The following is a 72,089-nucleotide window of genomic DNA, read 5'->3' on the forward strand; positions in this document are numbered from 1 at the left end:
ATCAGGGACAGGCTGATATTCTGCAAAAGGTACAGGGATTGGACTGCTGAGGACTTGGGTAAAGTTATTTTCTCTGATGAATTCCCTTTCAGATTGTTTGGGGCATATGGAAAAACACTTGTCCGGAGAAGGAAAGGTGAGTGCTACCATCAGTTCTTGGTCATGCCAACAGTAAAGCATCCTGAGTCCATTCATGTGTGGGGTTGCTTCTCAGCCAAGGGCATGGGCTCACTCACTCACAGCCATGAATAAAGAATGGTACCAAAACATCCTCCAAGAGCAACTTCTCCCAACCATCCTAGAACAGTTTGGGGCTGAACAATGCCTTTTCCAGCATGATGGAGCACCTTGCCATAAAGCAAAAGTGATAACTAAGTGGCTCGGGGAACAAAACATCAAAATTTTGGGTCCATGGCCAGGAAACTCCCCAGACCTTAATCCCATTGAGAATTTGTGGTTAATCCTCAAGAGGCGGGTGGACAAACAAAAACCCACAAATTCTGACAAACTCCAAGCATTGATTAGGCAAGAATGGGCGGCCAGAAGTTGATTGACAGTATGCCAGGGCGAATTGCAGAGGTCTTGAAAAAGAAGGGTCAGCACTGCAAATATTGGCTCTTTGCATAAACTTAATGTAATTGTCAATAAAAGCCTTTGACACTTATGAAATGCTTGTAATTGTACTTCAGTATACCATAGTAACATCTGACAAAAAGGTCTAAAAACACTGAAGCAGCAAACTTTGTGAAAACCAATACTTGTATCATTCTCAAAACTTTTGGCCACGGCTGTACATAAAACTTGTATAAATTACATTATATACTGTCACTGTCTACACTCCCCAACTTTTTTTAATGGAGTTACTACACCCCCTGAATTATACTGTGCATGATTTGCTGCATAAGTAGATATCTTAATTGCAACATTTCTTGATACAATAGTGTATCTATTATATCACACAACTGGTGACACTGCTACATTGTTTTTTTATTATTTTTCTCTAAATAGTTTTATTCGTGTTGTTCTTTTTACCATGATACATTAATTTGCGGAATTATATATACGTCTTGGTATTAAATGCTTAGTGATTGACATCTGACTCCTGGTATTATTATTGTTTTTACTCCATTTAATAAGAATAACCACAGTTGATATTTGTCTGTGTGATTTTTTATTTGCCGGGATTGTAACTACATCCTATTTATGTAAAGATGCACATTTATAACATTTATAATGCACTGAGAGGCAATACATTTGCAAAATTCTGAATTGTCACAAGGTATGAAGTGTTGCAGCATTTTTATCACTATTTTCCCCCCTAATTGGTCTATTTTGTGGGGAATTGAGTCTGCCTTAAGGCCCCCATACATCATAGATTGATCGCAGCAATCGTGCAATTTGCAATCGATTGTGTATAAAAATCTTTCCCTTTTTCCATTCGATTGTGGCAATTCTGCAATCTGCAATCAATTGAAAAAGGGAAAGATTTTTATACACAATCGATTGCAAATTGCACGATTGCTGCAATCAATCTCTGATGTATGGGGGCCTTGACTCTGCCCAGTAGTGCCAGTCATGTGTTGATGTTTTTTTTGTTTACAAAAGCACCTCTTTATTACTTATCAAGAGCACTAAAGGCTTTGGAACTGCAAACCCTAGGCAAACAAACGCACGTATACATCTTTATATTTACATCGCAATTTAAAGTTCAGCCCCTTTCCAACTTTAAATCTCTGCACTTTCTAAATCTTTCACACCTGTCGTGCAACATGGTCTTGGCAAAGCGCAGAATTGCTCCCTAGAGTGTTTTTCCCAACCCCCATTAGCACTACTGTCTCTCTTTACTACAGGTCAATGAAATCGTGCAATTGTAAGCAATCACTGACACCGGATTATCTCAGTGTATTTTGTTGTACGTACAGTTACTAATCATCCATAACTTTCTAAGCTTGAAACAAAAATATCTACAGTACGTGGCAACATTCCCTGTGGCTTTAATCTAGACATTACTGTACTGTAGCTGAACCCCTGACCATTATTTGTATGAGTATACTGTAGTTGTAGTATATACTGCAGGTTCATGGATAAAACGCCTGGGGAACAGCCAGCTGAGGATGATGAGTCTTTGGATATGAAATAATGTAAAATCACAAGTTAAAACAATTTTCCAGCCTTGGAGCAGGTGGAAGGCAACGCTAGCCCTTGGCCATAAGCTTACATTTTGACACTGTAAACTGATTCTTTCTGCGGCTTTCCTACCCCCCTGTCCTGAGCTTGATCATTTTTCCCCCAAGGCTAGAAGTGCTCTCTGATAGGGAGTTTTCATTCCATTCCATTTTTTGATGATTCGTGGTAAAAGATGAGTTACCCAATGGGGAGCAGAGTTTGTGCGTCCCCCCCCCCGACACCATACAGGAGTATATAGCTGCACAGTGACTCAGGTGGGACTTTGCTCTAAAAGTTTCAGTCTTGGATACATCTCTTACTCAGGATGACGGTGGAGAAGCAAGTGAAAGTCAGCAGCTCAGCTGTGCGTTATGGCGCATCCTATGGAGGGAACAGGCTCTTCTCTGCGGGCAGGAGCAGCTTTAGGGCCGGAGGAGGTGGCTTTGGGGGTGGATTTGGAGGTGGCTTTGGAGGTGGTTTTGGAGGGATTGGCCTCTCTAGAGCTGCTGGGCTAGGAGCCGCAGGTGGAGCAGGGTTTGGATTTAGAGGTGGATTTGGTGGTGGCGGTGGCATGAGAGCTGGATTTGGTGGAGGAGCAGGCTTTGGTGGAGGGGCAGGTTTTGGAGGGGGAGCTGGAGCAGGGTTTGGGTTAGGGGGAGGCATTGGGGGAGCAGGAGGTAGGCTTGGAGGAGGAGCCGCAGGGATCCTGAGGAGCCGTTTAGGAGGTAGAGGTTTCAAAATAGGTAGCTATGGCTTCAGCCCTGCGTTTTTGGTCGGCGGCGGTAAGCCAGGAGGACTTGGGGGGTTTGGGGGACTGGGAGGTGCCCCAGGCGTGTCTGAAATGCCATCCATTGACCCATCCCTGCCCTCTGTGGACACCGTCCAAGTCACCCGCTTGAAGGAGAAGGAGGAATTGCAGGGCCTTAACAACAAGTTCGCCTCATTCATCGACAAGGTACTTCCATGGATGAACTTTACGTGCACCCTATAATGAGGATGTAACCTGGGACTGAAGCCTATTAACCAAGTACAGGTTATACTTGGCCTCCACAGTTTTCTTATCTGAATTGTCCTTATGACTAAATCTGATTTTATTATTAAATGGATAGAGATTGAATACCTAAAGATGGAGACATAACAGTCCACTATTATTATTATTTTATTATAGTACTTGGTAGCATGTTTTATTTAATGGTAGTTTAATGGTATTGACTTTGCTTTCTTTGCATAACACATAAAGCAACAATTAACTAACCTGCATTTTAAACGTAATTATTACAGCTCTTAAATTACAATGGGTTATATGACCCTAAATAAATGTTATTTGTGTATAGATAACCATCAGCACATTGCCTCTTTCTAACTTGTGGTTATTCCACATATAGGACAGCACAAGATTCCCTACACACATGAACTGACATAATGCCAATTAACTAATTAAGGGGGACATAGGTTACAAGTAGATATTACTATTGTTGGGCACATACATCATCAGTACTCTATTTACAGCAAATAATTGAATTGTTAGGGTGGCACAGCAACTGCAAGAAGGAATAAAATCCTTTACAGGTTCTGCTATTTCTGAGTTCGACTAAAAGGCATCATATGAATGGCACAGATCCTACTAAAATGCAAGATATATCATAAAACTTTAAATACACCAAACATTGCTAAACACAATACATCATACATATGCTAAACACAATGCATCATACATATGCTAAACACAATGCATCATACATATGCTAAACACAATGCATCATACATATGCTAAACACAATGCATCTTACATATGCTAAACACAATACATCATACATATGCTTAACAATACATATGCTAAACACAATGCTAAATACCATACATCATACATATACTAAACACAATACATCATACATATGCTAAAAAAAAATACACCATATATATGCTAAAATATTATAAAGCACTTACAGTTTTGCCATCTTACCAAGACAATATTAGGGGTGATGTATCAAACTTTGGTGGGAGATAAGGTGGAGAAGTAAACCAAAGAAACCAATCAGCTTCCAACTGTCATTTCATAAAGTGTGCTAGATAAATGACAGAAACTGATTGGCTGCTCTGGTTAACTTCCCCACAATATCTCTCTCCAAGGTTTGGCACATCTCTGCAATTGACTGCTAGCATAAAATAGATTCAGAGAAAATGACAAAGGTTTTTAAGTTCTTTACTATTTGTTGTTTGTAGTATTCTATCCCAATGGCATCTTACACGTTTTAGTGACTACTTGATATAAAGTACCCCTATGGCATTTGTACGGTTAGAAATCACTGTGTCCGGTTAATATATGATCATGTACTTCGGATATGGATGCAATATAACAATAACTGTTAATTATTCATGAATAAATGACTATATAATACATGGCTATTGCAATTTTCAGGTCCGCAGCCTAGAACAACATAACACCATTCTCAAAGCTCAAATCAACCTGTACAACCGTAGCGATCCAAGCGGACCAGTCAACTCCTCTGTGGTTTCCACCACTGCTGTTGCTGGCTACAAAGCCTACATTGAAACCCTAACGCAAACCAAAGCAGCATACCTGGGTGAAATTGACCACTACAAGCTAGTCATCGAAGAAGTGCAATCCAAGTAAGTTACTTAGAAGGAGCTGTTGCTGTCTGTAAATTCAGTTGCTACTCTATGTTAATGCATCAGCAGATTTCTCCAGTATGGTACAAAAGTTCCTGTTGTCTCCTGGTCATACAGAACTTTATAGATAGAGCGGCTACTGTAAGCTGAATTTCTGTTGCCTGTTGCTGAAATATCTGCAGAAAATGAGAGTATTGCCCAGACAGCAGACTACCATTTCAATCATCATTATTCTCAAACTTGGGGATTAGATTATCTCTATAGTGTAGGTGGTGCAATGATTAGCAAATCTGATGCTATACAAATGGCTGAGGTGCCCACTGAAAGATATATTGTAATAGAAAGCAAAACACTTTCTTAGCTAATAGCCCCCCACTGAATAAAAGGCATGTGGCTAGATTTAAAGATGCCAGTCACACCCTGTCATTACATGTGCCCTGTCGTGACATTGCTTCTCCTCCTGTAGTCACACGACATCTCCATTACAGTAACTGCTCTAGTCATCAGCAACCTCCACCTATTCATTTGTTACATGGTATTAGTATAATACTGTATAAATCTAACGCAACATTGTTGCTCTACTTGTTTGAGGAAAGATGGATGTTAAATATAAAACCTAATAGTCCATAGCCCTTGTTAATCAAGTAATATTTTATGTGTAATAAAAGCATTTTAAAGAATAGATAGACGTGGTGATTGGCAATAAACTCATTTATATTTTTACCTGCAGCGAGGGTAGAGGGATTTGAAAGAGGTCAGTTAATTAATAAATCAATTTATTACTCTTTGTATTTCGGAATCATGGAGCCATCAGTGTCAGGGTGATAACAGTAACTTGACCAATTATTCTTGTCTGCAGATATGATGAAGATAGTGGAAGCACAAAGGCCCTGGAGGCAGAATGGACAACACTTAAAGAGGTCAGAACCGCATGTGTCTCACTGACAACCCAACATAGCTTCCTTTGTAATAAACTATTCCACAGTGATAAACTTTTCATTTCCTGTTTCTTAGTGGTTGTTGCCATATATCTCTTTGTGTACAACACACACACAAACATGGCACTTGCATAGAAGCAACACATTACTAATTTAATGATTGTAAACTGTCTACTGTTGACTGTCTCCTGCCTACACAGCAGAAACCACTAACATACCTTGGGCCTGATTCAGACCCACTCGCGAGCGGCTGTCTGCTCGCAAGTGGGTCGATGTTATGGACTGAGCATGCGCACGACGGAGGGAGCTCCGTTGTGCGCATGCGCCAGACGCGACGAGCGAAGGAAAGTCCTTCGCTCGTTGTGTCCGATCAAAGGGGGCGTGCTGTCAATGTTGATTGACAGCACGCCCCCTTTGGTGGGCGTGCCGGGGGTGTGCCTCCCTGACGGGGGAGTTCCCACGGGAACGCCTCCCGTCAGAAGCCGGCCCACTGACATCACTAGTGAAGTCAGTGGGAGTGATTTTGGCTCTGATAGAGCCAAAATCACTCCGGAGCTTGCGGTTGAAAACCTCAACCGCAGGCTCCGGCTCGCAAATTCGAGGGTCGCGATGGTCTCGACCATCGCGACCATCACAATGCACGCTCATATAGCCTGTGGGTGGTGACCCACAGCTATACGAGCGTCCAGGAGGACGCTCCATGAAAATGGAGGCCGGCCCTCATTCAGAGCGTGCGCTCTGCTCAGAGCGTACGGCTCTGAATGAGGGCCCTTGTCACATCTTCCCAACAATTACTAAGAGTAATTCACCAAAGCCAGCACAAGCTATACACAATATACATATACAGCACAAGCTATACAGCATGTATTACGCATTATGGCCCTCATTCAGAGCCGTACGCTCTGAGCAGAGCGCACGCTCTGAATGAGGGCCGGGCTCCATTTTCATGGAGCGTCCTCCTGGACGCTCGTATAGCTGTGGGTCTCCACCCACAGGCTATACGAGCGTGCATTGTGATGGTCGCGATGGTCGAGACCATCGCGACCATCGAATTTGCGAGCTGGAGCCTGCGGTTGAGGTTTTCAACCGCAAGCTCCGGAGTGATTCTGGCTCTATCAGAGCCAAAATCACTCCCACTGACATCACTAGTGATGTCAGTGGGCCGGCTTCTGACGGGAGGCGTTCCCGTGGGAACACCCCCGTCAGGGAGGCACGCCCCCGGCACGCCCACCAAAGGGGGCGTGCTGTCAATCAACATTGACAGCACGCCCCCTTTGATCGGACACAACGAGCGAAGGACTTTCCTTCGCTCGTCGCGTCTGGCGCATGCGCACGACGGAGCTCCCTCCGTCGTGCGCATGCTCAGTCCATAACATCGACCCACTTGCGAGCGGACAGCCGCTCGCGAGTGGGTCTGAATCAGGCCCTATATTTGTATGTTATTTCCTTTGCACCTATTTTTGCATGACTGTATTGTGTTTAATGTTTTTTTCTGTATGCATGTTTATATAAATAATCTAAGCATAGACTGATGATGAAATACAGTATTCCAGGATTTACAATTATTACATACAGAATATACAATTATTACATAATACACAGGTAATGTTACTATATGTATGAACTCCTAGACATAATTTCGGTTCAAAGATAGTTTTAAAGTCACTGCTTATTATTAGTGAGTTCAGTCATTTCAGCGTCCATTACGACACCTTGCATATAATAACAACTAGTGCGCCCCCTAATGGCAGTTATCATATACTGTGGCAGCCACCTTACATTTCTAAGACCTGTACAAAAACACTTGGCCTAATGCCCCGTGCTCTTATAGCGTTGCAGAACTTTCCTGCGACTTCTAATATCCATACCATTTGCAGTACAGATTGCTTATGTATTATTGTATTATTATCTATGTAAAGAAATTAACTGTTTTCTCTTCATCTTCCAGGACGTCGATCACTTATACCTGACTATCTTTGATTTACAAACTAAACTAACAGGAGTTGAAGACCAAATAACTCTATCCAAACAAGTATATGATGCTGTAAGTAAATACCCCTACACAGTGGGCAACTGTATGTGAGGTATAAAGTAGAATAAGAAATGACAGAAACAGTAAAAATTCTTTAAAGATATTTCTGAGCATATGAGACCACTTTTACATGTGTTACCTAATGAGAACAACTTCATATATTGCAACATTACTCAATATAAATAATGTAATTAACCAGTCTGTAATGCTGGGAAAACAACTGTGCGGACTGAATGAGTGTAATAGAATTGTCGGGTCATGCATCATTTAGAATCCGCCAACAAATTTAGTTTTGATGCAGTGACAAATCCTGTTATAGCCTCTAACTTGTCCGAGGGGTGATCTAGCCATCAGCCAAGTGTCTTTTATAGACAGTGAATGCACAAGTGACATCTATAGCCTATAATAAGGAACAGCATTTAATGAAATATTCACGTGGCTGAATCACAGCAGGGCAAGTTATTGCTTTCAGCGGTTAATAAAATTGTCTGGATTGCTATAAGGCTCCAGTTTTTATTGAAAATGACCTTACAATGATCTGAAATCAGCAACACAGAGCTTCCTCTTACCATAGAAATAATTCTAGTTTGTGGTCCTATATTTTTATTAAGTTTAGTTCCTTCCACCCATTAATAAACTGCTGAGTGGTTTGATCACAATCATTCCCAACTGTTCATGGATGATAATTACAGGTGTCTCCTGATTTTTGCCTGTAGGACAATTCCTAGTTAATAGAGGTTTTAATGTTGCTTCATGTTTGCAAATTGCAGAAAGTCAGAGAAGTACAGACCCTGGTCACCAGTGGCAATAAGGCAGCTGTCTCCATTTCATTCGACAACTACGCTCAAGCCGTGGACCTGACATCAGCTATCTCTGACATGAAAGCACAGTATGAAGTACTGGTGGCTAAGACCAAACAAGAATCCTTTGCAGCAGCCGAGAACAAGGTACGCCATTTGTATTGGTTCATGGCAATGTTGTAACCTCTCATTATTTGTAATAATATATGAAAGCTGTTATTTGAATGTACATGGCTTTAGCATCAAACAGGATTGGGTATTGGAATTAATATTTGCAGTGGTGGCTCCACAGGTGGATCCAAATTTTAAATAGGGGAGCCGCACCAACTGCCCTTACAAAGGCTGCCAAACATCACTGGCAGTGGGTGTGGCTCCCCTATTTGAATTTTGGACTGTGCTGCAGCCACACCTCTGGAGCCACCACTGGTTATTTGGTTTGGGAGCGAGGTTGCCATGGATGACAAAACAACTAGTATTGAAGTTGGTAGTTTAGGAGGTGACCTTTGACTGCCTTAGATTTAAAGGATTCAGGTTTGTACGTTAAGTCGCTCTGCGCATGCCTCAAGGTACATTATCGTATGTACTATTTACTCACAGTGTGATTGACACTCGGGGTCTATGAACTAAGCCTTGGAGAGAGATAAAGTGGACGGAGATAAAATACCAACCAATCAGCTCCTAACTGTCATTTTTCAAACACAGCCTGTAAAGTGACAGTTAGGAGCTGACTGGTTGGTACTTTATCTCCATCCACTTTATCTATCTCTAAGGCTTAGTACATAGACCCCCTTTAGGAAGCATTTGGGGGAGGTAACGGGGAGCGGCGGTAAAGAATGCAGACATGTCACGGTCGTTTCGGGGGCGTGTCACAGATTCTCGCATTCATCAGCAGCTGCCACATTTGCGTATTTTCGCACAGCACCTGCGTACGCAAGTACGGCAGCGGCGACGTCATTATTAGCGTACAACTCTGAATAGGCCCTCGTATAATATTTGATTTTGTAATTGCCTCTAAGTGATTTCCCTCTGTAAATTTTCATAAAGACATTTATATTTGTTGCTGTCACTAGTAGCTCTTTCAGTTACTGTGACAATGTATGTAGGAAATCTACGGTTGCCCCATATACCCACCTTTTCTTGTCTACGAAATTAGGGGATTAATTTACTAAGCTGTGTTAGGAGATAAAGTGTACGGTGATAAGGTACCAGCCAATCAGCTCCTAACTGCCATTTTTCAAACACTGCCTGTGACATTGCAGTTGGGAGCTTATTGGCTGGTACCTTATCAACGTTCACTTTAACTCCTAACACAGCTTAGTAAATAGACCTCTTAGTGTTTCTGGCATGTGTCAGAACTAATTGTGCAAGCTGATCAATCAAGATTTTACTCTATGTCAAGTTATATCTACAACATGTCTGTAAAACATACTGTAGTGGCAGACATTGTCTAGTAAATTGTTTTGTTAGTGATTTCACTGGTTCTTAATACAATGAAGGGCTACATTTCATCATCGTTGGTCCAGCTCTTAAAATGGCGGCCTCCGTTGTGCCAGACAGCAGCAGTTTTCTTATGGCAAAACATTCTCAAGAGTACATCTCACTCCCAGGTGGAACAAACCTGAGTATTGTGGGATGTAGCTCCATCCACAGTTGATAATATAATCTACTGCCTCTAATTCTAATTGCCATTGATATATTTATTAGTCTCTTCAGCTTCTTACCATAGATTTTTCTATCTGAAAGATTTACATGGTAGCAGGCTCTACACAACCATCAGTACATGTGCTGACAGCACACAAGGAAGAATACAGGATGATCAAACTACAAGTTGACTCAGTACAACGCGAGATTGAAAGGGTTAAACATGTGGTAAGTTTATTTAATTTTCTTAACATCAGTAAGAGCTTAATATGAGTATTATATGCTCTTAGGGAACATTTTCTGTGTAGTGTAATAGATACAAATACTAAAATGTTAAGAATATAAAAAAAATTATTATTATTTTTTTATTATTATTATTATTATTATTATTATTATTATTATTATTATTAATATTTTTTAATTATTATTATAATTTTTTTATTATTATTATTATTATTATTATTATTATTATTATTATTGTCATTAATACTTAACTAAAGACAACCAAATCCCACTTTTGGGGTGCAATCACTTTATTTCCTAGCAACACAAATTCCGTTCTTGCAACGGCCTTAATGTAATTATTAACATCTAAATATCTTCCCTGTTCCCTATAGAAGCAGCAAAAGTGTGAGATGCACAATATACATATATGATTGGCTAAATCTTTTGCACCCAGTCCCCTCGCTGACAAGTGAATGCAAAAAAAATTACGTTTTTTGAATCTCAGAATAAAAACGGACACAGTAGTCACCCCAATAAAACGCTAATGAATATATTCCTTTAAGTAGCTAATGCCCGGCAGTGCCGCAGATGACGTGGTCTATTTTCCAAGTCTGTTTTCCTATTTTGCAGAACATTCAGTTGGAATCTCACATATCGGAAGCAGAGAGCAGCACAACCAGTGAAACCGACACATACCAGGAGCAGTCTGCAGCACTGAAATCTCAGTTAGATGACATTAGAAAGGTATAGAAAGACGAGCGTTATGTATTTCAGGCTTTTCTTATAGCAGTGGTTCATTTTTTTGGAATAAACGAGCCACCTAGACCTGCATTACCTGTACAGGCTCACTAGGCAGACGCCTAGGGCTACACTAGATAGCACCGCAGAAATGGCTTAATGTTCATTTTATTCTCTCTTGGGCATCCTATGGAGCAGCATAACCGTGTGGGGTGCACAATTACTAATTTAGGGCAAACTCATTCACAACATCTACTGTGGCATCAGGTCTAATTATGGCTGCAACAATTACCATTAGTGTTCTAACATTTCAGCCGTTGCTGTTTGGGAGCTGCCCTGAGGAGCTCAAAGAATAAAGGCTGCACTGTGCCAATAATAGAAGGTATTTCCATTACATACAGTAGAAATACTGTTCCCCTGTAGGACATTTCTAACTGGAGTAGTAAAGTCAGCGTTAGCATACAGTGAAGCTGCTGGCAGGGCACATATTTCAATCAATCACCTTAAAAGACTATGGGGGCGATTCAATTGTTTTTTTCATGCCCAATCCTGTCTAAAGTGACAGGAGATCGGGTTGCGATATTCAATTGTTTTGGGCGCCCATGCCTCTTTGCGCATGCCGTGCTCAAAAGCACCGGGTTTAGCCGCATAAAGCGGCTAAACCCATCTAAAGTCTTGGATAGGGCGCCCAAACTACTGTCTGGGTGTACAAACTATGGACTTTTCGCACATTTCTGCTCGCCACCTCAGGAGGCTGCGAGCAGAAATGACAGCTCCAGCGGCTCTCGCGCCCGAGTGGAACAACAATTGATTTGCTCTGTCGGGCGCCCATTATAACAGCCACCAGCAAAAACAATTAAATACCCTCCTATGGGGGAGATTTATCAAAGCTTTGAGAGAGATAAAGTAGAGAGAGATAAAGTACCAAACAATCAGCTCCTAACTGTCACTCTACAGGCTGTGTTTGAATATTGACAGTTAGGAGCTGATTGGTTGGTACTTTATTTCTCTCCACTTTATCACTCTCCAAGATTTGATAAATCTCTCCCATATCAGTGATATGGCAGCCTAAGGTGTTTAGGGGCATAAAATGAATAAACAATATCCATAATAAATAAACAGGTTGTTACCCAGTAGCACAGTAATGTAAGTAATACACACACTGCATTCTTCACATCTTAGATTCTCTTTCAATTACAAGTAGCCAGTATGTGAGGCACAGCTGCGAAATGCTCTCTAGCAGGCAAAGCCCACGCACTTGATGGCTGTTGAATAAAAAGGGGATATTTATTATATGGGAAAATATAATTGCATGTGGATGATACTGTGCTACTGTTTTTCTGCTGATGTAGCTATTACGGAACTTTCTGAGGCCAATGACAGCGAAACCACAAGCTGTACGAAGTGCTGAACCCTGGTCGTTTTGATCAGGAAAATACAATTATTCTAATTAAGAAAGAAGTTGCATTGTAAACATATGCCAATGACGGCGCTGCCATCCCCAATAACTTTATATTCCTTTCTTTCCTTTTCCACTAACTAGCAAATTGCTCACTATGGCCAGGAATACCAGGACCTCTTGGCAGTGAAGATGGGATTAGATGTAGAGATCACAGCCTACAAGAAATTGATGGACAGTGAAGAGTTGAGGTAAGAAATTATTACAGAAAAACAGATATGAGACAGACACACAGAAAAATATAGCATCATGCAGTGACAAACTTCATACTATTTTACAGATTAACAATGCAGTTCACCCTCCTTTAGCATTATATATATTTTTCTGGTTTATTCTTCCTTACAGATGTGTGCTCATACACCTATTCTCTTTGGAGGGACATAACTAACTATGGGCGACCTGTGCCACCGCACAAAGGACCTGATACAGAGCCGGACGCTCTGACCAAAGCGCTCGCTCTGAATCAGGGCCCTCCTACTTAAAAATGGAGCGGCCTCCTGGCCGCTTGCATAGCTGTGGGTGACCACCCACAGCTTATGCGAGCGGCCAAAAAGATAGTCGTGATGGTCAATACTATCTCAACCACCGGGCTTGCGACGAGACCCTGCGGTAGGGTCTCGCTGCCGCAAGCCCTGGAGTGCTTTTGGCTCTATCAAAGCCAAAAGCACTCCCACTGACATCACTAGTGATGTCACTGGGGCCGGCCCCAGACGGTAGGCGTTCCCATGGGAACGCCTCCGTCTGGGCAGCAACGCCCCCGGCACGCCCTCCAAAGGGGGCGTGCTGTCACTCACCATCGACAGCACGCCCCCTTTGGTGCGAGACCCATAGCGACAGCTTGCCTGTTGCTATGCGGGCCTCGCGCATGCGCACGACGGAGCTCCCTCCGTCGTGTGCATGCGCATTAGGGCACATCGACCCGCTTGCGAGCACTCAGCGCTCGCGAGCGGGTCTGAATCAGGCCCAGAGCACAGCGCTCTGTGCTCGGCACCACCGACCATCCACGGTCCATGGAACGGCACCCTGCAGCCAGAATTGCAGAAGCAGTGCCGGCTGGAGCTTCATCTGGAGGCTCACAAACGGCAGACTGCAGCTATAACAGCCCCCCGGAGCATCCTGAGGATGCTCCGGGCAGAGCTGTTGTTCCGGTCACTTGTGGCCCCGCCTCCTCTGACATGTAGTCATGATGTCATGCGCTCAGGGGGGCGTGGCCAGCACCGGGTGCAGTAACTCGAAGTTACGGTGCTGCCTATTTGCACCAAATGGCGTGAGACACGTAGTGCAAATGAAATGCTCCATTACAGCTAGCTATTCACAGACTTTCATGCTTATTTCTGAATTCATTGTCTTTTTCATATCATGGCTGCATCCAAAGTCACTTATAGTGTCCTGGGTACTTAGTGATTAGTAATTTTGTCTCAATGGAGTTGGTATAAAGGCACAGATTAAGCACAATGCCGCGTGGCGCAATGAATGGCGCAGCTCACTAGTATCGGTCTCCATTCTTTTGCCTATTTCCCCTGGTTGGCATCTGAGTCACAAACCCCTAACTGCTTGTGTATTGTACTTTTGTCGCATTAGTGATGCAAATTACTTACAAAACAGTATGGCGTGGCGCATGGCGAGGTTTAATCGCAAGTCATTGGCACGCCAAACAGGGCTATTTAGCGGGATTTCAGGTTAGGTGTATGTGGTCACATCTGTATAAAGGAGTCATATTCTCAAACGCTGATGTTTTGAATATAGTATGCAAAAGAAACTCAAATTAAAAGTTGAACTTTGCAATGCATTATATTAGAAAATAAAGCATGAATTCATTATTTGTTTGCTCCGGAAAATTGCTGTCTGTAGAAATACTTTACAAAATGCGATGAAACCGTACACAAATATGCTTAATATAGGTAGTATAAATATAGATTACATCCTAGTAGCAATATGAAAGTTGATGATATATAAACTAAAGTACAGTAGATTTTAACATTTTCCCTGCCACAGAAAGACACAACTGCATAAGCTCGATTTGATGGTGGTAATCTAAATCCCTGCTTTTGCTGTATTGCCGTGGTAGTGGGCAGCTACTTAATGTATTTTATTCAGAGGTGGCTTACGCTAGAAGAACAGAGGCGGTAAATGCTGGTCGGTAGCCCGCAGCATACTCTACTGCATGTTACTGCTTCCAGTGTCTCTTCAGAAAATACTGCCACTCCTGACCTGACCGCCTGTCTTACCCTGAACAGCTGTTTCCATGATCCCAGCTGATTGATAGCCGCTTGTGCAGAGTAATGGAGTGTAGCGGACTGTAAATTAGAGAGCTCTGCTCAACCAGCCCAGAAACATACAGTAAGAACGGGAGGAATTAATCAGACTCTGGACAGGTCAGGCAAAGTGACCATTCTGTAAATTTAGGACACCCGCTATTGGGCTGCAGTAGTTTGAATGAAGCTTTTTATTCTCCTCTGAGTAAACAGCAGCACAATACCTCTCTTGCGTTAAAGAGGTCAGCGTTGTTTAACAGTGTACATTGCTCACTGCGATATGCTACATTTGCAGGTATATTTATATTAGGTGAGTGCCAGAGAGCTGCACAATACACCATACATCTTCCGTGGGTCAGGGAGCGTGCGGCATGCAGTGTCTATACATTGTGAGAGGAATGCAGGACAACTGCTAGAAGAGATATATGTGTCCCGTATGCATTTTATATTACCAGTAATTGCTGTGTTGCAGTAAGTTATAGTGGGCCTAGTTGCTGAGGGGGGAGTTTCTTTTGGGAAAACCAGGTTTGCTGTTGACAGTCTAGAAAGCAGTCCCTATTTATCAGTGCAGGGAGGGTTGTGTACACTGATACCACAGAAATCTCCAGCAAAAGGCTCATTAGCTGCGCAGATCAGTCCTCATTATTATCAATAAAGACCACAGTCTGACCCTTATGTACCAAACTTTGCTTTTCAGAGTTTGGTCTCAGATGGCGCAATCTGCTTTATGCCTGTGGAGGCATATTCGCAGTAGAGGGATGAATCTGACATTGTGGAAATGTGAAAGACTCCTCGCAGGGACAGCGGTTATTGCTACCATAGTCCCTGTGATTTATAGTTAGTACATAGCCAGGGCATTTGTGCAATAAATATAGAAGTCTATCGCAAGACGGACCATTAATAAACATGGCAGTGCCATGATTATTAATACACAGTATAGGGGCAGATGTACTAAGCTCTGGAAAGTGATAAACTGGAGAGTGATAAACTACCAACCAATCAGCTCCTAACTGTCATTTTTCAAACACACACTGTAACATGACAATTAGGAGCTGAGTGGCTGGTAGTTTATCACTTTCCAATGTATAACTTTCCAGAGCTTAGTACATCTTCCCCATAGGCTCCTAAGTCATGTAACGAGATACTATACATTTAAATACTGTACAGGCATAACTACAATAAATGCAAGAGTACAAATGCAGAGTATGTATAACAATGGGCTAGCACAGCATTAAGATTTCTAACTAATACGAAACATAGTTAATATAATATTCCTGTAACATAAAGAGTTAAGACAGTTATATATATTATATACCAATGGAGGAGTCTCACTAAACTGGAAGCTACAGACCCATTATAAGTAGTTTTGGACAGAGCAGATGATCTGAATGTTTTCTACTGAAATCTTAATTTGCTAAAAATAAAAAAAAAATAACAACATAAAACAATGATATATCTGCATACAGTATATCTAGAAAGTTTCTGTATTTGGAGTTCTCCACTAGAACCAGGAAAAGTAATATTGCAAATAGCTTGAACTGAGCATTTATCCAAAATCCTGACAATGTCTTGAAGTTTTCTGGTATAATCCATTTTAAATTATTTAGCAGAGCAATTTAGAGTAGAGAGGGACATGTCATCCAAAAATAAGCAGAGATTAAGAGAATGTGAAAAATATACTGGAGTGAAAAAGCTGGGCAATGAAAACGTGACTGATTACATTAAGGCCTCCGTAGTCTGTCATAGTATGACAGGTATATTGCCCAGGAGGTCAGACAGTACCCTGGGGGACAATGTTTTAAACTGCAGCGACAGGCAGATCTGGCGGTATATCCGTCTTTTTGGCCTCCACAGAATGTTGCTGTGAAGCCAGATCAGAGCACAGTAAATAGATTCTCGCTGAAATGCTGCAATTTATAGGAGGTTCCTTTGTTCAATTAAAGATATGCATCATAATAAGACTGCAAGTGATAAGATAATACGATTGCAAGAGTTTCCTCCCAAAGGGGCCCATTAATCAATAAATACTTGCGGCTTATTCCCCGAAAACACCCGTTCTTGGGGGGGTAACCACAAATATTTAGTATCACCCCATGTATGAATAGGGGGGCCGTAGCAGATATCTGTGTGGGTCTATTTACTAAGCAGTGTTAGGAGACAGATTGAAAAGTGATAAGGTGCCAGCCAATCAGCTCCTAACTGCCATCTTACAGGCTGTGTTTGAAAAATGACAGTTTGGAGCTGATTGGCTGGCACCTTATAGTAAATAGACCCCTGTGGGTCAATGATAGTGGAGGGGGAGAAGTATCCAACTTTCAAGAGAGATAAAGTGGAGCAACCAATCAGCTCCTAGCTATCAGTTATCTAGAACAGTCTAGGAAATTACAGTTAGAAGCTGATTGGTTGCTATGGGCAACCTCTCCATTTTATCTATCTCAAAGGTTTGATACATCTCCCCCTGGGCGGTATACATCAATGCTAAAAATGCGGTCAAACCTCCGAAAATGCCATTTCGGAGATTTGTCCGCAATCACCATGTGCACAACTGTACAAAATTTGCTGATATGTTATTTTACAGTTTTGATGATGGACAACACTTTTTGCTAGAATATTTTTCATGTACTTCTAGTAGGTAAAAAAAGTGACATAAAATAAGGGATGTGTCCTAAATCCACTTGCACTGAGAAGGCTACGTGTAATTTAGAGGTAACAGAGGGTGTCTTCAATTCTACAGATTTCTGTTTTTGTCTTACTGACCACCTAAAAAGAAATATTGTTCAACTAGCTGTCAGTAAAATATCTGATGGTTGGTGCCATGGTGCGGGGCCAGGTAATAGTGTTGGGTATATTGAATGGTTGAAACCATCTTATTAGGGTCTCTGCCCACCAAGCTACTCAGTCCAATCACCAGTTAGCCAGACCTGTCCAATTTGGGAATGGCCAATTTGTAGATGGATCCTGTTGCTCAGCACTCAAGCCAAGTTTTGGAGACCAGTCCGTATCTGACCAACTTCAGTGAGATGCGAATCCTTTCAATGCCAGTTAGGACTTCTGTTATCAGGAATAGCCCATTACTTAGGCATTACCACTAGTAGCAATAAATCAAATTAGCTTAGACATCCTAGACCATATTCCCTCAGCAAATCTTCCCATTATAGACAGTCATAACTAAAGGGTTGTTACATGATAATATTAGTAGCCTACAGTAAATGTGATCAATTACTATAGTGTTTAGCTGTTTTGCTATTCTAATCTAATCCTCTAAACATCAGAGTTCATTCCGCATAAAGCAAGACGCTCGCTGTAATGTGTTTCTCCATTGCGCACTTGTTAATGGGTTGCTAAAAATAGCTGTGCTGTATTCCAGTAAAATATTACTAGTGAAATAGAGCGAAGCGCACAGGAGCCTAATGTATTGTGTCCTGTACAGCTACAGTATGGTTTGCTGAGTTGTATCTTTTGTGGGATTACAGTATTTTCCAGTGCAGGGAAATAAATATGTCTGGTTCCTTGTTACCGAAGGTGAAATAAGATGGAACAGAGATGTAACTTGTGTTGCATAAAGGAGAGATGTGGCAGCCTGGGAAGGATTTATGCAGAATATATAATCTATAGAATACTGGGGCAGCAGATACTTCTATCTGTGCTGCCTCTTGTGTGTGACAATTGTATAGAGCTACACATTGATTGCTGTAATCAATAAATCATTTGCAATATACTACCTGCTGACCTACATAGAGGTTATTTAAGTTGTGTGAGCCACTTGAGTGCATAGAGGCACCTCAGTCATACTCTCATCCACATTTACATCTCTCTAATTAACCCTTCTCCTGTACAAGTCGGCATCCATACAGAATGTTGACATTGTAAAAGGTTCTTGATCCTTCCCGAGCAGAGGAATCTTATCTAAGTTGAATTATAACTTGAACGTGAAAGTAAAATAGCTACAGCGGTTTTAGAGTTCTCAAATGTACAGTAGTAACTGGTAGATAGCGCAGTTCTTGACACCCTGAATTATATGTGCAGTGATTCTTTATTGTGTGGCCTGAAGGGAAATTATATCCCAAAAGGTCAGGGTTCAAGGCTTATGCAATTATAAGGGTTGTCAAACAGCAGAGGTAGGTTTCACTCTGAGTACTGTGTTTAAAACAGTTATACAAATAGGGGGCAATTCAATTCTAATTCTCCGCGATGTGGCTCCGGAAATGGTGGCGAAGGCACGCAAGTGTTTCTTCACTCACTTCTTCTCACACCCCATAGAGGTGCATAGGAAAATGTGCAAAGATTGCTTGCCGTAATAAGCTTTAATATCGCAGCCAAATGTCACAGCATCACACTGCGGAAAATTTAATTGCCCCCTCAGAATGGGACAGAATGGAGTTTGGGGCAATGGGGGTTTATGGCAGAAGCGGTAAAGTGCCTATCAGGGCAATCTTAGATGAAATCTAGGGCTTGGCCAGTTTTTCTGCTGGGTGCCACATGTTTGTGATAACGTAATAATAATAATAATAATATAATGTTGCTATAGAAATTATATCGATTTATAAACTAATAGTCAGTAAAATTAAATCTATCTGCCAACTAAGCGCTGTATTTATATGCTATATTTCTCATCTTCTATCTTGCAGACTCAGCAGCGGAAGTGGCATCACAGTACACGTGTCCAAATCTAGCAGTGGCGGAGGAGGAGGTGGTGGCGGAGGTGGATTTGGTGGCGGCTATGGAGGCGGACTTGGAGGCGGACTTGGTGGCGGATATGGAGGTGGAGCTGGAGGTGGCCTTGGAGGTGGACTTGGTGGCGGCTATGGTCTCGGACTTGGCCTAGGAGGAGGAATCGGTGGTGGCCTAGGGCTTGGCCTTGGTGGTGGTGTTGGCAGTGGATTAAGCCTGGGTGGTGGCGGTGGAAGTTTCGGATATGGAAGTAGCTTCGGAGGAGGATTACAATTTGGAAGCCTGAATTCCAGCTCATGTAAGTTTATTTTACTGGAAATATAACATCGATGCATTAGTATTTTAATGTTGTTGCAACTGTCTATGCAGTAACTTCCAGAACAGTGACCCAAAGACTGTGCCCAGAACAGTGACCCAAAGACTGTGCCCAGAACAGGGACCCAAAGTCTCTATACTGAACAGGGACCCAAAGTCTCTATCTAGAACAGGGACCCATAGTCTTTATCTAGAACAGGGACCCAAAGTCTCTTTCTAGAACAGGGATCCAAAGTATCTATACAGAACAAGGACCCAAAGTCTCTATCTAGAACAGGGACCCAAAGTCTCTATACAGAACAAGGACCCAAAGTCTCTATCTAGAACAGGGACTCAAAGTCTCTATACAGAACAAGGACCCAAAGTCTCTATTTAGAACATGGACCCAAAGACTTTATACAGAAGAGGGACGAAAAGTCTCTATACCAGAGGTTCCCAAACGTAATCCTCAAGGCTCCCCAACAGTTCAGGTTTTAGAGATATCCATGGTTGAGCACAGGTGACTTTATTAGTACCTCAGTCAATCTGATTTAACCACCTGTGTTCAACCATGTATATCTCTATAACCTGAACTGTTGGGGAGCCTTGAGGACCGCGTTTGGGAACCTCTGCTCTATACAGAACAGGGACTCAAAGTTTCTATCAACATTCCTTTAGGTCACTCAATTTTACCTTTATACCTGTCTAGCTCCAAGACTTTTTTTGATATCCTTAATTTGATATAAACATGTAAAATGTGCATGCATTTTGTTTTGAGCAGTAAACTACATTATTATAACATATATCCAGAAGTCTGACAAATGGTGAACATGTAATCGTACCTGTTTAGCTGAAACGGAATCAAATGTGCAAAATGTTTTCCTAACAACATATGTTTATGAATATGCCTCCAGCACAAATACTTGGTTCTAATAGTTTGATAAAGCCAAGATATCATTCTATAATTTTGGGTAACAATATGGCAGACAGGGTCACCGATTTGTTGGAGTCTATGGGTGATGTCTTTAGCTGGCTACACACTTGCGCAATTTCTGTGTGACCACATCATTTTGCAATTGAGGTTCCCACATTCCAATCCAATTATATTAAGAAGTTGAGCAAATAAAAATAGGTAATGCTGGACAGGGTTTTTAGACTTTGCTCTTATACTTACAATGCACATACTGAAATCGGACTTAATCAGAGCCTTTTGGTTGAATATTCTACACCTAATCTCTTCATATCTAGTGCCATGGTCATAAACACACTATTTAAATAAATAATGCGCAGCCAGCATAAGCATGCATCTGTCCAATAAACACAGCAGGGTAATTGTCATTGATGGCTCTAACTTCAATGGTCAATGTATTTTTTTTTTACCATCGGTATAAAACCATTGATGGTTTTGCTATTGGTGGTTTAGTGCTCACATGCTCAGGTCTCAGACATTGGGCCCCTGTTGTTCTTCAACATCATGGTACCACCATCGATGGAAAAAAAACACTTGCCATCGGCCATAGACCCATATCAATACACCAGAAGCTAGTGAACTATTAGTGACGTACAGTAACTGGTCCCTAAAGGACTGATATGCTGTATTCTCATAGTTTCTTCCCCCACAAAAATCCTGTCTCTAGGCTGTGTAGGCGACTAAATGCAAACAAGTAGACAAAAGACACAGATCATCTACATTGCTAGAAGTATAGAATTATAATAAAACACAACAGTTATCAGGAATTGCCATCCGTGTGATAATATAGAAAGTATGATAATATATTTATAAACTCATGGAAATAATATCTGAAATGCTCACCATTTATAACAGGTGAGTATCATTTAATTATGCACATTGGGAAGTGGTATATTATGAATAATGCATTGCTAGTGTGAATGGCTATGAATATGAGAAGCCACCTCGGATTTCCTGACCTTTAATAAAGTAGGCAAGCTACAGAAATGAGCCTTGATATGCACACACAACTCCACGTTGACTCTAACTAGAGATGTGCGCTGACCCCGTATTTTGGTTTTGGATCTGGATTCATCTTCGTGTTTTGATTTTGCGATACCACCCTCAATTATCTAGGTTTAAAAGGAAAAAAATTGATAAAAAGTTTTTAAAAACAGCTAAAATCATGTAATTTTTGCAAATTTAAAAGTATTATTATTACCAGTTATTTATATAGTGCACACATTTTCCGCAGCGCTTTACAGAGAATATTTTACCATTCACATCTGTCCCTGCCCCAGTGGAGCTTACAATCTATATTCCCTACCACATGCTCAAACACATTGTATTGTATTGTATTGTATTGTATTTATTGTTGTCATCAGCAAAACAAGTTTGACAGACGAAATTACATTGCACTTTTTTAAAACAGTGAATAGCAATCCATGGTAAAGGTTATCACAAACAATTTCACAAAAATAATAAAATTAAAATTAACTAAAGAGATACAATCATAGCATTCAGCATGCGCACAGCAGATGGAAGAAAACTAACCCTCAAGCGACTCGTACGTGCCCGAAGTACTCTAAACCGCTTTAAAGATGGGAGCTTATCAAAAAATTCATGAAATGGATGGCTTGGATCCGATATGATACCTTTGGTTCTCTTTAGAACCCTAAGCCCATAAACATCATGAATAGTTGGCAACTGCACGCCAATGATTTTGCTGGCGGTCCTAACAACCCGTTCCAGTGCACTTCTTTCACTCGCTGTGCAGTTGCCATACCAGATAATGATACCAAACGTCAGAATGCTCTCAATTGAGCATCTGTAAAAGTTTAGCATAGTTACTTTGCTAACTCCCGAGGCCCTCAAACGTCTTAGGAAAAACAAACGCTGTTGCGCCTTTTTAATTAGGGACAGTGTATTTAAAGACCATGACATATACACTATGGTAAATTTTGTGGGGAGCCAAATAACCTAGCAGTAAATTTTTGGAGTGTGGGAGGAAACCGGAGTATCCAGAGAAAACCCACGCAAGCACAGGGAGAATATACAAACTCCACACAGTTAGGGCCATAGTGGGAATCGAACCCATGACCTCAGTGCTGCGAGGCAGTAACGCTAACCATTACACCGCCGGTGCTTCCCATATCCAAAATCCAAATTCCGAGCCATGGGAAGAACAGAACTGCAACTCGGATCTGTCCGGATCTCCACAGGAGATCAGAACCACGACTCGAATCTGTCCGGATTTGCGAAATTCTGGTGGATTCGGATTTCGGGAGAATGGAACCGCACATCTCTAATTCCAATTACCCATATCTGACGTTCTGTAAAATAATGGCATCTTTAATTCTTGTAATCCTTTCTTTTCGGAATTATGAGTTGTGCAGGGCCCTGCCTACATTTTATGGTGGTATGTGTGTATGATGGCGTTATCCAATGTAGCCGATTATTGCACAGCACTGTGGAAAATGTTGTCGCTAATTAACTGACTGATGATGGTAATAGTTTGTAGCTAGACATTAGATGATGATGATGATGAAAATATTATGCAGGTAACAATTGTTTCTGGACTTGATAAATTAATTATGTGCATTTTGTCTTCTCTCATTCTAGTATCCACTTCTACTTCTTATTGAAGAACAGGAACCTGCTATTGAAGAACAGCAGCTGTCGTGAATGTCTGAGAAATCCCAATGTACAACCTTGCTGAGATAATATGAACCCAGCCGGATTTTTCTCCATGTAAAATTGTTATATCTGCACTTAATCATCTTCCTCAGAAGACGTCACCGCTTTAAAATAATCTTTTTTTTTTTTCTAACCGTGGGAATTTTTATTTTATTTTAATTTTTATTTTTTTTTGTTGGTAGTGAAAAAAAAAAAAGGTATTTTATTATTCTTTCTGTACAAGCTTGTGGTGATTTAGGACTTTCCTCTTTTATTTTTCATCTAGTTCCTGCCATTTTTCCGTAAAATGATAAATTATACATGTAACCCCCCGCACTTGCCATATCAATCTCTAATTATGCATCTGTAGGCAGTTTAGCCTAATCTGGGATTTCTCTCTGAGCTTTGGACTGCTGAACAGACAAGGACAGATCTCTATACTGTATGCCAGGCTGAAAGTGTGCAATAGTATAAATGCAGTGAGCGCCTCATGGCTGAGGTAGACGCGCTGCCAAGACTTAAATGCGCAACTTCCAGAAATTTGCGCCGTGCATTGTTTTGAATAAAGGAGTGCGTTTCAATCTCCCGCAAAGTCCTTGTATCAAGAGAGTGTTTAGCAGATCCTTAAGGGGTTTATGTTTTCAAGAAAAAAACTGTAAAGAAATCAAAATAAAAAGCATTTGTTAAACATTTACGTGTGTGAGGAGTCAGCCCTGTGTGTGTCTCTTTATTAAAACGAATGAAGACGATTTGACGTGGTCTCGTGACGATTATACAGGGCCAGCGCTGCCCTTTGGCAAACCAAGGAGTTGGTTAATGGCTGTCGCTGAGTGAGTGAAATAATATCACACACCCAGGGCTAAATTTACTAAAGTGAGAGTTTTTAGAAGAGAGTTTTAAAAGTGATGTTGCCCATAGCAACCAATCAGATTCTAGCTATTATCTTCTAGAAGGCATACCTCCCAACTTTTGGAGATGGGAAGGAGGGACAGGGCGCGCGCCGAAGGCGGGGCTTCCGGAAAGGGGCGGAGCCAAATGAAAACGGGGCGGAGTCTTGCGTCTTCCTCCCGTTTTCGTCACTATAGGGGGCGTGCCCAGCACTCTCCGAGATGCTGGGCAGCCCCCCAGGCTCTCCCTACGCTAGTAGGGAGAGCCTGGGGGCCTCTCTGTTCACCTTCTGCTCACCCGCTGCTCTGCTAGGCAGAGCAGCGGGTGTGCTCTCCCCAACTTCCCCCCCACCGCGGGACACTGAGGCCCGCGGGCAGGACAGCGGGACAGTCCCATAAAAACGGGACTGTCCCGCTGGAAGCGGGACAGTTGGGAGGTATGAGAAGGTGCTAGTTAAAAGTTAAGTGGAATCTATGGGCAACATCACTTTTAAAACTCTCTTCTAAAAACTCTCACTTTAGTAAATTTACCCCCCCAGTCTCTCATGCCTCCGCAGTATAATCACATGGAGAACCAATCACTGACTTGCTTAGTGGTTGGCACTCCACACTCCTTACATGTGAAGCTGGGAATATATGTTAGATATACATACATGATCAAACATTTTATCCTTATTAATTTTGCTCTTTTTTTTGTTCTACATATCATAATATTGTTTGTTACTACTGTATACAGGCATTGTAAATAAAGATACACAATTTTGAATTGGGAACTCCACTGTTGCCTTGTTTCAATCTGTACAATACCATAACAATAATAGGTACACACCTCATCTTTTATATATTCTTAAGCTGGGTGCCCACTATACGATATATCGTCCATGACAGATCAGAGTGACCATTGTATAGTGTGTACCCTGGAAACCATCCAATTCATCATCGCATCTTCCCATCAGATGTGCTGCAGATGGGACAATGCAACAGACGATGTTGTATAGTTACATTAGACATGTAATGATATATTGTGCCATCGTACAGCAGGTCGTGCAGTGTGTATGGCGAAATATTGTCAAATCGCATTGCCTGATCATCCAGTTTACATTATACAAGTTAATTGTTTGCTTGTTCAAATAATTTATAAGAGAGTCAAAGTCCTGTAATCTATTACACACTACTTTTCCTTCACTTAATGCATCACCAAACTGAAAGTACACCTGTCATGTAAACACATTGGAGGCAGCCATTTTGTGAGATGGCCTAATCTTCACCAGGTGTAAGCAACTCAGGAGGAACCAATGACTTCAGTTAGTATATTGTATATGCAAAGCAGGTTTACTTGAGACTTGAAGTATAAGGTATGAGCAATAAAATATAAATTGAAATATAATCTCAATAGGAGTAAACCGTACTCTATTAATATAATTATGAACAATCAAAAAATAAAATAAGTGACGACAATAGACAACAATAGGCAATGGGAGCAGGTTCTCCAGATCAAAAACTCCAAAGACCAGTCCAAAAACAATTAGCAGCAGATATGTAACAAATGGCAGCAGGTGTAAACAATGGGAAATCAAGTGTAAATGTGAATGGACAGGTTGCACTCTGGAAGTGTCCTCCTGTGCCTATTGATATGTTGGACAGTGGATACGTTCAGTTTGCACTGTAATACAGTCCGGGTGCTGTTAGCAGTTGAGAAGAGTAGTTTAACATCTAGTTCCAAATAAGTGGTGCGTAGCGGGAAGTGAAACAGTATATAGGCTGCGGCGTCCCGCTAGTGACTGATTACAGTTATATGCAAAAAAGAGGGATTTAAACAAATGCGATCCAAATTAAATGGTGCAGCACTGGAACAGTGGTGACTGTCACAAATCACCCAAACAATAGTAAACAACAAGAAATGTTCCTGTGCGCTCCAAATGGGAGTAACTCTCATAGAATATTAACTATGTCCATGACAATGAAGTCCATAAAGATGAAGCACTCATACTGTCACTGTTTGAAAGATCCACTGATAAATATCCAACTGTAAAATATATGTAGATCCAAAATCCGCAAATATAAGTCACCATAGGTCTGTTACTCCAGTATTTTCCATATATATTCCTTATAGGTGGCTTCTCTTTAACGTGGTTGCATGCAAGATAAAAAAGAGAATTGCCACCATAGCATAAAATCTTTTACATTTTATTGGAATGTATAAAATAGACAAATGGAAGTGTACCTTTTATGACCTTTTGAGAAAGGTACACATTTGACACATATAGGGGTATTAATGTGCTCCCCCTATAGAGCGTTACCTTCCTGGTCAGCGTGCGCTCCCAATATATGTTCACTGATTACAGTTGCCTGAGCTCAGGGTCGGACTGGCCCACAGGGGTACAGGGGAAACCCCCGGTGGGCCCCACTGCCTGAGGGCCCACCCCCTTCTCAAGGGATCAGGTTCCAGACTGTGCACTTGTATCATATTGCACAGGACTTTGGTGTATTTTCTACAATGTATTGCTGTTATTAGTCTAGTACATTATTATGCATTCACTAGCAATATTTACCATATCTATATATTTTAAGGGGCCCAGACCCAATTTGCAGGCTTGTCACACCCCTAAGTATGGGCCCTAATCACTGCATTCCCCTGGTGGGCCCTTCACGCCCCAGTCTGACACTGCCTGGGGTTTGATCTTCCTGGGGTAGGAGTACGGGAGTCCGGAGGATGTGGGGACAGCAAGTCTCCTGGCTACGCTGCCCATGTCCAATCCGTGCGGCGGCACAGGTCCGATTGAACAGGCATGTACCGCCGGTACTGAAGGGGTGGACTGCGTTTGCCTGGGAAGGAGAAGTGACGACAGCGGCTCGTTTGGGAACCAGATGCCGTAACCCTCATCCAAGGTGAGACTTACCTCCTCAGGGCTCAACAGGATGCCGCTCTACCCCTTGCTGGCTGTGGTTGATTGAAGTCCTTTGTTCTTCTGGTAGGCGGCTTCAGGATCACATATACGTCTATGACTAGGTGATGGCTCTGCTGCGGATGCTGGATTGGAGTCTTGGTGTCCTGATGGGTGATACCGCTGGGTGGGTGAAGGTGGAGCAACGCGTTTCGACCCCCTTGGGGTCTTCTTCAAAGCAATGTAGCATAAGGGTTGAACTGTGTCCTGGGGTAGTAAATAGCCGGGCAGATCCCGCCTCTTTCCTGATTGATACATTGGTTGATCAGCGTGATTGGTTGACAGTTGCTGATGCCTTTTGGTGGGATAGGGATCCTGTCAATCATCGGTATATTTGTATTGCTGATTGAGTGCATATAGTTACATTAACAAACTAGCTGTGACTTATAAGTAAGAAGAGAGTTTCTAGCACACTATACGTGTACAACAATGTATAGAACGCTGTGTGAGATTCTAACTAAAGTTGTGTTTGATGATAAGGAGCTGATCTCCTCTTAATATACTATGGGGTGTAGAGTATGTATATGAGTTGTAGAGGTGGGATGTAATTAATGTGGTAAAAACACATGTCTGCCCCTGTGATCTGTGCTGCTGGGTGAGGGGTGTTTAGGTGACTGCTGTGAGGGGTGCTGGTGCTATATGCTGGCTGGGTGAGGGGTGATTGGTGAGGGGTGTTAGGTGTGGCTGTGATCTGTGTTGCTGGGTGAGGGGCGCTGTGCTGGAAGATGGCAGAGGGGTTCTGTATGAGGAGTGCTGGGTGTTGTTGGCTGCCTCTGTGATCTGTGCTGCTGGGTGATGGGTGCTGCGCTGTGAGACAGGGAAAGGGGTGCTGGGTCAGAGTTAGGAACTAGCGGCGGTGTAGCTGGTACATTGCACTGACCTGGACCTGCCGAAATGAAGGGGTCCACAGCAGACAGCGGTATAATGAGTCTGACTGACTCATTTTACTCCGTTCACCTCTGCGCCGTGGGTCCTAACAAAGGAGGTTGCCTGGATAGTTGTATGCTTTGTGTGTTTAGCATGTGTTTCTTTAACAATAAAAAATAAGCCACAAACCAATGTGTTATTTTTGGTGTCCGTGTATAAACACTAAGCTTGGTGGTGGGATTATCTGCTAGGGGGCAACAACCAAAATCTTGCCATGGGCATCAAATTGCTTAGGGCCGGCTCTGTGGCTGGAGGGACACTTTTGAGGCATCTAGTTATGTGAGGAATCCTGTCCGGCCAAAGTGCCATAAAAGGGAGAGACTCACAGAAAAAAAAAAATGAGACTTGAGTACAAGTGCTGCGCTGAAGGGAAATACCTACCTAAAATGTAAAAGTTACTTTGAAAAGCAACATTGTGTGGGGGCATTGTCGGACTGGGGAATGAAGTGCCCATCGGGAAAATGCGGTGGCAGAGCCCCTGCTTGGAGGGTGTAGCCAATCACCAAAGGGGGTGTGGCCAGCCTCTACAGAGGCTTGGCTAACCATTAGAGAGGGCATAGTCTGGGCCCTTTTACTGTATATAGTAATTAGTGATAGTGCATGCGTGATAATGTACCAGACTGATAATAGCAGTGCACTGTAGTACATATACCATAGTCGTGGGAATATAATATAAGGTAATATATGTATAATAATTAAGCACATGATGGTGATTTCTGCCTATATAATTATATACCACATTAATAGAGACCCCCGTACTCTATGGCCAGTGTCTCAAACTCAATGGGGACTGCATTAGATCTAGTAAATGGGAAATAGATGCCATTGTAAAACAAAAATGAAACTTTAAGATCTTACCCATGGGATGACTTAATTTTAGGTTAGTTAATGAATGAGAAGCTACAATACCGTGCTAATCACTGGCAGGAACTGGTTTAATTTTTGTATGTTAAAGCCCAATGGTTCGATCATCGCTAGTTGGGTGTATCGATTACTAATATGTTAAGAAATTGATATTAATGTTATGTGTTTCAAGAAAACTGTTTTTGTTTTGTTTTTTATAAAATTGTGTTGCATAAGTTATAAATAGATGTTATTGACCTAATTCATTCCTAAAAACAAGTGTTTTTTTTTAAATATATTAGCCAGTTAAGTGGTTAAGGTGCATGTACACTTTCACTTAGAATGATAGGTCAGCGATACTAAGTTTCTCTATATTAACGTATGTATATTAATAATATATGTAATTTAAAATTTTATACTAATGACCTTAATACAAGAAAAGAGGAAAGGTTATGTCCTTTAGGTGGCGCACAAAGAGATTACCATGTTATATGTAATAAAAACTTAACATTTATTGGATATACTTTAAAATATCCTTGTATTTAGGACAAGAGCCAGCGAAATAATGGTTTAAAAATTAGAAAGATAGTGATAAGGAATATAATAAAGAATGTGCAATAAAATGAAAAAACCCCACTGTATGTCTGTATTATTGTGAGCTAAATAATATATAGGGGGATATTAGGGTTAGACTCTAGGTTGCGTAGATAATGGAAGGAGTAGTAGTAAGGATATATGTCTTCTCCACTTGTTAAAAATATCGCTATTGAATTTAGCTTTTATTAATACACAGTGGGTTATTTAATCCTACTCCTATAACCATATATTATTAATATATACACTTCTGGTATTTGGACTGTATGCAAGATCACCTATCTTGTCTTTACCTCTGTTAATATATTTGTATATATCTGTTACAATCCAAAATCAGTATTTGATTATTATCCGTATGGTAGTATGCAATATTATTGTATCTCATTACACATGCAATTTCATTACTATTAGCATCTGAATATTCCAGATCAAATACGTGATTGTTATGGTATAAAGATATAAATATGCAGGAGGACTCATTAATATCAAAAGTCCCTCTCAGCAGACTGATGCCTTATTCGATTATAATGTTATCTTTATAGCATCATCTCAGACTGCACGTGCTTGCTGCAATTGTTATTTTTAAATATTTAACAGAGAGACATTGTAGCAATTTGTAACAATATGTCACAATCCCAGTCTGCATACACAGTTGTCTAACTTGTCCTTGTAACTAGGACCATTCCCCTTAGCTCATTAATGGTATCACGATATTTGTTATTACTATAACATATTCAGTTTGTAGACATGCAGCGCGGGCATGTCGACGCGCGTTTCACTGAAAGTGAGCTTTCTCAAGGTGGACAGATGCCAGCCCGAACGAGGTAAGTCAGGGGCGTCTTAGCTGTTAGCCGCGTGGGGGGGAGTGTTAGGTTTATGCAGCATAGTGGGGTTAGCGTTAGGTTTTGGAGGGGTTAGGGTTAGGCACCCCTAGGGGGGAGGGTAAGGGTTAGGCACCACTGGAGGGAGTTATGGTTAGGCACTAAGGGGGGAAAGGTTAGGTTTAGGAATGAAGGGGGGAGACCAAGGGTTTAGGCACTAACGGGGAGGGCTAGGGTGCAGGGTGGGGAGGGTTAGGCTACAAGAAGGGAGGGTTAGGGGGAGAAGGGGAAAGGGTAAGTATACACTTACCCGACTCCTGTCGGCATACCGACCATCGGGATGCTGCTGTCGGTATTTTGACAAGAGGCATCCCGAATGCCGGTATTACATACCCATTCCGTCCCAGCAGTATGGTTAAATCCTTAAAAAAGTGTGATCCGTGGTTATACACATCATGTGGAGTCATGGAACGTGTAAGTATGCATTCCAAAACAAGTTCAATTAAGACTCCATTCACATGTTCAAAATGCTGAAGTGATATAGGGGGCAGTTGAGAATATAACATCTCGAGAACAAAGCTATTGTCCACTCCTCTGATGAAACGGCCCCTATTAGAGGTGGAGAAATGCATCAGGGTTCATAACAGCTGCAAGATCACATTCCTACTTTTGGGACTCCTAAAAAGCATTCTGGAGTAGATGTAGATGTGACACCCATGAAACGGACACCCCTAGGATTGTGAGGGGTTAATACCACTTTGGGCAAGGAAGGAGTTAATACATGTCTCCCCAGCACGTGTGAAGCAAGGGGACAGCTGGTGCTGATTGGATGAGCCTGTCCTGTCTCTCAAGCGGGGGGTGTGGCCAGGTGCCCGCGAAGAAGAGGGTGAAATATAGAGGGCGTGCCAGGAGCTGAGGAGAAGTGTGGTGTGCAGCACGAGGACAGCGGGCAGAGACCGCCAAGCTGCAAAGCTCTAGTGGAGTGTGGAGCAGCCGAGCCGGAAGCGTGGACGCCGGGGACCCGCGGAAGATAGACCGGGTCAGGTGAGCCACAGCAACGAAGAGCAGCACACCATTAAGGCGTCCAGCGCAGCAGCAAGAGCCGCTCGTGGAGGTACACAGCCACAGTGGCAACACGCAGTACAGGGTAATCATCCCCCCTGCCCCATACCACAGCAGCAGCCATCATAGGGTAACTTCAAAGCACCCTCATTTCAGTTATACTACTTATAAGAGAAGTCGCTGTCCTATTGTGATTTATAACTTTTTCTGCCAACCACAAGATGGCCGCAGGCCAACAGCAACAATTGCTTTGAGTTGCCATGCTGCCAACCACAAGATGGCCACCGATTTACTGCAGTATAGACATACAGCTCCAGCAGTGGAAAAGTTACATAGTCTTGCACCAGAGGTAGCTACAGGAGTGGTGAGTGGAAGATTGATTGCACCACAGGCAGAGCTGCACTGACACTCAGTAGTACTGGACTTTCTCATACTTTGTTGCAAATAGCAGAACCTCAGTGTTACTTTCACTTTCAGTATATAGGAGTTATCTGCTTCACTGACCAAGCTCACCAATATTTACCCTGCATGTTTTCCGGATCACACCAAGACTGTCCTTGATACTTGAAAGCTGGAATACACTACTGAAAGGAAATAATATAGCCCTTCAACCTGGGATAGAACTGCGGGACACTTTACAGTAACAGTTGTTTAGGAATATTGAATAACCTGATTGCCTGAGAATTGAATGTGCTTATAGAGAGAAAAGTGGAATTAACATTCAGTGACTGAATTGCTGTACTGTGTACAGGACTTCCATATACACATTGGCGATTCTTCCCTCCCAGATTTAATACTAACAAACGTTACACTAAGTGGGACTAGTACCATGGTCAACTTAAACTGATCTATAAGAGCTCCACCAGCTGCAGCAGCGAAGACGGGTAGGAATACAGTGTTTTGTGTTTAAGGTCATCTGGACATTGAAACTGTTAGTTTAGTACTGACATCATTGCTGAATTGTTTTCTTGTAGTGTGCAACCGTTTGAGATAAGAATGTATGCTCAATACTGAATTCAACTGTGAATAGTAACGTAAAAGTTGCCTTACATTGTATGGTCATACTGCCGAAGTATTATTACACCAATCCGTATGGTGCCGTGCAAATGCCATTGTTTTTATGTGTAATCTCATTATTGATGTTTTTTCCCACTGATGCAATACAAAGGCTGCCTCATTGAGTGAGGTGTGTTATTTATGCAAGTGCCCTGCCGCCTCTCTAATAAACCTGTGTTCACAGAATAAAAACCACAAGCTGCCTCGTCACCCCTTCATGTGCTTCCATTACTCTCACCTCTCCGTAAATCGAGTGAAGATTGAACCACAACACACAAGGTAAACTCTTTACTTACCACGTAAAGTCAAGGTTACCACAACTGGCGTCACGAACAGGATTAACGGAGTCCAAAGTGAGAAGGTTGGAAGTATAGAAGAGCCATGTCGACTGATCCACCAACCCAGGCAGTACCGCCTGCTGGCGCAGGAGCACCGATCAACCCACCTGTGGCACAGATCAATCCTATCACGCTCCCTTATTACTTCGGAGCCCCGTGGCTCCCCACGTATTCTGGTGAGGACCATGGCACAGAAGGAAGCACTCTCACCGAGTTTAAAAGGAAGATGACCTCTATGTTCCGTTTGTACCCGCTAAGTGATCAGCAGCAGGTCGAGATACTCATTGGGCAATTGAAGAATTCGGCACTCAGGGAAGTGACGTCCTGGCCCGCCAGAGAAAAACAGAACGTAGAACAAGTCCTTAAACGACTAGCGACCACTTTTGATGCCCGTACCTTATCCACCTTGAAAATGAGGTTATATGCATGTAAACAAAAACCTGGGGAGAGTCTGCGTGACTACGCCCTCACCCTGCAGGAGGCCTTGAGGGCAATCCAGGCTGTCGATCAGGAAGAAGTCAGGAACCCGGATGAGACCTTGGTCACCCAATTGATAGAGGGAGCTAACAGAGAAGGAACACGAGTTCAACTGCGACTACTGCGACTACAACTTCCGACGCATACTTTCTTAGACTTTAAAGAAGCGGCTATCAAAATGTTGGGCACGGTCGAAGAGCATAATACGGAATTCCCAGAATTACCAAGTCAGTCCTACTCGGCAGAAGCTGGATTACGGAATGCATGTCAGGCACCCAAAGAAACCAACCCCGCCTCCCATGGGCTGCAGCTGCCATCCCCTGACCCAATACAACTGTTGAGGAAACAGATGGAAGAAATTACATTGGGAATGGCAGAGATACGTAGGGAGGTGCATAGCCTAGCTCAATCCCAACCGGCGGATTATGAAGAGCCGCGGTGGCGGCCGAGAAGACAAAGGGCTGATGACTGGTGGGAACCACCACGGGGACAAGGGAGAAGATCAACAGATCGGTTTGATGCTCAAGGCTGTCCCATCTGCAGGCGGTGCCAGAAGGCAGGTCATGTGGAGAGACACTGCAGGCAAGAGGAGACGTTAAACTGCAACACCCCGAGGGTGGGGGTCAAGCCTCGGGGAGAACAGGAAGAGTAGACCCGAATCCTGAAGAGTGGTGGCCCCGGTATGTCGGGACGTGTCCGACAATCCCAATTGTCATAAATGGCGTGGAAGTTTTGGCCATGTTAGACACAGGATCCCAAATCATACAGCTACCTGCTTTTCAACGCTATTGGAAGGAGGGGCAGTTGCTGATGCCACCTCCCTCATGGCTGCAACTAATTGCTAGTAACGGACTGGGGATCTCCTGCGTGGGGTACTGGGAGGCTAATATGCAGATCGGAGAAACCCTCCTTCCACTACAGGGATGTCTGATCACTGAGAGCAGTGAAGCTAAAGTAGCACCGGTGATTCTAGGAATGAACGTCTTACAGCAATGTCCGGAGGAGCTATTGGCCACACTAAGGAGTGAATTGTCTCAGTTGGTCACCGGGGAGCGAAGAATCATACAGAAGACTATCAGGGTGCTTCAAGGTCACCAGAGGTTCGCCCATAATGAGGGAGAGATTGGAAAGGTTAGACTAATGGATAGTACGCCCATCAAATTGCAACCCAATTCAGAGACCATCCTCTGGGGCAAGGCACGATGCGGACCAGCTGGCAGAAGCTATGAGGCCTTAATTGAACCCTGTTTAACATCCGCTCGCCAGGAGGCGGTAGTAGCCAGTACCCTAGTCACTGTGAAGAACGGACGAGTCCCAGTGCGGATCTTAAATCCCCATAATTACGCAATCAAGTTGTATCGACGCCAGCCACTGGCCCGATTATTGTGGACCTCATTTCAAGAGGTCGTATATCCATCCTTACAAGCTAGTGTCAAGTAACCATGGAGAGTAGTACAGCTGACGAGCAGGAAGATGAATGGTGGGCATAGATTCAGGTAGGGGATGGCAGTACACCGAGAGACCATAAGGCCGGAATCCTCCAGGTTGTGAAGAATAATGCTGAGACTTTCAGCCATAGCCCTACAGATCTGGGTATCGTGAAGGAGATACACCATCGTATCCTGACAGGGGATGCCCCACCCATAAAGGAGCGGCATCGCCCATTGGCACCAGCGCTATATCAGCCCGTACAGCAACTGTTGGAGGACATGAAGAGCAATGGCATCATCAGAGAGAGTCACAGCCCATGGGCAGCCCCATTGGTGTTAGTTCGCAAAAAGGATGGCCAGCTAAGATTCTGTGTAGACTACAGGAAGCTGAATGCTATCACACATAAGGATGCCTATCCTCTACCCCGAATTGAGGAGTCTCTGACGGCGCTTAAATCTGCCAAATATTTCTCAACCCTAGATTTGACCAGCGGCTACTGGCAGGTTCAGATGAAGGAAGAGGACAAGGAGAAGACTGCCTTCGTCACACCAATGGGGCTCTATGAATTCAACCGTATGCCATTTGGCTTATGCAATGCTCCTGCCACCTTCCAACGCGTGATGGAGCATTGTCTAGGCCATAGGAATTTCGATGTGGTTCTCCTATATTTGGATGACATTATCATCTTTTCAAAAACCTACTCTGACCATCTGCAACACTTACGGGAGGTTTTCCAACAGCTGACTAGATTCGGTCTGAAGCTGAAGCCATCCAAGTGCCACCTGCTCAAGCCCCGAGTTCAGTACTTAGGTCACATTGTAAGCCCTGAGGGTGTGACCCCGGACCCCAAAAAGGTGAAAGCGGTATTGGAATGGCCCATCCCGCTGACAGTCAAAGATGTCTGACGGTTCCTTGGATTTGTAGGATATTATCGACGGTTTGTGAAGAACTTTGCCAAAGTCGCCGCCCCTCTATTAGAAATTCTACGAGGGATCCCTAAGGATAAGTATAACAAACGAATTCCCATAGAGTGGACGACTGAACGACACACAGCCTTCGACCTGCTGAAGAAAGTCTTGACAGAGGCCCCTGTGCTGGCCTACCCAGATTACAACCACCCGTTCCGGCTGTACACGGATGCCAGCAAGCAAGGGTTGGGAGCTGTACTTGCCCAAGTTCAGGAAAATCAAGAGCGTGTGATCGCTTACGCTAGTCGCAGTCTATGTCCCACCGAACGGAACGACGCCAATTACAGCGCCTACAAACTCGAGTTTCTTGCCTTGGTGTGGGCAGTGACAGAAAAATTCAGAGACTATCTAGCGGCAACACCGTTTGTAGCTTATACGGACTGTAACCCACTGGCTCATCAAGCCACCACCCCTCTAGGAGCTTTGGAACAAAGGTGGTCCTCCAGACTGGCCAACTACCAGTTCAAAGTAGTATACAGAAGTGGGCGAAGTAACGCGAATGCCGATGCACTCTCCCGGCTACAGACGGGCGAAAGTGAATTGGAAGGAATAGACAGGTGGGAGCAGATTGAAACTCCCAACTTCAGTTTGAAAAGAAGAGCACCGGAACAGAATGCTATGGTTCCCATCCCTGCGAGAGTGCAGGAAGTTCAGGGCGTGGAGATGGAAGGAGATTGGACTGTCTGGCAGGACGCAAGCCCAACCTTAAAAAGGGTGAAACAGTTGCTGGCCTCTCGTCAGGGGTTGACCCGAATTCAGAGACAAGCTGCAACCCCGGACCTAATCCAATTGTGGCGGCAAAAGGACCATTTGATGTTGTGAAGAGGCCTATTGCTACGACAGAGCACAGATCCAAAGACACATCTGTTGATTGAGCAGTTGGTGGTGCCCCCTGCGAAAATCGATCTTATCCTATGGGCCTATCATGATCACTCTGGCCATTTCGGCTGTCAAAAGACCGAGACGACCCTACGTCGAAGATTTTACTGGGGGAATATGCGTCAGGATGTGGAAGACTGGTGCAAATCTTGCGACATATGCACAGCACGTAGACCGGCTCCATCAGAAGAGAAAGCACCGCTGCACCCCATTGTTACCCGACAACCACTAGAACTCGTAACTATCGACCATGTGAAGCTAGAACCAAGTAGCAATGGATATCAATATGCTGTAACCATAATTGACCATTACACCAAGTTTGCCGTTGTACTGCCAGTTCGGGATCTCACGGCAAAGACGACAGCAGAAATCGTCTGGCGAGCATTTGTACGGCCCTACGGGTACCCTGCTAGTATTCTGACAGATCAGGGACCTGCGTTTGAAGCCCTACTCTTCCAAGAACTATGCCAGTTGTACGGGTGTGTGAAATTATGCACTACAGCATACCATCCTCAGGGCAACGGGGCCTGCGAAAGGATGAACCAAACTGTGATAAATTTACTCCGAGCTGTACCCCTTCCACAAAGACGTGAGTGGCCCACTCTGCTAGCAGAACTGATCTTTGTCTACAACAACACTGTGCACAGCTCCACAGGATACACGCCATATTATCTGCTTTTTGGACGATCTGGGAAACTACCCGCTGACGTTCACTTAGGCCTGGCTTCGGATGATGCCACAGATTCTTGCTTCCAAGGGGATTGGGTCGTAGAACACCAGCGTAGATTACAGACTGCTCGAGCTCTTGTGGACCAACGTATGGATGCTATCCATGATCGACAAAAGGATTGATACGATGCGACCGCACATGCCAGACCATTAACCGTAGGAGATGTCGTGCTAAGGCGAAATAATCGGCGGCACAGCAAATTGGATTCGCAATGGGAGCCTGATCCATATGTAGTTACCGGCATTCCCAACGCTGAAATAGCCGTGTACCAGATTGATAAGGTAGAAGGTGGTCAACCGAAAGTTGTACATCGGGATCAACTCAAATTGTGCCCTAACCCTCACAGAGCTCCAGAATTACTACCTGATTCTCCACCATCACACCCAGCCTGAGATCAGTTGTTGATGCTAAATGACCCATTGAGTCTTGTCCTGAGTATGTATTGGCCTGTCGTGGCCGGTACCCCGACCCCAGAAATGAGGCAATCGCCTGTGGTTGAGGAAGTCATTGCAGACATCCCTGAAATTGGTGAAGTGAGACGCTCGACCAGGAGCACCCAAGGAATACTGCCCACGCGTTACAGACAATAGAGAGGTCGGTAGAGACACCTTTAGTACTGTTTATATTTTCCTGATTGCACTAATTTGTTTGACATTGATATGTTGTATTTATGTGTACATTTGTGCTAGTGTGATCGTTAATGGTTAGGCGTAGTCAGGATCATGATCTATTCATCCTATGTTCATTGATGCCCAGGATTTGTGACTTACAGATGCCAATACTATTATTTGGGAATTATCCTTTGTTCTGTTTCCCTTTATTATTGGACCAAGCGTGAGGACACGCATCATTTCAGTATGGAGGGATGTGACACCCATGAAACGGACACCCCTAGGACTGTGAGGGGTTAATACCACTTTGGGCAAGGAAGGAGTTAATACATGTCTCCCCAGCACGTGTGAAGCAAGGGGACAGCTGGTGCTGATTGGATGAGCCTGTCCTGTCTCTCAAGCGGGGGGTGTGGTCAGGTGCCCGCGAAGAAGAGGGTGAAATATAGAGGGCGTGCCAGGAGCTGAGGAGAAGTGTGGTGTGCAGCACGAGGACAGCGGGCAGAGACCGCCAAGCTGCAAAGCTCTAGTGGAGTGTGGAGCAGCCGAGCCGGGAGCGTGGACGCCGGGGACCCGCGGAAGATAGACCGGGTCAGGTGAGCCACAGCAACGAAGAGCAGCACACCATTAAGGCGTCCAGCGCAGCAGCAAGAGCCGCTCGTGGAGGTACACAGCCACAGTGGCAACACGCAGTACAGGGTAATCATCCCCCCTGCCCCATACCACAGCAGCAGCCATCATAGGGTAACTTCAAAGCACCCTCATTTCAGTTATACTACTTATAAGAGAAGTCGCTGTCCTATTGTGATTTATAACTTTTTCTGCCAACCACAAGATGGCCGCAGGCCAACAGCAACAATTGCTTTGAGTTGCCATGCTGCCAACCACAAGATGGCCACCGATTTACTGCAGTATAGACATACAGCTCCAGCAGTGGAAAAGTTACATAGCCTTGCACCAGAGGTAGCTACAGGAGTGGTGAGTGGAAGATTGATTGCACCACAGGCAGAGCTGCACTGACACTCAGTAGTACTGGACTTTCTCATACCTTGTTGCAAATAGCAGAACCTCAGTGTTACTTTCACTTTCAGTATATAGGAGTTATCTGCTTCACTGACCAAGCTCACCAATATTTACCCTGCATGTTTTCCGGATCACACCAAGACTGTCCTTGATACTTGAAAGCTGGAATACACTATTGAAAGGAGATAATATAGCCCTTCAACCTGGGATAGAACTGCGGGACACTTTACAGTAACAGTTGTTTAGGAATATTGAATAACCTGATTGCCTGAGAATTGAATGTGCTTATAGAGAGAAAAGTGGAATTAACATTCAGTGACTGAATTGCTGTACTGTGTACAGGACTTCCATATACACATTGGCGATTCTTCCCTCCCAGATTTAATACTAACAAACGTTACACTAAGTGGGACTAGTACCATGGTCAACTTAAACTGATCTATAAGAGCTCCACCAGCTGCAGCAGCGAAGACGGGTAGGAATACAGTGTTTTGTGTTTAAGGTCATCTGGACATTGAAACTGTTAGTTTAGTACTGACATCATTGCTGAATTGTTTTCTTGTAGTGTGCAACCGTTTGAGATAAGAATGTATGCTCAATACTGAATTCAACTGTGAATAGTAACGTAAAAGTTGCCTTACATTGTATGGTCATACTGCCGAAGTATTATTACACCAATCCGTATGGTGCCGTGCAAATGCCATTGTTTTTATGTGTAATCTCATTATTGATGTTTTTTTCCCACTGATGCAATACAAAGGCTGCCTCATTGAGTGAGGTGTGTTATTTATGCAAGTGCCCTGCCGCCTCTCTAATAAACCTGTGTTCACAGAATAAAAACCACAAGCTGCCTCGTCACCCCTTCATGTGCTTCCATTACTCTCACCTCTCCGTAAATCGAGTGAAGATTGAACCACAACACACAAGGTAAACTCTTTACTTACCACGTAAAGTCAAGGTTACCACATATCAAGCAGCAAAAAGAGTGGAGAAGTTGTCCGTAGCAACCAATCTACTTAAAGCAGCATTTCTCAAGAACATAAAATGATAGGTAGAAGTGGATTGGTTACTACAGGCGACATCTCCAGTAGTCCACTTCTCCACTCATTTTACTGCTTGAAAAATCTCCGCAGAGTGGCAATGGTCATTTAGTTTACCAAGACCCCCTATTACGCTGCCCTACAGATGCACTCTGGCAGCAGGAAGAGTCATGTCAGACATACAGTGGAAGGTAACAACAGCACCATCTTCATCTGCTAACAGCATCCTTAATGATTGCATTATATGATTTGTCAAACTGTTTACACAAGAGAATATAAAGATGTGCTTTATATGAGTCTCAGCAGTGATATGTGTCATATTATTATTAACCCACTTACCAGGAACACGTTTATACTAACAAACCAGTTTACATGCACTAATTCAAAGACTGTTTATAGTCTGTTGCCATAGACATTACCTGGGAAGGTTAGTTTTTTTAAAATGTATATATTATACCAACAGTTATTCTGGATTGGACTTGGTATATTTATATTCTTACATTATTGGTAGGTGACCTTTATTGATACAGGGCACCAGTGTGAAATATGTTTTAATAAATTGTGTATGTTTATACTATACAGCATCTCTACGTAGATTTTACATCTACATTTGCAACTAAAGGAGCATAACTGATGGTTGTGGGGTGTTCATACGTTGGCATAATTCAATGTTGGCGTTTCACAGGAAATGCGGGCAATGCAGAGCTGTGTAACTTACCCTGTGTTCAAATGTATCTTTTGCAAGCATAGGCCTTGTGCAAGTACACACTGATAATGATATGGGGCATCAAACTAAAATATGGAGAGGGGCAGTACGGACGCAGAGATGTATGATTCTACATACAGGCAAATTGACACATTTTTTCCCTGCACGCAACGCCAAATTGCATTCTATTCTGCATTGGCCCCTAGATGTTTATTGTCATGCTATGTTTGGCAGAGTAAAATATAATTTCAAAAGTATAGTAAGAAACAGTGTGTTTTTTGTGTGATGCTGTTTTCTTGGGAAGTAGTCAAAATACCGACGGCCGAGATGCCGTCTGTTGAAATCCTGGTGTCGGAATCACAACCCGGGACTAATCAAAGGCAGCTAAATCCCGAAGCCAGCCTACACACCGACGCTGAAATCTCGACTGATGGCATCCCGACCGAAGTTAAGTGGGGTGCTCTTAGCTGTTAGCAGCAGGGGGGGTGCACCACTGGGGGCTTAGGGATAGACACTAATGGGGGATGGCTTAGGCACCAAGGGGGAGGGTTAATGTTAGGCACTAACGGGGAGGGTTAGGGTGTGGCGTTGGGAGGGTTAGGGTGCGGGGTTGGGAGAGTTAGGGTGCAAGAATGGAGGGTTAGGCTTAGGAAGAGAAGGGGGGAGGGTTAGTATACTTACCTGACCCCTGTCGGGATTCCGAGCATCGCGATGCCGCTGTCAGTATTTTGACAGCAGGCATCCCTACTGATGGGATATCATACCCAACCCCATTTTCTTTTGTGGAAGCAGGACACATTTGAAAAGTTTTATTCCTATGTATTCTATGTCTAGGAAAAAATGTTGTACTACATCGTGGAATTTTTTACTATTGGAGAAGACAGAAGCTATTGGAGAAGACTATTGGAGAAGAAAGAAGCATAAGAGAGAGTTAGTATGATGACCTGAGGGGTATAAAGTGAGCTTTGTGGAACCAAGTGTTTAAAAAACTGGGCCAGTAAGCTTAGAGAGTGATATGGTTGGGATACGTATTGATTACTGTGACTCACATGTTCCCCGTTTCGGTATGAGTTTATACTCAGTGATGCTCAGGTATACTGAGTGGAAAGCTGTGGAACTCAGAAACAGTGTAAAGTACCTATATCTGAGACATTTGATCAGAGAAGAAATCCAGAGAGAAATTACAATTTTGGGTTCAGAGCTGAATTTCTCAAGCATGACCTGCATGCAGTGGCGGATCCAGGGGGAGGGGCGATCGCCCCTGTAGCATCATTGCCTGTCTGCTCTGGCTTTGGGACTCGGGAGTAACTGAAAACTCCCAAAGACACTCACAACTGCGGCAGTGCTGCTCTTGTGTCCTGGCACAATGCACTGCACTCCTAATGCCAGAGGAGCAGCGGCATTACAGCGGCTCCTCCTTCCGCCTTGCCTCTTGTATCAGTATCCCGGGTGCCGCTGTATTTACGTCTAAGTTTAGGCTCTGATGTTATCAACGGTCTGTGACTTTTACTATATATGTCATCTGCATATTGGGCATATCTGTGGAGCTTGAAACTGAATTGCATCTAGCTGTTTTATACAGCATATAGATATCCTATTTTGCTATTGTTTAATTTTTTATAGTTTGGTTACCAGTCTTGAGAATGGTTCATCTATGAACCAAAATATTAACTAAATCATGTGTAATGTAATATATGCTATGTACTATCTTGAGTTGAATTTATGATATTGTTCATGGAGGGTGCCTTCATCCAGAAATCAAAGGATACTACTATGTATATGTATGTATATATAAATATATATATATATATATATATCCTATGTAATATATGAATGTGCTATACTATAACAGTATATGTGTGTATATATATATATATATATATATATAAACACACATATGCAAGGAAGCCCCCTCCTATGAACCCTGCGTTTGCCCCTGGCCTTACAGTGTGGAGGGGTTGACGTCTGGCTGTGTGTGAGGCACAGTAGGAGCCACCAAAGGGAGGAGTTGGGACCAAAAAGGGGTGGTGCCAGGGCAGAAGAGAGGGGGAGTCAGGGTTATTATCATTAAACCACCCCCTCCTAAATGAAAAGTCTAGGTCCGCCACTGCCTGCATGTGAGTAGAGTGCTTAGAGTGAGTAGAGTGCCTAGAGTGCTTAGAGTGAATAGAGTGCTTAGAGTGTGACAGCTCGCTTAAACCTTGGTACTTAATTAACCTGCACTCTGGGCTTAATTCAGAGATTTACATACAGTTGATGTTTACGCAAATCTCCAATATTCAGAGATCTGAGCATGTACTGATCTGGGTCTGCAATGTCAATCACTGCCCCAAATGCTGCAGCACAATTGACATGCTGCTGGCTTTGGGGGCGGTGTCAGGAAGCATCCCAAACAACAGGGGTGTGTCACTGCCATTTTCTGGGCGTGCCCAATGGTCACGCAGTTTGATCCAATAATGCATCTTCGGATGCAGCAGTAGATCAGAGAAACCAGCAGGAGGCTTCTTTTTTCCACGGAAAAGCATCAAATCAGCATAATTTTTGCTCAGAGTTTACTTGGACTCTGTATTCATGTAGTAGTCTAATGCAGATTTCAGCAGCTCTTCTCTCCTCACTGATGATGTGATTTGTCTAATCAAAATACTTTCTCAAAGACCCCTGGCATACAGTATATTACATGAGATTTCATAAGGTTTGGGAATTTAAACATTTGGGTGGCATCAAGTACTGTACTTAAGAACTGGTTGGCAAATATATAACAGTTTCAAAAATCAAAGCTTTTCAGAGTTGGGCCCTTTAGGTCTGCTTCATCCTCAGATGGTATAAACACCTTTAATCCTATAAGGGCATATTCGCAGGAGAGGGATCTTACAATCCCTCTTCCGCAACCTCCTGGATCTCACTCTGGGCGCATGCACAGTCATATTCCCCTGGAGGAGTCTGTCACAAAAAATGAAAGACTCCTCCAATATGTCAGGGATGTAACATGCAGGGACAGCGATTCCAGTTAGTACATTAGCAGGGAACAGTGCTGTAACAGGTATAAATAGTGCATTGTGCCGGCTCGCCCCCCGCAGCACCTGATTCCATAACATCAGGCGCATTACGTCATTATGTCGCACAGAAGGGGTGGGGCTTTCAGCGCTGATTGGAGCGTCCTGTGCGCGGGTCATGAGGCTGCAACGGTGCTACCCACAGAGCCCTGCACTCTGTATGACGCCACTGTTCACACTCCCCTAGTTACAGCCCGGTTTTAATATTTTCATTCAAAGTTTCAATAAAATCTCTGTCACGATACAGACTTAATAATCGTGGCAGTGCCGCGATTATTAATACATAGGGCCCTTAATCGTAAAGAAGGGGGGAAAAAATTGGAAACATAAAAGGGGTATATTTTGGTATATATATTTCCCCTTTAGAATGTAAGCTCTTACGAGCAGGGCCTCTATCCTCTTGTGCTTCTCCTTTTCTACTTTCATCTACTTCTTATTCCCCACTAGGGCACCTAACAGTTGGTTGCTTATGCTCTGTTGCTTATCTGGGTGTTATGGTCACTAATGTAGCAATATATATTATCCATGTCCTGGTCCTGTATTGTAGTGTTCTGTAAGTCACTGGTCACTGCGCTGCGGAACACTTGTGCATATAAATAAATGATAATAATAATAATAGTATCCCTCAGATATGGGGATAGACTGTTTTATTAGGCAAGACGTACTCCGAAAAAAGTATATTGTTTTCAAAATAAGTACTGTTTCTGTCTAATGTACCAATGACTTATTAAACATACCATTATTCCCCTACTACATTTTATTGATGAAGAGTTATGGGATCGGTGTATAAAAGTCAGTGAAAGTGTTTTTAGGATTTATTGCGCCTCACCCTCAGAGTGTGATGTTTACAAGGAAAGCTACTAGAGGAATAAACTGCAATCACATTAAGCATTCTCTGCACATATTCTTTCCTCAGGTAAAATATTCTAAGCATGGTAGCTGAAAGCGAAAGGTGAACACGCATATTTTATTAGGAACAGCAACATAAAATTCAATACATAAGTTTATTAGACACAACATTTACAAAGCACAACAGTGAGGGGAAAAATACACTGATTCATCAAAACCTTATTTAGAGGTTTGAAGTAAATGGCATTGGCAGAGACGACATTCATTTTCTTTCAGTCCATGGAGTGGAGAAGACATTAAAATGCAAGTGACAACCTCGCGACCCACTGAGCTGGCTGGAAGGGTTTGTAACTTTGTTTTAAAATGTAGGGGTCTATGGCCCTCATTCAGAGCCGTACGCTCTGAGCAGAGCGCACGCTCTGAATGAGGGCCGGGCTCCATTTTCAAGGAGCGTCCTCCTGGACGCTCGTATAGCTGTGGGTCACCACCCACAGGCTATACGAGCGTGCATTGTGATGGTCGCGATGGTCGAGACCATCGCGACCATCGAAATTGCGAGCCGGAGCCTGCGGTTGAGGTTTTCAACCGCAAGCTCCGGAGTGATTTTGGCTCTATCAGAGCCAAAATCACTCCCACTGACATCACTAGTGATGTCAGTGGGCCGGCTTCTGACGGGAGGCGTTCCCGTGGGAACGCCCCCGTCAGGGAGGCACGCCCACCAAAGGGGGCGTGCTGTCAATCAACATTGACAGCACGCCCCCTTTGATCGGACACAACGAGCGAAGGACTTTCCTTCGCTCGTCGCGTCTGGCGCATGCGCACGACGGAGCTCCCTCCGTCGTGCGCATGCTCAGTCCATAACATCGACCCACTTGCGAGCGGACAGCCGCTCGCGAGTGGGTCTGAATCAGGCCCTATGTACTAAGCAGTGATAAGAGACAGAGTGAAAAGTGATAAGTCTGTGATAAGTGCCAGCCAATAGCTTCCAACTGTCATTTTTCAAACACAGCCTGTGAGATGGCAGTTGGGAGCTGATTGGCTGGCACCTTGGGGCCTATTCATTAACACATAAAATTCGATGGAGGTAATCAGGTTTAGAACTCGCATGGAGTTCTACCTAATTACAGGAGGAATTCATCATTCCTCCTCTCCATAACTATCTAACATAGACCCTGTAATCACTTATATTAAAGTGTTTCCATTCTTAATTAACATACTGCTAGTCCAAGCTGTTGTGCAGGTATTATTCTTAATGGGCATTGTCTAACTTAAAGAAAAGGGATGCAGATGGCAACTGCAATTGTGAATGCAGCATCCCCATTGGATATGGTAAGGACAAGCTCAGCCAATAGGAAGTCAGAAAGGGAACCCGTATAAAGACATGGGGCCTGATTCAGACCTGGTCGCAAGGGCAGAGCGCTCGCAACCGGGTCGATGGTGGCCCAGAGCGCATGCGCATGACGGAGCCGGCTCCGTCGTGTGCATGCGCGAGACCCGGATAGCGACGGGCAATCCGTCGCTCTGGGTCTCGCACCAAAGGGGGCGTGCTGTCGATGTTGAGTGACAGCACGCCCCCTTTGGTGGGCGGGCCGGGGGGTGACTGCCCAGACGGAGGCGTTCCCATGAGAACGCTTACCATTTGGGGGCGGCCCCACTGACATCACAAGTGATGTCAGTGGGAGAGATTCCAGCTCTGTTTGAGCCGAAAGCTCTCTGGGGCTTGCGGCTACGAGACCCTACCACAAGCTCCTCGTCGCAAGCCCGATGGTCGCGATGGTCTTGAACATCGTGACCATCATCCTGGCCTCTCGCATTAGCTGTGGGTGGCAACCCACAGCAATGCGAGCGGCCAGGAGGCCGCGCCATAAAAAAAAAGATGCCCTGATTCAGAGCGAGCGCTCTTTCAGAGCGTCAGGCTCTGAATCAGGGCCATGGAGTGGTCAAGTTACATGACGTCATCATTCAGACCGCAACCAAATGAAAAGTGTAGTGGGTTCATAAATAGCAAATCTAGACATCTTTTAAAAAATAGTCCCTTTAGATACTGATTAAAAACAAGAGACGGGAACATTATTTTTAAAGTGCGCTACTTGGTTTAAAACTGGCATACCTAGTTGGTTTGCACTGTGTCTCTCAAGGTCCAATTGTACTCTCCACTCTTGGTGCATATCTCTGCATACTAGGGAACTGATTCAGAGATGAACACAAATGTCGCCACGGCTGTGCCGAGATTTGTATTGCCGAGATTTGTATTGAGACGCCCGCCGCCGGCTTCGCAGGTCTGCTGCTTGTGTACAAGGATGTAACCATTGGACACACATCGGTCACTAAAGGATGATCTCAGTAACCCTATGACTGCGTTGCAAGCTGTGACATGTTCCCAAAATGATTGTGACTTGCCTGCGTTTGGGCCACCCCCCTCTTTGCTGCCCACAAATGGCCCCTGCCTGTCAATCACTTTGCAAATAAATTCTCTCTGCCGACCTCCGTCACAAGACCATCGGGACGCAAGCGCTGTACGAGTCCAAGGTATGCGCAGCACAAAAACCATCGACCATTTGAGAAAACATAGGAATAGAGACCATCCCTGCCTGAATCACGCCCTAGGTCTGTAGGGAGGCACATTGTGCAAATAAACAAGAATTAAATAAACGTCTCATATTTTATCCTAAAATACTGCTCAGTTTACCCACATTTGCGGCTTAAATTAATCTTCAGGGTCAATGGACCCCTGGACTGTCTACACTGCATGGGGCACTTTGTGTGTCTCAAGCTCTGGTTTATATTGGTAAATTGTAGCTAGAAATCTCAGCTGAAACGTAAAAAGGGCAATGTCTGGGGGTATATTTACTAAGCAACGGTTTTCGGTTTTCCGGATGTTTTGCAATCCGCAGATTTACTAAAGTCTTAGCCAATGGGAAACAAAGGAAAAAAAAAAACACTTTTGAATAGAATAGAACATCGGCTCACCAATGTTTTTAACATTACAAGCATAGAAATCCTGTATTAACTAAACATCAGCTTTAGAAATTGACGAACAACTGCTGACAAACTCGAGCAAATAAATAAAGTGGTTGAGACAAGCTTCAAAAGCATGTTATTTGAGCTATCTGGTCAATCAGAAGGAGAGAAATAACCATACACTTACAGTACAAGCATAATGAAGGCAATTATTATGTATTAACTGAAGAACCCGACTTTGCCTGGCTTTAAATCTTCAAGTTATTAAGTTAAGCATCCCAGACCAATTGCCACTCCTTTGTGAAGTTTTCATCCAAATCCATCCAGTGGAATGCCCAGAAGAGGCTCCCCGGATCAAAGTTCTGCCCAGCGTACACCAACAGGAGGTCCGACAGGGACCTCAACACCCTACTATGTCTTCAGGGATCAAAAGTTACCACTCTGTGAAGTTTTCCTTCAAATCCATCCAGTGGAAGGCCCAGAACAGACTCCCCGGGTCAAAGTTCTGACCAGCGTACACCAACGAGAGGTCCAGCTGGGACCTAAACTCCCCTAGTATATCTTCTGGGATCCAATGTTACCACTCTGTGAAGTTTTCATCCAAATCCATCCAGTGGAAGGCTCAGAAAAGGCTCCCCAAGTCAAAGTTCTGCCCAGCGTACACCAACAGGAGGTCCGACCAGGACCCTAACCCCCCTAAAAGCTGGCCAGGATCCAACAGGACCACCTCGCATTCGTTGCATCCCAATCGGTGCAGGGGTGTCCGAATGCATAACCGGACAAACAAACAGACCAATGAATTATATATACATATTAGATTTCAAGTAATAAACTGTTACATTGACAATTATCTTATGAGGCAAACACAATTCTATCAATATACTAGCAGTTGTCCTTGGCGTTGCTTGTGTTTCTCTCTCTCTCCCTCACTCTCCCTCTCTCTCTCTCCTTTTCGCTATCATCCTCTCTATTCAGTGCTTCCTCCCTCTTTTTTCTCCTCATTCTCTCTTTTATTCTATCACTATCTACTTCATTGAGTGTCTATCTATTTCTCCCTCTGAGACTATTCCCACTCTTTCTATTCCCTTTTGTGTGTATTCCCCACTTTCTCTCCCACTACTCTCTCTCTTTCTCTCTCTCTCTCTCTCTCTCTCTCTCTCTCTTTCCTCCTCTCTCGCTGTTCTCCCCCTTTCCTCTCTGTTATGTATTATCAGAGACCATGCCACTGGGACCTGCTGCTGGGTCATGCAGTTTGGTGGCGGGGGTGACAGGCCTTTGGAAGTTAAACCCATAGGTTGCAGCCACATGTTAATAAAGCATGTTGGTAGGTGGACACCATGCACGTTAGACCAAATGTGCATGGGGCGCACCTGCTGCTTTATGTGATGACGTAATTAAAATCAGGGTCCAATTTTATAATTATAGATTAGTGGAAAAATTATTGTAATTATTCATTGGTGTTTAAAAATGCTTTTAATGATGGAGGAAGCATTATTTATTTTATGATGTGGGTACCATTTATATAGCCATAAAGTAATAAATGCATAATAAATACTTCCCAGTCTTGAAAATACATTTTGACACCAATTAATAATGACTTAATATTGGCACTTTAATATAAGCAATAAATAATATTGCTCTTTTAATAAAATTAAACAGTAATTATTCCACTAAAATATTAATAAAACAGTATTTTCATCATGAGAGAATTATCAATGTAACCGTCTGACTTCTTTTGCAATATGTAATAATGGCCTTCATTATACAGTAAGTGCACGGTTATTCCTCTCCTTCTGATTGTCCAGATAAATGTGTAGTTTTTACGTCAGACTTACGTTGGTTTTATGGTTAAAGTCCCATTATAAAAACCCCTCAAAACCGACATAAAACTTATGCACATGGACGGTGGTTTACAAAACCCCATCAAAACCATTAAATAGTAAATACAGTGGTTTATCTAACCCAGTGGTTCACTAGCTCAGTCCTCAAGGCACCCTAACAGTCCAAGCTTTAAGGCTACCCCTGGCCGAGCACGAATGGTTAAATCAAACTGACTTATGTATTAATTAATCATCTATGCTCAAGCATGGTTATCCTTAAAACCTGGACCATTAGGGTGCTTTGAGGACAGAGGGGCTCATTCAGCAGAGGACGCAGTTATGTATATCGGGAATCTGCGCATTCGCAGGAGAGGTTTGCTGGGGGGGCAATGGTTACGATGGTGATCCCAGATTGATCTCGGTCTCAGCGTTGGGATCTCAGATAAAGCAAGGAAGTTTCAGCCATCTCCTGCTGCATTTGCATTTTAGCAGGATGGAATTGCAAAGCCACTTGATCAGGACCAGAGTTTGGGAACCTTTGATCTAACCTATGACCCTAGTGCTGTGAGGCAGCAAAGCTAATCATTGCACCTTGGTGTTACTGGTATGGTATATTGGATTGGAACATCATTTTGAAATGAATAACTGGAATACCCATAGGACTTAAAGAACTATCAGGTCATAAAGCTACCTCTTTTTTTTTTTTTAATGTCCTTTGTAGGATAACACATTTACAGAAACTTCCTGGGATGTGCCCTGTTAGTTTAATTGACCAGGCATTTAAAGTAAGGAAAGAGAAGTATTTACAGAAATTTGGGACACATGGGAGCTCATTGAGACTCGGATGACAGGCCAAATTTAACATTTTTATTTTGAAAAGTTGGCATCCAGGACTGTAACTATTGGTTGGCAAAGGGTGCCAGTTGAGGAGGGGGCAACACCCCACTCAGCCTCCCATAAAGTTTATGCCCCGGGGTTTCTGGGAAAGACATTTGCGGGGGAAGGTTCTCTGCAAATTACCCCAGGCTTGCCTTTTGCTCCGAGCTACTAGCTCTGGGCTTCATCAAGGAGCCTCCATGATATTGAGGCCCAGAAGTGCAGCTGAGTGGAAGTTTTAGTTGGTCAAGTTCCTAGCCCACAAAAACTGGGCCAAGATTGGAGGCAGTGTGGGTAGATTTTTAATATGTACCAACATTAAGAAAAATGTTTTTAAAATTGACTGAGGGGGTAATTCAGACCCGCTCGTGAGCAAAGGACGCTCGCAAGCTGGTCGATGTTGCCCCACTGCGCATGCGCACGACGGAGGGAGCTCCGTCGTGCGCATGCGCGAGACCCGGATAGCGACGGGCTCTCCGTCGCTCCGGGTCTCGCACCAAAGGGGGCGTGCTGTCGATGTTGATTGACAGCACACCCCCTTTGGTGGGCGTGCCAGGGGCGTGGCTGCCAGACGGAGGCGTTCCCATGGGAACGCCTACCGTCTGAAGCCGGCCCCACTGACATCACTAGTGATGTCAGTGGGAGTGGTTTTTGGCTCTGATAGAGCCAAAATCACTCCAGGGCTTGTGGCAGCGAGACCCTACCGCAGGGTCTCGTCGCAAGCCCGTTGGTCGCGATGGTCAAAGACCATCGCGACCATCTTTTTGGCCGTTCGCATATGCTGTGGGTGGTCACCCACAGCTATGCGAGCGGCCAGGAGGCCGCTCCATTTTCAGGTAGGAGGGCACTGATTCAGAGCGAGCACTCTGGTCAGAGCGTTCAGCTCTGAATCAGGCCCTAAGCTTTTTCATCTGAACTCTGTTGAAGACACTGTGGCCCGACAATCACATTCAAATACTTATGGTGGAGATGCACAAAATGACATGCTTTCTGGGCAAAGGCGGGAGACCTGCTCTTTTATTTAATAGGTATCCCACTATCTGACCTCCCTTTCAATAGATGGTTTATTAAAATATGCTAATAAGCTCATTAGTCATATCCGTCCTGCTGCCACATGCTTTGGTTACTTCTAAATGGAAAAAAAACCCACAACTACCCTGTGTGCTAGTCAATAGAACTTGGTCAGTTAACTCAGGGAAACTGTTAAATTAATTCACTGTCACCTATGGTTGAAGGTCTTCTTTATCAATAGATAAAGCAGTGGTTGTCTGCAGAACAAACCATCCTGATCTCATCATCCCTCCCCCCTCTTAACTTCTACAAGTTTTTAACTTGCTAATAAAAACAAAATATCCCTGCAGGATCATTGGTACCATTTATCTGTTTTTTATTATGGGATGTACTCACCATTCCAGCGCAGACAATGCAGACAGAATTCCGGTTACAGAATCCGATGGCTGCGATCCTGATGGTGAGTATTAGGGTAAAGCACTAGAGGGAGGGTTAGGCTGTGGGGGCAGAGAGTTAAGGTCAGGCAGTGGGGGGTAGGGTGGTGGTGGTTAAGGTTAGGCTGTGGGAGGTTATGGTTTGGCTGTGGGAAAGGTGGGTTAGGATTATGGGAAGGGTTAGAATACTTACCTGCATGCGTCGGGAATTCAACCAATGGGATTACGCTGCCGGGATTTTGACCACTGGCATTATCAGCGCAGGGATCGCGTACCCAACTCTTTTATTATGGATGCCTGTTCAGTAAATGTAACTCTATCATTTCTGTATCTTCAGCTTTAATATGCACCTACTCCTACAGCTGTGTAAAAATCACCTTAATAAAAATAGGAAGAAAAGATGTGGGCTGCATGGTCCCAAAACCACATCACCAATGGTCAACGGTTACAGAGTGACTGTGAGAATTGCTGCTAACACTTCAAATTCATCTCCTCTACATCTCCACAGCATCTCTCTCCATAAAGCTGCTGTGACTTCAACACCCTCAACTTTGCCACATATTTCACATCCAAAATTAATGTTATCCACCTGGACATCCTCTCCCTTCAGACTATTCCTGCTTCACTTCTACCTGTCTCCAATTGCTTGCCCACACTGCCCCCATTTCCCATGCCATTGGAGATAAAGGGACTGATTCACTATGGATCGCAACTGCGATTGGGATAGCGACAGTATGCTAATACATTGTGATCGCTATGCCCACTTTACCTTACACACATCTGTAATGTTTAGCAAGACTGAGAAACCATTGGTACAATCGACTACCATCGCAGCCTCACGCACACTTGCACAAGTTCTGACCTTACTCAGAAATTGCCAACTTCATTGCACGCTATGAGGCCTCGCAGCGTAGGGCATCGCAGTGAATAATTTATGCACGTCCCTGCAACAGCGTTGAAACGCAAAGGAATGCCTGCGTTTTGCCGACCACCCCATATCACCGCCCACAAACAGCACTTCCTGTCAACCACTCTGCGATGGGTCTGCGCAGTCATTGCGATCACAGTCCCCATAGCAGTGGCTGACTCGCACACTGAGATGCATAAGCATGCACAGAACGCAACAATCGGCCGATCCTTGTTGAATCAAGCCCAAAGTTCGTACTCTTCTCTCATTCTCTCCTACCTGCACCCGTCTCCTTGTTGCTACTCCCTCTCGCCTCCTTTGTTCCCACTCTTGTTGCCTGCTTCCACCCCACCTTCTTACAGCCAAATGAATGGTAATTTATCTCTACTCATTATCCTTGATCTGCCTTCAGCTTCCTCATTCAAACTCTCCCCTTTTTTGGTCACTGTGACTCTGTCCTCTCTAATCACTCCTTCTTTGTTCTGCCTCTGACTACACCTCCTCACTTTACCTGTCCGTCTACCAGAGGGTCTGCTCTTGGCAGCAGTCTCTTGTCCCATTACATCTACTGTACTTACTTCATCGGCTCCTTCAACCTTCAATGCCACCTCTAATCTGATGACATTCAAATGCACCTGTCCTCCTCTGATTTACCTCTGTCCTTATGTCACTGTCTCTCTGCCATTGCCTCCTGGGTGTCCCTGTGCTTTCACAAACTCATTAAGTCCTCAACTGAACTCATTGTTTTCTTATGTTGACAACTCCTTTGTTCTCCAAGTCTGCTGCCTAAGCTAAACCTCTCATTTATTTCTCACAACCAGTCTATATCACAATCCTGCTATTTTTACCTTTACCTCTATCTCTGAAATAATAGGATGCAACCAAAACTCTCATCTATGCAACCTCCTCCTATCTGCCTTCCTCTCACCCACCTTTCTCTATTTCAATCAATCCTTAACACTGAAGCTCATCTCATTTGCCCCCTTCACCACTCTGTGCCATCCTCACCACTCTGCCAACTGCTTCACTGGTACCTCATCCATCCAGTCAAGCCAAAAAAATTCTGTATTTCGGAATATCCCGTATTTCGGAATATTTGGATATGGGAGACTCAACCTGTAATAATAATAGTAATAATAATAATACATTTATGATGATGAAGAAAAGGGGAAGGACAGGAGTCATTTTAAAATTTTCAAGGAGATTATTCCCCAATATCTCTGGGGTATAAATATAGGGTGTAAATCTAATTTTACCAGCAGCATAACAATTTTCCTGGCTTGATATCTCTATGGGCAAAATTTACTAAGCAGCGGGTTCTAAACCTCAGCGGTTTGGCGCGGTTTTGCTATCCGCTGATTTACTAATGCCAAAACCGCTGCAAAACCTCCATCAAAATAAATTTTAGAATACAATAGAACAGGGCTGTCATTTAGAAACTGCAGCCAAACTGCCACCAAACCCATGGAGTTTAGAACCTGCCGTCAGACCGCTACTTAACCGCCAGGATTTAGAAACCACCACTTAGTATATTTTGCCTTATATCTCTATTGTAGTAGTTCCTCTGACTTTACCTAAATAGCAGTCAATTTAAGGCTCATTGGGGGAGATTTACGAAGCCCAGAAGCGGTATCAGCGCACGTTATGTGCGCTGATACCGCTTCTCCCCGATGTATGATCGGAGGTCTGGGCGGTTATCGGTGCTGCTATCTACAAGATAGCAGCGCTGACGGCAGGGCTATGTACGAACGGTCATAACGCCTGACCGTTCGGCCAGCTGTAGCTGTCAGCCTGGTGCTAGCCTATCCCCACAGCAGGGACAGCGCTGTCCCTGCTGCGGCGGCTGCCGGCTCCAGGGCTCCACGCGGGGATCTCGCGATACTTGCGAGATCCCTCGCATGCTCAGTGGAGCCGGCCGGGACAGAGACACAGCGCATCAGCACTAGGCTGATGCGCTGTGGTCACTAGCGGGTAGCGCCGGAGGGGGGAGTTAACGCTCCCCCTCTCCGGCCGATGAGATGTTTATACATCTCATCGGTAGTGCTTCCTGCTTCGCCTCGGTAAAGAGGCGAAGCGGGAAGCGTTATAGCGGCACGGTAAGTGCCGCTATAATACATCTACCCCATTGTGCTCTAAGGGGTAAATTTACTAAGAATCGAGATTGATCGAGTTTAGTTTTTTTTTATCTCGACTTGCATCGCCTAATCTAGGGTGATTTTAGCTGAAAGTGAGATGGGCGATGGTGAAGCAGATCGAGATATCTCCGCCAAGTTGCAAGTGAAGATGAGATTACTCACCCGAGATTGCAGTGTTTTCTCTCTGCAAATCTCTCCCTAGCAAGCAGCCTGCACATATCAGTGAGATACCTAAATTACGGTGGAACCCTACTCATTTTGTTTTGTTGTAATTTTAGGTACCAGGACAGGCTAACAAGTCCGGGGCTGGTTAGGATTTTTGAGGGGGACCCTACGTAATTTAAAAAAAAAAATGCACCTTAATTTAATTATTTACAGGCAGAAACATACACAAATCACACTGATCTGGGTATGTTTCTTTCAGACTCGCAGCTCCGGAGGTGAGTGTTTAAAACTTTAATTTGGCTGTGAGTTTGCTGTCACCTCATACGAGTTTGTCATCTCAATTCTTGGTGAATTTGAGAGATGTATATTTTAGGTGAAAAGTACTTCCGATTTGCCCGATCATGAGTTGATTCGAGTTAGCTATCTCCTCCAAGTTTTACAAGTGTGAAGAGAGAAATCTCTCTCTGTCTCCCCCGACTGTACCTTTAGCAAAAATTTGCAAGATGAAAATCAACCCTTAAATCACCTGAGATTGACATCTCGACCAATCTCGATTGTTAGTAAATTTACCCCTAATCTTAGCTATGAAGGGGCTGTCCTGTTAGAAAGCATATAGTGGAACTGCATCTCTATTCTCTATTTTATAAGACTAGAAACTTTTTCCTTGCTACTTCCTGAGTTGTCAATACTACTCTTGCTGAAGGGGAGTATGTATGAAGTGTTGGGTTAAATTATCTGGAGTAAATATCAGTTACATGAGCTCACCACTCCTGTGACAGTTGGAGAGGTGGCAGCACTGAGATATCTCCTCAATCACACAGGCAGATTGTGACACTGGCCAGACCTTTATCTCCTCCCCTCTGGATGATGGACACCACAGCCTCACATCCTGCAGTGCTTCTAAAGCCGCGTATCCACTAGACGATATCATTATTGTTCATTACATATATTGTCCAGTGGAGATGGCTTCAACGACCAGCTCCCGCAGGTCGTTGATGACGTCACTCATCGCCTGAACCTGCTGTCCAACCTGACAATATCGTCATTTGTGCAGGTTTGGGGATGAGGGAGGGTGCCGGGACTGAACGATAATGATATCGTTCAGTGTGTGCGCTTAATGTCGTTAAGGACATTGAGCACACCACTGCCAGGGACACATTACACGATATCGCTCATGGAGCAAATCGTATAGTGGATATGCAGCATAAGGCAGACCCTGGAACTGTAGGCCACCTCTCTCTCTGGCTGACTCTCAGTGCCGATGGGACTCAGGGAACCGCCTACTGCCATGCCGTATGGTGACAGTTGCTGACACCGCCTCCATGTAATGTAAACACTGTAAGTTGTGTAATTTGTGTCTTATGTCCTCTTCCTATCCATGTCATTTTTATCCACTAATTAGAATCAAAGCCTCATGATGATCTTATATAAATCAACACGATCACTATCGAGCATGATGGTAAGTGTGGTCAGTAGCTGACATCTATCGGCCTGTGCGTGCAGTCACTGTCATACTGCTCTAACAGTGGCACCAGAAGAGATTTTCCGTTTGGCCCAGTGCTTAGTAGCAATGATCTCTTCCAATCTGGCCACCCACATATGGTGAAACTGGACAACAATGCTGTCGCTTACATCTTGGACCCAACGACAGGATTATTACTTCTGTGCTTGTGTCTTTAAAACTGAGGTCTCACCTAGATCCCTCTGGTTCTCAGATTAAAGCTGGGTACACACCTTATAATGGTGCTACCCACCGATGCGATGTACTGTAACTGTACATTGTGTCGCCGTACACACTACACGATATGCCGCACGATATATATCGTTACATGCTGCATGATTCAACACTGTGTTGGCCGTGGAAACATCACATCTGTTGTACAGCACAGCAGATTGGACGATTCATTGAATGACGCCTGGGAACGACGGATTGGGCATACACACTATATGATGTGAGCGATATAGTGTTCCGATCTGCATCAGTACAATATACTGAACTATAGATCACATAGTATAAGTGTATATCTTGTAGGTAGATAGTTAGCGCTGCAGCTCTGGCGAGTCGGATCAATAATCCTAGTAGCTGAGTCAAAAGCAAAGAGATACAAGTTCAGTTTACAAGAACAGGAGGCAAGAAACTCAGGTTTCAAACTTTTCTAGATTATGAACAGACAAACAGGGACAGTAACAAGTAAGATATAGGGGCCTATTCATCATAACTTAAAATTCTCTGGAGGTAATTAGGTTTAGAACTCGCATGGAGTTCTACCTAATTATTGGAGGAATTCATCATTCCTCCTCTCCATAACTATCTATTCCGAAAAGCTGTCATTTTTGCGATGACAGCTTTTCGGGAAATAGATAGTTATCCCTGCCTGCTCTAATTTACCGTAGCTGTAATCTGTGATGCGCATGCGCTGTTACATTTGTAAAACCAGCACATGCGCTGTTACATTTGTAAAACCAGCGCATGCGCAGCACTACCTACAGTTGCGGTAATTTTGTGTGTGTGTGTCCCAACCCCCCCTCCGAAAACCTCCCCCCTGTCCCGCACTTACCTGGCCGCTGCAGCGCCTCCGGCTCCAGTGTCTGCTCTGACACGTGTTCTCCCAGCAGACCACAGAACAGTTTAGAAAAAACTTTATTGTGTTCTGCTGGGAGAACACAGTGTCCGAGCAGCCACTGGAGCCAGCTGGAAGCACGTAAGTCTCACCTGCTTTTCACCACCTCACAGTGGCGAATAGTAACTCCATCAAATTCTGAAAATACATCATTTTCGGAATTTGATGAATACCATAATTTTCATGTCCCCATACTAATGTACTAATGTATGGGGAGTGTGGAATTTAACACAGGGGGACTTAACCAGGAGTTTTCAGTGAATACTAAAATAATAGTATTTAAGGAAAATGTCCTTAAACACGTTATTTTAGTGTTGATGAATAGGCCCCATAGTTCCAGAGTATTTATCTAGGAACTGGTAATACAGGATACTGTACATGTTACAATAGATACAGCTCAATAAGCCTGCAAACTCTGAGATAGTCCTCCAAGATGGTATTTATTCCTCCACAAGGGTTTTACATTATCCCACAACTGTCAATGGTGCATCAGGGATCATGTAATCCCAGTATAGCCAAGTGTGAGAGGGTTAAACGATGTCTGATACACAATGCAGAATGTAGATCATGCACTGATCAAGCAAACATGTTATGCATAATATCGTAAGGTGTCAGTCCTTCACATGCGCAGTGAGAGCCTAGCACGCACTCTCCCCCGCCCCACTGCAGCTTCCACTGACTGAACTTCAAAGTGAATCCGTTCCAGTCCTGTAATCAAATGCCATAGACACAAACTGCTGCCAACACCTCCGGCCTGGCTGTGAAAAGCCCGCTTTCAGTACTCCTGGAATAAGCCTGAACCCACTCACCTGGGTTGTCTACTTACCTTCCTCTCACACACCCCGGCACATCTGGTAACCCTCGCCCCAGAGTGTTATAACCCGCCGACCTGAGGTAGGCCAAGGAGAGATAAAGACAGACTGGGTACAGGGGGTAAGAACGATACAGAAAGACAGATGTACTGTACATCAATGTTTTGCCATAGATAGTACATGAAAATCTGTTATTACAGAGATTTTAAAAAAGAAAACATCAAGATAATTAAACAATTAAATTAACAACACGGTAGTGGTGATAAACATTTACAATCGCAGGAGATAAGTTGCTCTACAGATCTGTGTTTTTTCTTATTCCAGTAGATATATTATGACTCTTTTTGATCCTTTTATCAAAAAGACCAGTGAGGGAGTTGCCAGAGATTAGGATTCAATTCGATGCGATGGCCGCAATGTGGTCTTACTGAATGGCACATCACTGCTATAAACATTACAGGTTTTCCCTCCCACCCCATAGAGGTGCTCAGTACAGTACGGTCTAATATATATTGTTGATATGTACGCAACACAGTGGCAATGCTCGCATTAAATGAATTGACTCTTTAAGGTGTTTGCAAGGTTGAGTTAGAATGGTTAGCAACATTGTGGAACATTCCATTGCTGTGATACTTAGTAAATAAGCCGTTTGCACACTAGGCGATATACACGTTTCGTTGTGCCGATACTCCAATTCGTGCCGATATCATCCTGCTGTGTATGCACCCATAGACTGGATTAGAGTAACTGATTATATATAATGTGCAAATAACTATTTTGAGTCAAAGAAACATAATTAAGTGTATTAAAAAAAAGACAACCGTCCTTCTAAATAGTCTGGCTAAACAAACCAGCCAGAATTAACAGGCTGTTTGTCAAACTGTAATTGTGTGTAATATCCTGCATAATAAGAATAAGCTGAGCTGGAGTCTTATCTGCCAAGGAAATGGTGGAGGATAGGTCTGATGTATTATGGCTTGCTAAACAAGGGATATTTATTTTAGCGGTTGAGCAGTGTCACCCTGCAGCAAAGCTCCCAAAAGCAAAGATAAAGCAGTATCTACAATGAACAGTGTGCTGAATGGATTATGTGGCTGTAATGATAAATGACTATACTCTCACTTTCCTTTAACCCATTGTTTTTAACAACGCTAGTTCATCAAGGACAAGAGAGTGTTGCACGTAAAACATTGTAATTATACTGATTGTATATCAAGAAATTCAAAGTAGGAAGAACATGGGGGCATTAAATATCTAGCTATTAGTTATGAGCTGTATGTGGAAGGATCAGGCAATTGGGCTTTGATTCGTGTATTTCTCCGTTCTACGTTGTTTGAGCAACTCTGCATTCAGCTCTCTAGGATAGAATATGGGACAGCACAAGTGACTGTAGCCCTGATTCAGAGATAGATGCTATTTCACTTCTGTGTCCACCTCTAAATTAGCCCCATTATCTGTTACTGAATCCAAGTTGTTTTTCTTTTTTAAGGAAATAGAAGTTCCCAAAATATAATTTACTAAAGGACTAGGTACCCCTAATATATCAGCTGCTGTAAAGATCGTTGTTTTAAACGGGCATATTAATTAAAGCCATTTTGCATGGAAATTCCCCAAAATATTTATTTGGGGGATCCCAGCAAAATGTAAGAATCCCATTTATGTAACAAGGAGAGACCGCAGCAGATATTTCCAACACGTTCTGCGGTCTATCCATTTTGATGATACTGTATCAGAACCTCTATATACCCCTGCCTGTACCTTCTAAAATCCTACCTATAAACCTCTAAGAATGACGCCAATTTGCGTACGCAGTCATACAGTAAAAAAAAGACTCCAGACTTGGAACGTGTGGTTCCGAAGCACAAAGTATTATTTAAGTAAAAAGTACAATCAGTTACACGCTATTGATCCAGACACAATTAGACGCAAAGGAATTATACAGACCCCAAGTACAGTATACATACGCAGCGCTTTCTGGTCCAGATGTTAGGCATCAGCAAGAAACCCCGTCGTCATTCAGCATTCAGCAAGAAGATTAAAAACCCAGTGCTTGAGCACACATATTTATACCCCCCAGAATAGACAGGACAATAGAGACGTTTGTTGCTGATGCTATATGTTCCCTTGGGGGAAGCATCTATTACAGAGCGTTTAACAAGCTGGTTCAAATAGACTCAACCCAGCCTCCAACAACTGGGAGTCTCTGCCCTCCCGCCCCATGCAATCATCCTAACAGTTGTTCATATAATATACATTTTGTTGCTTGAAGTCTCTGTGGTCCATAAGTTGAGAATACATGATGCGATCTCCACACAGATAATACCGGAATTCTGTTGAAAGAATACGCATCAATACGAAACCAAACACGGCTTTCTTATCATGTATAAAACCTTAGTTATCAAATATCTTTATTTCACAACATTTATACTAACTGAACCAACTTAAATCTTGTACCTTAAAGCTTATTAAACCTTTTATGTGGATATGTAATGTGTGAGTATACAGGGTTTGATATAAAGATGCTAGTTAACTGGGGACAAATGCGTGTGCATTTAGCTAATAAAACAGTGTTATCATACAAGGTCTTATGCATTCGCTAATATGCGATTAGTTACCAGCGCAATTGTGCATATTAATGTGTGTATGAGAAATGGTGCACTTAAATCTCACTTACTAAGTGAACACCTAGCAGTGTGGATTGCTGAGCATTATAGTTCCACATGCCCCCTATCTCAGCAGCCCCCACCTTTCCCAGGCTCAAAAGAAAAGCTCTTTATTCTCTCAGACTCTTGTGTGAATGCAAATGTGTTACCCCAAGCTGTGAAGTTGGGGCCACCCTGTCTGGGTGTGGGGCTAAAACCTGTTTAGGATTCAGACAAATCCAATTGTGTAGATCAATGCCTGGATTATATTACAATTGCCACAACTATACTTGTCTGCATACAGGGATTCCCAATTTGTATGTAAAAACACTCATTGTCTATTCTATTTACTTTTTCTCAGGAAGCTGTTCTTCCAGTTGCCCTTGGTAGATTATCAAAAACATTGCCATCTGTACTTAGCTTGTGAGTTGTAACTTAAAATGGCGCTGGTCGCAAAATGGCGTCTTGTAAATTCTTGTTTCTAAAATGGAGTCTAGCTGCCATTCGCAAGATGGCGTCGTGCACGCTTCAATTTTAAACTGATCTTGTCTCAGCCAATAATCCAGTTTCGACAGCCCACCCTTTGATAGCGAACAACATGCTATCACAATCTGCTATTAGAATTTAATTTAGGCTTACATTTACATATTATTTTGTGTTATTATGGGATGGCACAAGGTGGTTCTTAATCCATCAATAATGTGTCTCTGGGTGGGGACATAAAACTACTATTATATGCACACTGCGGATCTTGGAAGATCATGTGAAAGGTGTGGGGATGCACCAGTCTTATAAAAGCAGTCTTGAAGGGGAATTTAGACTTTACATTATCTGAGGTGTTTTAAAAATAACATTTCAATAATACATTCTATGCATGTCTAAATATAATACATTAAATGATGGTATTTCCTAGTTCAGGGTTGTAATGCAGTTCTATATTTACCTCGGTATTCATATTGTCATTACTGACCACCGTCATAGTTTCGTTCTTTCGTTTGACTCTATTTTTACATTTTCCACACTTCAACACAATAGGAACACACCGGACACATATGCCAATTATTATGATGACACTCAGTATAAGAATTAAGAATTTGCCTATGCTGGCGATCACTTCCTGGACCCTTCCCCTAGACCTGAGAACCATTTCACTGGGTTAAGCCATGAAACCCATCCTTCTATCTTTTCCCCTACTTCAGCCACTGAAGCATTATGGTTCTTACGAAACTCCCATTTTAGCTGCAGAATTTCATCCATCCTCCGGTCTATCACCTCCTTAGGGTTGCTGGTATCATTGGTGACATAGATGCAACATTTTACTCCAAATTGGGTGGCTAACGTTACGCAATACCCTCCAGTAACAGCAGTTAAATAATTCAAAACTAGCCTGTGTTGCACCAATTCTTTCTTGTACGCTTGCAATTCTCTCCCTGTACACCTGAATGTGTCATCGTACATCTCGGTGATATTATCTATCAATTTAGCAAGTTCCTGAATATATATAAAATTTAATGTACCCCAAGCAATTCTGGTGGGATCTAGTGCAACTAAAACTTGAAAGCCAGTTGTCTCACTAATTAACTGAGTGGCTTTATGCACGTCACCAGGCATCATATTTCTTTTGCCTCTATGTTCATATTGCGTGTGATATATGGTGATGGTATGTTTTTATGTATACTAAGCATTTCAACATGTGTGAGGGTCATAACTTCTGGAAGTATTCTTCCCAAATAACCTAACAATTACAATACTAAGATTGGTCAGACACTCCCCTGATTGGCATTGCACTCCTCCTGACTCCACTCCATCAGCACTGCCATCAGCTCCCATTTCCTCAATCAGTCCTCCATCACAGACACTGAGTATCCCCAAACAGATCATCACGACAAAAACTCTGGAAAAAAAAAGAACTAGGATGACCACAGTAGAGAACTCCATTGCTGGAACCACTGATCTACATATTTCTTTAGCTCAGATATCTCACCGTCACCTTTTTAATCCTTCCGGCACAAGCTCGCAATCGACAGGTCCACGTTATCGGCCTTGTCTCCGCCTTGTATCTCCACCGGTTGGTTAACCTCCCTACAGTGAGTGGAATGGACCCACGTATCTTCCTCGGCCACCCTTTGAGGATGCTGTATCGTCAGATACGGACCTTTCCACCGATCAGTCAAACAACCTGAGCTAAAAAAAATTTGGATCATAACAAATTCTCCACATTTGACATCATGACAGTTTGCATTAGACATGTTAGTTAATAACACTTTCAATTTCGGTTATTCTCATTCATCTTCGTGAGACCCTGCACAGTAACCTCATTATCATATTTTCACATGAGGCTGCCTGTTTGAACAGTATCTCCTAGGGGGGGCAAATAAAGGAAAAGACAGTCTGGGATAATCTTAGTGTTGTTACCCTTCACCTTACACATGTTCTTGGAAACGTCACCTGTAAAATAAGTCCCCCCATAATTTTTAATAATTCTAGGGATATAGGACCTCATTCAGAGTCGGTCGAAGCGGCCGCATGGTCGTACGGGAAAAGGGGACGGATATTCAAATGATTCCCTCGCAAGTTGCATCCCTAAGTTCGGATCGGTAGCTGGCCGACCAAGGGGGGGAAGCGGCCGGAATTCAAAAAAATACGCCCCCTTCTCGTACGCATTGCACGTCATCTCCAGGCATATAAGGATTAATCGAGACCATCGAGAACCATCGGAACTGGTCGTAGAGCTTAAGGTTGACCATGCCCTCTCTTAAGCTCTACGATCATGTCAGTGTAAAAACCTCCCATGTCACATGTGCCATGACGCTACTTTGTTAATTATGCACTCCCATAAACCGTATGCACTCCCATAAAACGCCGTTCGCATAATTAGGCACGCCTGCGTTTGGATCTCCACTCTCCCGTTTTCAAGCACCTTACCCTGTTACCACCCACAAACGCCTCAATCTGTCACTCAAACTACCGACCTGGCTGTGTTCAAGGAGAGAGAAATTTCTGATCGTAGCGGCTAGTTTGCGCATGCGCATTGCGAACTTTACGCATGCGCAGTATAGCGAACATCGGTGGCGTACGACCGTGCGGCCGCTTCAACCGACTCTGAATGAGGTCCATAGTATCTGCATACAGGTTCCTGCAATTAAATCTTGTTATTAATAGCTACTGCTCTAAATAATGCCTGGGCCACTGGGTTGGATAGTATTCTGAGTAGTCGACCTTAGCCTGGCATGGCTGCCGTTTATCCTTAGCAACCTTGTGTCCTATGAGTGGGAGATAAAGCACAACAGTTTAATATCATTTAAACATGACCTAAAATACAACAATAAATCGTCCACATTTTACATTAGAACAGATACATTGGCAGATTGAAAAGATTGTAAACAGTCATATAAGGCCTGGGAGAAGATACTGGGGTTGCCTATGAACCCATGGGAAACTCGTGTTCATGTGTGGTGTTCTTTACTTTGCAGTACTTACTTATGTGTCCCGCTTGGTTGCAGTTAAAAAATGTTTTTGAGCGGGTGGATGAAAAGATTGTTGTGGGATTTGAGCAAGAGGGAAAGGTGGTGGGTATGGGTAAGGATATGGAGGATAAGGGTATTGTGGGAGGTATGACGTTTGTGGGTAGCATAAGACCTGTGGTTGTGTATGATATGTGGGGTAAGGATGTGTTTGCTGTGGTGTGGGATTGGTTAGGACGTGTAATTGTTCAGGTGCAGGTGTGTGTGTGGGTGCAGGTGTGTCGGTTGGCTGTGATGTTATTGTCATTCCTTCCAGAGCTTGGATACTGACAGCCATTAGTTTTCTCTCTGGGTCTCTCTCTTCTTTGTGATATTTTTATCATGTTCTATGGCAGACTCTATGAGGTTATCTATTGTGAGTCCCCTCCAGCCAGGCTGTGAGGTCTGAACCCGAGTCTCTAAATTCTCTTTCAGACCATCCATGAGTACCGTGACTATCATTCCCCTGTGGTGAGTGCTATCTTTAATATCTTCTATCCCAGTGTACTGGGTGATAGCCTGCAGAGCCCGGTCGCAATAGTCTTCTGCAGTTTCACTCTCTTTTTGCTTGATTGTGAAAATTTTGTTCCAGTTAACTACTACTGGAAAATATATACCCAATTGAGTCACAATGCGGGAAATGTTACCTTGGTTTACATGGTCTGTTAAGGGAACGTCACCATCCAATACACAATCCGTGATAAATTATGTCACGTCGGTATTGCGTGGTAGACAGGCCCTTAACACCACACGCCAATCTTTGTTAGTTGGCTCATGAGAACTAGCCAAATTCCTCAAAAATCTTTGACATTTGGCTAGTTCCTTATTTGGATTGGGGAAATCATTTATGATGGAATTTAGTTCTGCTCTTGTCCAAGGACAATGCATTACCACTTCCCTCGTGGGCACTACACCGTTCGCATCTGCATTTCCATTCAGAACAGTTATCGTCCGAATGGGATGCAGACCGGTAGCGTTGCTACCTCTGACCTGGTTACCTGGCTGGGGGTTTAATCTGCTGCTGCTACATATGGTATGAACAACTTCCTCTACGGGTGCAGAGGGTGTTAACACTTCCCTTGCTGTTACTGATGGAGATGGCGGCACCACCCATGATTGTGGTGATGCAGCATCTATCATTTGCACAGCATGGGAAATGGCAGACATTACAATAGGCTCATCATCCACATCATAAACATTTTCTTTATGGTTGCTTAAGAGAGGGTACAAATTGCTTGTTACATTTTTATGGGTATTTTTGGTAATTGTACTTGCGCCTCCATCCACATAAGGTGGGGGAGGTGAGCGTGAACTGCTGGCAATACTTCCCACAATGCTACCTTGCCGCACGTGCACGCCAATTTGCGGCTCGCCCGTATTGCAATTCAGCGTTGCGGATGCATTCTCTGGCAATGCACTCGCAATGCTAGTTTGCGTCGCATGCACATTTTTAAGCCACGCATCCCCTTAATGCTGCCACAATTTTAAACATTCACAATATTTAACCTTTTTCTCTCGGGAGCGCATCAAACTGATGTGATCCCGGACATTATCTAATACATCCTTATCAAAACTACTAATTCTGGGAAACGGTCTAACACTCTTCATCGTCATTTTAAACCATACATCACAATATCTTATTGCATTAGTGCCGTACTTAGTATGCATAATACGACGGGCCGATCCAATCGGAGCTTTCATTAGCAGCACATCATTGTCTAACATCTCTACTGTTTGCATGGCTCCCATTCTGAGACAAAATCCTACGCTTTTCAATAAAGATTTAAACTGGTGAAAGACAATCTAGATACTCTCACTTACCTACGGAAGAAATTTCTAGATGCCCCCGCTCACCTACGGAAGAAATTCTAGATGCCCCCACTCACCTACGGAAGAAATTCTAGATGCCCCCGCTCACCTATTATCACACCTAGTGCGGCTCAACTACAATGCTCAAATAACCCAACCTTATTATTGAACACTGCAGTCACACTGAGAGCCGGTCCCTAACAAAAATAACAAACCATACACCTGCTCTGTGTACTGAACAGTAAGCTGCTTACCAAGCGGCTAGACTAACCCTTGCACCTAGCCCTTAAGGATCATACGATACCCTTAATTGTCCAACACATACTCACTGTTACACACTTTTTCCTGCGCAGAAAAATACACGTTAACCCAGATATTGATAACAATTGAAAAATGTAAACCTCAACGGCTTTGTTTAAACACGTGGCAGCAGAACCGGAAGTACGTATACGCTATTGTGCGACCAGCCGCTTACACAATAATGCGACTACCACACAACCGTATAATGACTTTTTAGCTGCGCACGCAAAAGTGCATCTTTACTGTGCGCAAAACTGCGACTCAGCCGCGTACTCAATACTGCGGCACCCTTTTAAACATTAGGTTCTATCAACAAAGGAAAACAAACTTTTTCCTTTCTTGTCCCTGGATTCTAGTCAGCTTCCTTAGCTCACACGAAAATGGATAGCGATTGTTCAGCACAAAGCGGTTGCAGGAAAACCCTGCATGTGGCCACTCCACCCTTTGCTGAGATATCGATAGCCGTATGTGCCGTGTGAGTAGGTAGGTGACTTCACTCGATGAGCCCCCATCTGATGATACTGGATCAGAACCTCTATATACCCCTGCCTGTACCTTCTAAAATCCTACCTTTAAACCTCTAAGAATGACGCCAATTTGCGTACCGAGTCATAGAGTTAATGTGTGTATGAGAAATGGTGCACTTAAATCTCACTTACTAAGTGAACTCCTAGCAGTGTGGATTGCTGAGCATTATAGTTCCACATGCCCCCTATCTCAGCAGCCCCCACCTTTCCCAGGCTCAAAAGAAAAGCTCTTTATTCTCTCAGACTCTTGTGTGAATGCAAATGTGTTACCCCAAGCTGTGAAGCTGGGGCCATCCTGTCTGGGTGTGGGGCTAAAACCTGTTTAGGATTCAGACAAATCCAATTGTGTAGATCAATGCCTGGATTATATTACAATTGCCACAACTATACTTGTCTGCATACAGGGATTCCCAATTTGTATGTAAAAACACTCATTGTCTATTCTATTTACTTTTTCTCAGGAAGCTGTTCTTCCAGTTGCCCTTGGTAGATTATCAAAAACATTGCCATCTGTACTTAGCTTGTGAGTTGTAACTTAAAATGGCGCTGGTCACAAAATGGTGTCTTGTAGATTCTTATTTCTAAAATGGAGTCTAGCTGCCATTCGCAAGATGGCGTCATGCACGCTTCAATTTTAAACTGATCTTGTCTCAGCCAATAATCCAGTTTCGACAATTTCCAACCGTAAAAGCAGCTCACATAGGTTTCTATGGGGGCTGCTAGGCAAGCCAGATTTACCAAGCACCGGAATGTGAAGCTTTTCGGAGCTTGGTAAAGCATTCCGGAGCTTGGTCCCATCTAAAGATGGTGTTAGCCTATGGGCTTCTTTTTTGCAAAGTTTACCGGACAGGGATGCTACGGATCTCCGTTAGTCCCACTGACACATGTGCCAATTGATGGCCATGCAGCACAGTTTGTGCGCCAATGTCGAACACAGGAATTAAGTGATAGCAGGACAGGGAAGCTCTGTCCCAGTGCCCAAAGTTTGGTGCATCCTAGCCATCATTTTCATGACTGGATTGCAAGTTGGGAGAATATTTTCTTACTAAAGAACTGTTTGCAGTTGTTGGTAAATATGCTCCATAGTCTTTTTAACAAGTGGGAGATCTTGCGATAGTATGCAGTCATGGTACGGATCTTGAGGATAGTTACCCTTCATGTGCTTTATTTATGTGATGGTATCAGTAAACAAATCCATTGTAACTCCAAGTGACATTCTGTATGTGGTTCTCAGTGTAAAATTGCATTTTCATTATATATCACAAGCATATAGCTGAGAGTACTGTTCATCCATCTGCAAGTGCGAAGTGGGTTTAAATAGTGCCAACCAAGTATGGAAGCTATTCCATCTGATAAAACTGCTGTTTCCACTTACCAGGCAGCAGGCCAGATAGTTAGAGTCACATTTGGACTCAGATACCAGGAAGCAGACATGATAGTGGTGTCATGTGCTGGAGTCAGAAAACAGGCAGCAGATAGGATAGTTGGGGTCAAAAGAAGAAGACAAATATCAGGAAGCAAACAGGATAGTTGACATCACAAGCATTAGTCAGATACCAGAAACCAGACAGGATTGTTGGATTAACAAGCAGGAGCCAGATACCAAACAGCAGACAGGATAGTTGGCATCACAAGCAGGAGCCAGATACCAAACAGCATACAGGATAGTTGGAGTAACAAGCAGGAGCCAGACACCAAACAACAGTCAGGATAGTTGGCATCACAAGCAGGAGCCAAATACTAGACAGCGAACAGGATAGTTGGAATAGTAACAAGCAGGAGCCAGATACCAGGAAGCAGAAAGGGTAATTGGAGTTCTTGTAAGAGTTATATACCGGAAAGCAAACAGGATAGTGTCTTCCTTTCCTTCTAGGGAGGCTTTATGCCTTGTTTTAAGATGACCACAAGGTCAGTACTAAGCATGTGCAGGGGTCATCTTGTCTTTACTCTGTACTGTGTAGAGTGACAGGATGGGAGACAGAAGTATCCGACTTAGCGCCTATGAGAGACTTGGTAATACCTGCATATAAAGCTGTTCAAGCATCCCTGCACCATGCATCATACCCTCACCGACTGGTGAGCTGTATAGAACCCTGCTCCACTCAAGGTCTGCACCATTACCAGTGTGCATGTAACAGTGAGTATGGCTGTACCTACTGTACTTCAATACACCAACATCACTGATTATGTAAGTTAAGTAACTGAGCTGTTCATAGTTTAAGTCATCTGCTGGTATGTGCCTACATAATTATGCAATATCAACACCTGCGCACACATCATTCCCAACAGGTTATGGGCCCAGACCCAGACTCACAAGCTATTAGAGATGCTTAGAGCAGCATACAGACTCTATCTTAGGCACTTGTGTAGACTGCAAAAGAACAGCACAGAGTGTTTCCAGCACAGTGCCAGCACAGAAGCTAGTCAGTGCACAGAAGTTACATAAGAACACAGAGTAAATATAGAACAGCATGTTTCCAGTGCAGTATAGCAGCAGTGAAGCTGATTAAAGTACAGAATCTGCACAGTTATAACTGTAAGAAGCATAGGTGTAGAATATGATGCAATCTGAAAACATGCTATGGAAATACAATTAAAGCATGAAAGTTTGTGAAAGGTCACTGTAGAACCAGATGCAGATTCAAGCCCAGATGATATAGAAAGAGACATGAGCACCATAGGCTTAATTATAGAGCAACATGAACACTTTATAATACATGGGAAAGAGTCAGCAAAAGCACTACAAGAAGCATATCAAGATGGTGGTCTCATGTGGAAATATAAGACATGAATTGTATAACACAAAATTAAATGAATGCAGCAGTATGAGTGATTACACAGACAAAATTATGTCTGTCTCTCAGCAACTAATGTATGTTGGAGTGCAAGTGGAAGATGAGGAGATTGCTACAGCAATGCTGCAGAACTTGACACTTGAGTTTGACTTCCTTTTTGTGGCATTAAAGGCAAACAACAGACACAATCTGAGCAGAAAGATATTTTAGCTGCAATGAGGATGGTTGAAGTTAACCAAATGTAACCCTATCAGTAGCAAAGGAATTGGCAATCAAGTCCTTACAGCAACGAATGTTGGAACAGTTTGAGCTCACTTAAAAATTGAAAAAGACACAAAAGACACAAAAATACAGGGTGCGCTTTAATGTACTAGAAAAGGAAACACATCTTATCTCTATCAGTGTCCTTGAATAGAGAGGCCACAGATGTTACTTCGCTAAAGCAAAGTCCACTATGAGAAAAAGAAAAGGGACCATCATAGCTACAGGCACAAGATATCTGCATTTGTATGTCCTTAAAACACAGCACTGTTACATGATGATGACAAATGAGATGCAGTCATAAGAACTCTGGCATAGAAGATTTGGTCACTTTGTATACAACAGTTTTCAGAAGCTACAGAGTGGGATGGTCACAGGAATGTGGGTGACTAATGCAGAGAAACCTGGATGTGAGAGCTGTATTGTGGGTAAACAAAGTCATCAGCCCTTTCCAAAATCCACAAACAGAGCTACTAAACCACTTGAAATAGTACATTCAGAAGAAGTAAAGTCTGTGAGTGGATATATTGTGACTTTAATAGATGACTTCACAAGGATGCAGGGGTGCCAAGAGGGCAGAGGAGTGAGTACTGATTACCCAGGCCTGGCTAGTTGGAGGTGCCTGGCAGGGGCCCTGTCCAGGCCCAGACAGATGCTAAGGGAAACATGTTAGTGTCGCCGTTGGTGCCCCCTGTGCTGTCACTGGCACTGCTTTATGCTGGGAAAACTATTTTTTTTAAAGGTCATAGTCACAGCTTCACAGGATTTTACCATGCCCCCCTCAGTACCCTGGCCCCTAGCAGCTCCTGGAATCTGCAAGGATGACACATGTGTACTTCATCAGAGAAAAATCTGAAGTGGCAAAAAAGATTGCAAATTCCAAGAGACTTGAAGAAATTCAAACAGGTCAGAGACTCAAGATCCTGAAATTTGATAACAGTGGAGAGAGGTGGAACAATTTTAAGAAAATATGGAATAGAGCATCAATTGATTATTGCCTATACTCCTCAGCAAAATGGTGTCAGTGAACGAGCAATCCCTACACTAGTAGATAGAGGAATATGCATGGTAAATGCAGGCATAGACAAGCAGTTTGGACAGAAGCTGTGTCCACAGCAGTTAATCTCATGAGCTGTTCTGCTACAGTTGCCCTAAAGGACATAACACATATTGAATCGTGGTCAAAGTGTAAGGCATCTCAGAACTTTTGGAAGTACACCCTATGTGCACATACCAAAGGAGAAAAGATAAAAGCAGGATTTAAAATCATTAAAATGCATCATGCTCGACTATTGCCATTAGAGCAAAGGTTATAGATTGTAGAATCCAAACATCAGAAAGCATGTTAAGTCACAAGATGTTAGCTTTAAAGAAACATCACAAATTGAAGAAAAGTAGGAAGATATGCAGAGCAAATATGTGTCACTGGACATGCCAGCAGCTGAAGATGTATCTGAGTCAGAGACTAGCAGTGTAGAAGTTCAACCACAGGAAAGGTCTACTGCAAGATCAAATATCGGCAAAACTACCTACAGTAAGAGGCATGATGAAGAATTTTCAAACATTGCATCTGAATGGATGTCAGTGATAGACAAAAAGATTAAATTGCTTGAAGAAAACCATACGTGTACTATGCTTCAGAGACCAGGGGGTATATTGACTAAAGTACAGGTTTTTAGAAGTGGGGATGTTGCACAGAGCAACCAATCAGATTCTACTTAACATTTATCTAGCACCTTCTAGAACGTAATAGCTAGAATCTGACTGGTTGCTATGGGCAACATCTCAACTTTTAATA

At 43.4% G+C, this 72,089-nt stretch overlaps 2 protein-coding genes across 2 annotated transcripts; both read left to right on the forward strand.

The window, feature by feature from the left end:
* Positions 1–2,437: 2,437 nt before the first annotated feature.
* LOC148477510 (thread biopolymer filament subunit alpha-like) lies at positions 2,438–24,167 on the forward strand. The gene is made up of 10 exons (XM_088456645.1): positions 2,438–3,121; positions 4,586–4,797; positions 5,657–5,717; positions 7,684–7,779; positions 8,538–8,714; positions 10,311–10,436; positions 11,064–11,177; positions 12,715–12,821; positions 19,514–19,854; positions 23,422–24,167. The coding sequence occupies exons 1-10, from the start codon at positions 2,492–2,494 to the stop codon at positions 23,442–23,444; spliced, it is 1,887 nt and encodes a 628-aa protein (XP_088312771.1). The 5' UTR covers positions 2,438–2,491; the 3' UTR covers positions 23,445–24,167.
* Positions 24,168–32,991: 8,824 nt separating this feature from the next.
* Positions 32,992–34,093, forward strand: LOC148477511 (uncharacterized). Its single transcript, XM_088456719.1, has one exon. It carries the CDS (start codon positions 32,992–32,994, stop codon positions 34,075–34,077), a length of 1,086 nt encoding a protein of 361 aa, XP_088312845.1. The 3' UTR covers positions 34,078–34,093.
* The last annotated feature ends 37,996 nt before the right edge of the window (positions 34,094–72,089 follow it).

This window comes from Taudactylus pleione, unplaced genomic scaffold (assembly GCF_031769625.1).
Source record: "Taudactylus pleione unplaced genomic scaffold, aTauple2 ptg000711l, whole genome shotgun sequence".
Taxonomy (NCBI): domain Eukaryota; kingdom Metazoa; phylum Chordata; class Amphibia; order Anura; family Myobatrachidae; genus Taudactylus; species Taudactylus pleione.

Coding starts and splice junctions, on each gene's coding strand:
- LOC148477510 (XM_088456645.1), top strand. CDS start 2,492: ATGACGGTGGAGAAGCAAGTGAAAGTCAGCAGCTCAGCTGTGCGTTAT. Junction 10,437..11,063: donor TTGAAAGGGTTAAACATGTG/GTAAGTTTATTT, acceptor CCTATTTTGCAG/AACATTCAGTTGGAATCTCA. Junction 19,855..23,421: donor AAGCCTGAATTCCAGCTCAT/GTAAGTTTATTT, acceptor CTCTCATTCTAG/TATCCACTTCTACTTCTTAT.
- LOC148477511 (XM_088456719.1), top strand. CDS start 32,992: ATGTCGACTGATCCACCAACCCAGGCAGTACCGCCTGCTGGCGCAGGA.